This window comes from Anopheles funestus, unplaced genomic scaffold (assembly GCF_943734845.2).
Source record: "Anopheles funestus unplaced genomic scaffold, idAnoFuneDA-416_04 scaffold_34_ctg1, whole genome shotgun sequence".
NCBI classification, from domain to species: domain Eukaryota; kingdom Metazoa; phylum Arthropoda; class Insecta; order Diptera; family Culicidae; genus Anopheles; species Anopheles funestus.
In genome coordinates, this window is record NW_026045362.1 from 7130 (window position 1) to 79218 (window position 72089).

General features: G+C 48.2%; 1 long non-coding RNA gene across 1 annotated transcript; it reads right to left on the reverse strand.

Moving 5' to 3' along the window:
* Positions 1–24123: 24123 nt before the first annotated feature.
* LOC125774584 (uncharacterized) lies at positions 24124–58269 on the reverse strand. Its single transcript, XR_007421068.1, has 3 exons — positions 57946–58269; positions 49756–49965; positions 24124–25129 (listed from the first exon to the last, which is right to left on the reverse strand). It is a non-coding gene; the product is annotated as an uncharacterized LOC125774584 (long non-coding RNA).
* Between the last annotated feature and the right edge of the window lie 13820 nt (positions 58270–72089).

Here is a 72089-nt window from a genome sequence, read left to right on the forward strand (position 1 = left end):
CTTAGCCAAGACACCTTAGCCAAGACACATTAGCCAAGACACCTTAGCCAAGACACCATAGCCAAGACACCTTAGCCGAGACACATTAGCCGAGACACATTAGCCAAGACACCTTAGCCAAGACACCTTAGCCAAGACACATTAGCCAAGACACATTAGCCAAGACACATTAGCCAAGACACCTTAGCCAAGACACCTTAGCCAAGACACCTTAGCCAAGACACATTAGCCAAGACACCTTAGCCGAGACACATTAGCCAAGACACCTTAGCCGAGACACATTAGCCGAGACACTTAGCCAAGACACCTTAGCCAAGACACCTTAGCCAAGACACCTTAGCCAAGACACCTTAGCCAAGACACATTAGCCAAGACACATTAGCCAAGACACCTTAGCCAAGACACCTTAGCCGAGACACATTAGCCAAGACACCTTAGCCAAGACACATTAGCCAAGACACCTTAGCCAAGACACCTTAGCCAAGACACATTAGCCAAGACACCTTAGCCAAGACACCTTAGCCAAGACACCTTAGCCAAGGACACCTTAGCCAAGACACCTTAGCCAAGACACCTTAGCCAAGACACCTTAGCCAAGACACCTTAGCCGAGACACCTTAGCCAAGACACCTTAGCCAAGACACATTAGCCAAGACACCTTAGCCAAGACACCTTAGCCAAGACACCTTAGCCAAGACACCTTAGCCAAGACACCTTAGCCGAGACACATTAGCCAAGACACCTTAGCCAAGACACCTTAGCCAAGACACCTTAGCCAAGACACATTAGCCAAGACACCTTAGCCAAGACACCATAGCCAAGACACCTTAGCCGAGACACTTAGCCGAGACACATTAGCCAAGACACCTTAGCCAAGACACCTTAGCCAAGACACCTTAGCCAAGACACATTAGCCAAGACACATTAGCCAAGACACCTTAGCCAAGACACCTTAGCCAAGACACCTTAGCCAAGACACATTAGCCAAGACACCTTAGCCAAGACACCTTAGCCAAGACACCTTAGCCGAGACACCTTAGCCAAGACACCTTAGCCAAGACACCTTAGCCAAGACACATTAGCCAAGACACCTTAGCCAAGACACCTTAGCCAAGACACCTTTAGCCAAGACACCTTAGCCAAGACACCTTAGCCAAGACACCTTAGCCAAGACATCTTAGCCAAGACACCTTAGCCAAGACACCTTAGCCAAGACACCTTAGCCAAGACACCTTAGCCAAGACACCTTAGCCAAGACATCTTAGCCAAGACACCTTAGCCAAGACACCTTAGCCAAGACACCTTAGCCAAGACACCTTAGCCAAGACACCTTAGCCAAGACACCTTAGCCAAGACACCTTAGCCCAGACACCTTAGCCGAGACACTTAGCCAAGACACCTTAGCCGAGACACATTAGCCAAGACACCTTAGCCAAGACACCTTAGCCAAGACACCTTAGCCAAGACACCTTAGCCAAGACACCAAAGCCAAGACACCTTAGCCAAGACACCTTAGCCGAGACACATTAGCCAAGACACCTTAGCCAAGACACCTTAGCCAAGACACCTTAGCCAAGACACATTAGCCAAGACACCTTAGCCAAGACACCATAGCCAAGACACCTTAGCCAAGACACCTTAGCCAAGACACCTTAGCCCAGACACCTTAGCTGAGACACATTAGCCAAGACACCTTAGCCAAGACACCTTAGCCAAGACACCTTAGCCAAGACACCCTTAGCCGAGACACATTAGCCAAGACACCTTAGCCAAGACACCTTAGCCAAGACACCTTAGCCAAGACACCTTAGCCAAGACACATAGCCAAGACACCTTAGCCAAGACACCATAGCCAAGACACCTTAGCCAAGACACCTTAGCCAAGACACCTTAGCCCAGACACCTTAGCCGAGACACATTAGCCAAGACACCTTAGCCAAGACACCTTAGCCCAGACACCTTAGCCGAGACACATTAGCCAAGACACCTTAGCCAAGACACCTTAGCCAAGACACCTTAGCCAAGACACCTTAGCCAAGACACCTTAGCCAAGACACCTAAGCCAAGACACCTTAGCCAAGACACCTTAGCCAAGACACCTTAGCCAAGACACCTTAGCCAAGACACCTTAGCCAAGACACCTTAGCCAAGACACCTTAGCCAAGACACCTTAGCCCAGACACCTTAGCCAAGACACCTTAGCCAAGACACCATAGCCAAGACACCTTAGCCAAGACACCTTAGCCAAGACACCTTAGCCCAGACACCTTAGCCGAGACACATTAGCCAAGACACCTTAGCCAAGACACCTTAGCCAAGACACCTTAGCCAAGACACCTTAGCCAAGACACCTTAGCCAAGACACTTTAGCCAAGACACCTTAGCCAAGACACCTTAGCCAAGACACCTTAGCCAAGACACCTTAGCCAAGACACCTTAGCCAAGACATCTTAGCCAAGACACCTTAGCCGAGACACCTTAGCCAAGACACCTTAGCCAAGACACCTTAGCCAAGACACCTTAGCCAAGACACCTTAGCCCAGACACCTTAGCCGAGACACATTAGCCAAGACACCTTAGCCAAGACACCTTAGCCAAGACACCTTAGCCAAGACACCTTAGCCAAGACACTTTAGCCAAGACACCTTAGCCAAGACACCTTAGCCAAGACACCTTAGCCAAGACACCTTAGCCAAGACACCTTAGCCAAGACATCTTAGCCAAGACACCTTAGCCAAGACACCTTAGCCAAGACACCTTAGCCAAGACACCTTAGCCAAGACACCTTAGCCAAGACACCTTAGCCAAGACACCTTAGCCCAGACACCTTAGCCGAGACACATTAGCCAAGACACCTTAGCCGAGACACATTAGCCAAGACACCTTAGCCAAGACACCTTAGCCAAGACACCTTAGCCAAGACACCTTAGCCAAGACACCTAAGCCAAGACACCTTAGCCAAGACACCTTAGCCGAGACACATTAGCCAAGACACCTTAGCCAAGACACCTTAGCCAAGACACTTTAGCCAAGACACCTTAGCCAAGACACCTTAGCCAAGACACCTTAGCCAAGACACCTTAGCCAAGACACCTTAGCCAAGACACTTTAGCCAAGACACCTTAGCCAAGACACCTTAGCCGAGACACATTAGCAAAGACACCTTAGCCGAGACACATTAGCCAAGACACCTTAGCCAAGACATCTTAGCCAAGACACCTTAGCCAAGACACCTTAGCCAAGACACCTTAGCCAAGACACCTTAGCCAAGACATCTTAGCCAAGACACCTTAGCCAAGACACCTTAGCCAAGACACCTTAGCCAAGACACCTTAGCCAAGACACCTTAGCCAAGACACCTTAGCCCAGACACCTTAGCCCAGACACCTTAGCCGAGACACATTAGCCAAGACACCTTAGCCAAGACACCTTAGCCAAGACACCTTAGCCAAGACACCTTAGCCAAGACACCTTAGCCAAGACACCTTAGCCAAGACACCTTAGCCCAGACACCTTAGCCGAGACACATTAGCCAAGACACCTTAGCCAAGACACCTTAGCCAAGACACCTTAGCCAAGACACCTTAGCCAAGACACCTTAGCCAAGACACCTAAGCCAAGACACCTTAGCCAAGACACCTTAGCCAAGACACCTTAGCCAAGACACCTTAGCCAAGACACCTTAGCCAAGACACCTTAGCCAAGACACATTAGCCAAGACACCTTAGCCAAGACACATTAGCCAAGACACCTTAGCCAAGACACCTTAGCCAAGACACCTTAGCCAAGACACCTTAGCCCAGACACCTTAGCCGAGACACATTAGCCAAGACACCTTAGCCAAGACACCTTAGCCAAGACACCTTAGCCAAGACACCTTAGCCAAGACACCTTAGCCAAGACACCTTAGCCAAGACACCTTAGCCAAGACACCTTAGCCCAAACACCTTAGCCGAGACACATTAGCCAAGACACCTTAGCCAAGACACCTTAGCCAAGACACCTTAGCCAAGACACCTTAGCCAAGACACCTTAGCCAAGACACCTTAGCCAAGACACCTTAGCCAAGACACCTTAGCCCAGACACCTTAGCCGAGACACATTAGCCAAGACACCTTAGCCAAGACACCTTAGCCAAGACACCTTAGCCAAGACACCTTAGCCAAGACACCTTAGCCAAGACACCTAAGCCAAGACACCTTAGCCAAGACACCTTAGCCAAGACACCTTAGCCAAGACACCTTAGCCAAGACACCTTAGCCAAGACACCTTAGCCAAGACACCTTAGCCAAGACACCTTAGCCCAGACACCTTAGCCGAGACACATTAGCCAAGACACCTTAGCCAAGACACCTAAGCCAAGACACCTTAGCCAAGACACATTAGCCAAGACACCTTAGCCAAGACACCTTAGCCAAGACACATTAGCCAAGACACCTTAGCCAAGACACCTTAGCCAAGACATCTTAGCCAAGACACCTTAGCCAAGACACCTTAGCCAAGACACCTTAGCCAAGACACCTTAGCCCAGACACCTTAGCCGAGACACATTAACCAAGACACCTTAGCCAAGACACCTTAGCCAAGACACCTTAGCCAAGACACCTTAGCCCAGACACCTTAGCCAAGACACCTTAGCCGAGACACCTTAGCCAAGACACCTTAGCCAAGACAACTTAGCCAAGACACCTTAGCCAAGACACCTTAGCCGAGACACATTAGCCGAGACACATTAGCCAAGACACCTTAGCCAAGACACCTTAGCCAAGACACCTTAGCCAAGACACATTAGCCAAGACACCTTAGCCAAGACACCTTAGCCAAGACACATTAGCCAAGACACCTTAGCCAAGACACCTTAGCCAAGACACCTTAGCCAAGACACCTTAGCCAAGACACCTTAGCCAAGACACCTTAGCCGAGACACATTAGCCAAGACACCTTAGCCAAGACACCTTAGCCAAGACACCTTAGCCAAGACACATTAGTCAAGACACCTTAGCCAAGACACCTTAGCCAAGACACCTTAGCCAAGACACCTTAGCCAAGACACATTAGCCAAGACACCTTAGCCAAGACACCTTAGCCAAGACACCTTAGCCAAGACACATTAGCCAAGACACATTAGCCAAGACACCTTAGCCAAGACACCTTAGCCAAGACACCTTAGCCAAGACACCTTAGCCAAGACATCTTAGCCAAGACACCTTAGCCAAGACACCTTAGCCAAGACACCTTAGCCAAGACACCTTAGCCAAGACACCTTAGCCAAGACACCTTAGCCAAGACACCTTAGCCCAGACACCTTAGCCAAGACACCTTAGCCAAGACACCTTAGCCAAGACACCTTAGCCCAGACACCTTAGCCGAGACACATTAGCCAAGACACCTTAGCCCAGACACCTTAGCCGAGACACATTAGCCAAGACACCTTAGCCGAGACACATTAGCCAAGACACCTTAGCCAAGACATCTTAGCCAAGACACCTTAGCCAAGACACCTTAGCCAAGACACCTTAGCCAAGACACCTTAGCCAAGACACCTTAGCCAAGACACATTAGCCAAGACACCATAGCCAAGACACCTTAGCCAAGACACATTAGCCAAGACACCTTAGCCAAGACACCATAGCCAAGACACCTTAGCCAAGACACCTTAGCCAAGACACCTTAGCCCAGACACCTTAGCCGAGACACATTAGCCAAGACACCTTAGCCAAGACACCTTAGCCAAGACACCTTAGCCAAGACACCTTAGCCGAGACACATTAGCCAAGACACCTTAGCCAAGACACCTTAGCCAAGACACCTTAGCCAAGACACCTTAGCCAAGACACATTAGCCAAGACACCTTAGCCAAGACACCATAGCCAAGACACCTTAGCCAAGACACCTTAGCCAAGACACCTTAGCCCAGACACCTTAGCCGAGACACATTAGCCAAGACACCTTAGCCAAGACACCTTAGCCAAGACACCTTAGCCCAGACACCTTAGCCGAGACACATTAGCCAAGACACCTTAGCCAAGACACCTTAGCCAAGACACCTTAGCCAAGACACCTTAGCCAAGACACCTGAGCCAAGACACCTTAGCCAAGACACCTTAGCCAAGACACCTTAGCCCAGACACCTTAGCCGAGACACATTAGCCAAGACACCTTAGCCAAGACACCTTAGCCAAGACACCTTAGCCAAGACACCTTAGCCAAGACACCTTAGCCAAGACACCTAAGCCAAGACACCTTAGCCAAGACACCTTAGCCAAGACACCTTAGCCAAGACACCTTAGCCAAGACACCTTAGCCAAGACACCTTAGCCAAGACACATTAGCCAAGACACCTTAGCCAAGACACATTAGCCAAGACACCTTAGCCAAGACACCTTAGCCAAGACACCTTAGCCAAGACACCTTAGCCAAGACACCTTAGCCCAGACACCTAAGCCGAGACACATTAGCCAAGACACCTTAGCCAAGACACCTTAGCCCAGACACCTTAGCCGAGACACATTAGCCAAGACACCTTAGCCGAGACACATTAGCCAGGACACCTTAGCCAAGACATCTTAGCCAAGACACCTTAGCCAAGACACCTTAGCCAAGACACCTTAGCCAAGACACCTTAGCCAAGACACCTTAGCCAAGACATCTTAGCCAAGACACCTTAGCCAAGACACCTTAGCCAAGACACCTTAGCCAAGACACCTTAGCCAAGACACCTTAGCCAAGACACCTTAGCCAAGACACCTTAGCCCAGACACCTTAGCCGAGACACATTAGCCAAGACACCTTAGCCAAGACACCTAAGCCAAGACACCTTAGCCAAGACACCTTAGCCAAGACACCTTAGCCAAGACAACTTAGCCAAGACACCTTAGCCAAGACACCTTAGCCAAGACACCTTAGCCAAGACACCTTAGCCGAGACACACTAGCCAAGACACCTTAGTTAAGACTCCTTAGCCAAGACACCTTAGCCAAGACACCTTAGCCAAGACACCTTAGCCAAGACACCTTAGCCGAGACACAATAGCCAAGACACCTTAGCCAAGACACCTTAGCCAAGACACCTTAGCCAAGACACCTTAGCCAAGACACCTTAGCCAAGACACCTTAGCCAAGACACATTAGCCAAGACACCTTAGCCAAGACACATTAGCCAAGACACCTTAGCCAAGACACCTTAGCCAAGACACCTTAGCCGAGACACAATAGCCAAGACACCTTAGCCAAGACACCTTAGCCAAGACACCTTAGCCAAGACACCTTAGCCAAGACACCTTAGCCAAGACACCTTAGCCAAGACACATTAGCCAAGACACCTTAGCCAAGACACATTAGCCAAGACACATTATCGAAGACACCTTAGCCAAGACACCTTAGCCCAGACACCTTAGCCGAGACACATTAGCCAAGACACCTTAGCCAAGACACCTTAGCCAAGACACCTTAGCCAAGACACCTTAGCCAAGACACCTTAGCCAAGACACTTTAGCCAAGACACCTTAGCCAAGACACCTTAGCCAAGACACCTTAGCCAAGACACCTTAGCCAAGACATCTTAGCCAAGACACCTTAGCCAAGACACCTTAGCCAAGACACCTTAGCCAAGACACCTTAGCCAAGACACCTTAGCCAAGACACCTTAGCCAAGACACCTTAGCCCAGACACCTTAGCCAAGACACCTTAGCCAAGACACCTTAGCCAAGACACCTTAGCCCAGACACCTTAGCCGAGACACATTAGCCAAGACACCTTAGCCCAGACACCTTAGCCGAGACACATTAGCCAAGACACCTTAGCCGAGACACATTAGCCAAGACACATTAGCCAAGACATCTTAGCCAAGACACCTTAGCCAAGACACCTTAGCCAAGACACCTTAGCCAAGACACCTTAGCCAAGACACCTTAGCCAAGACATCTTAGCCAAGACACCTTAGCCAAGACACCTTAGCCAAGACACCTTAGCCAAGACACCTTAGCCAAGACACCTTAGCCAAGACACCTTAGCCCAGACACCTTAGCCGAGACACATTAGCCAAGACACCTTAGCCAAGACACCTAAGCCAAGACACCTTAGCCAAGACACCTTAGCCAAGACACCTTAGCCAAGACAACTTAGCCAAGACACCTTAGCCAAGACACCTTAGCCAAGACACCTTAGCCAAGACACCTTAGCCGAGACACACTAGCCAAGACACCTTAGCCAAGACACCTTAGCCAAGACACCTTAGCCAAGACACCTTAGCCAAGACACCTTAGCCAAGACACCTTAGCCAAGACACCTTAGCCAAGACACCTTAGCCAAGACACCTTAGCCAAGACACATTAGCCAAGAAACCATAGCCAAGACACCTTAGCCAAGACACATTAGCCAAGACACCTTAGCCAAGACACCATAGCCAAGACACCTTAGCCAAGACACCTTAGCCAAGACACCTTAGCCCAGACACCTTAGCCGAGACACATTAGCCAAGACACCTTAGCCAAGACACCTTAGCCAAGACACCTTAGCCAAGACACCTTAGCCGAGACACATTAGCCAAGACACCTTAGCCAAGACACCTTAGCCAAGACACCTTAGCCAAGACACATTAGCCAAGACACCTTAGCCAAGACACCATAGCCAAGACACCTTAGCCAAGACACCTTAGCCAAGACACCTTAGCCCAGACACCTTAGCCGAGACACATTAGCCAAGACACCTTAGCCAAGACACCTTAGCCAAGACACCTTAGCCCAGACACCTTAGCCGAGACACATTAGCCAAGACACCTTAGCCAAGACACCTTAGCCAAGACACCTTAGCCAAGACACATTAGCCAAGACACCTTAGCCAAGACACCATAGCCAAGACACCTTAGCCAAGACACCTTAGCCAAGACACCTTAGCCAAGACACCTTAGCCAAGACACATTAGCCAAGACACCTTAGCCAAGACACCTTAGCCAAGACACCTTAGCCAAGACACCTTAGCCAAGACACCTTAGCCAAGACACCTTAGCCAAGACATCTTAGCCAAGACACCTTAGCCAAGACACCTTAGCCAAGACACCTTAGCCAAGACACCTTAGCCAAGACACCTTAGCCAAGACACCTTAGCCCAGACACCTTAGCCGAGACACATTAGCCAAGACACCTTAGCCCAGACACCTTAGCCGAGACACATTAGCCAAGACACCTTAGCCAAGACACCTAAGCCAAGACACCTTAGCCAAGACACCTTAGCCGAGACACATTAGCCAAGACACCTTAGCCAAGACACCTTAGCCAAGACACCTTAGCCAAGACACATTAGCCAAGACACCTTAGCCAAGACACCATAGCCAAGACACCTTAGCCAAGACACCTTAGCCAAGACACCTTAGCCCAGACACCTTAGCCGAGACACATTAGCCAAGACACCTTAGCCAAGACACCTTAGCCAAGACACCTTAGCCAAGACACCTTAGCCGAGACACATTAGCCAAGACACCTTAGCCAAGACACCTTAGCCAAGACACCTTAGCCAAGACACCTTAGCCAAGACACATTAGCCAAGACACCTTAGCCAAGACACCATAGCCAAGACACCTTAGCCAAGACACCTTAGCCAAGACACCTTAGCCCAGACACCTTAGCCGAGACACATTAGCCAAGACACCTTAGCCAAGACACCTTAGCCAAGACACCTTAGCCCAGACACCTTAGCCGAGACACATTAGCCAAGACACCTTAGCCAAGACACCTTAGCCAAGACACCTTAGCCAAGACACCTTAGCCAAGACACCTTAGCCAAGACACCTAAGCCAAGACACCTTAGCCAAGACACCTTAGCCAAGACACCTTAGCCAAGACACCTTAGCCAAGACACCTTAGCCAAGACACCTTAGCCAAGACACCTTAGCCAAGACACCTTAGCCAAGACACCTTAGCCCAGACACCTTAGCCGAGACACATTAGCCAAGACACCTTAGCCAAGACACCTTAGCCAAGACACCTTAGCCAAGACACCTTAGCCAAGACACCTTAGCCAAGACACCTTAGCCAAGACACCTTAGCCAAGACACCTTAGCCAAGACACCTAAGCCAAGACACCTTAGCCAAGACACCTTAGCCCAGACACCTTAGCCGAGACACATTAGCCAAGACACCTTAGCCAAGACACCTTAGCCAAGACACCTTAGCCAAGACACCTTAGCCAAGACACCTTAGCCAAGACACTTTAGCCAAGACACCTTAGCCAAGACACCTTAGCCAAGACACCTTAGCCGAGACACCTTAGCCAAGACACCTTAGCCAAGACACCTTAGCCAAGACACCTTAGCCAAGACACCTTAGCCCAGACACCTTAGCCGAGACACATTAGCCAAGACACCTTAGCCAAGACACCTTAGCCAAGACACCTTAGCCCAGACACCTTAGCCGAGACACATTAGCCAAGACACCTTAGCCAAGACACCTTAGCCAAGACACCTTAGCCAAGACACCTTAGCCAAGACACCTTAGCCAAGACACCTTAGCCAAGACACCTTAGCCCAGACACCTTAGCCGAGACACATTAGCCAAGACACCTTAGCCAAGACACCTTAGCCAAGACACCTTAGCCAAGACACCTTAGCCAAGACACCTTAGCCAAGACACCTAAGCCAAGACACCTTAGCCAAGACACCTTAGCCCAGACACCTTAGCCGAGACACATTAGCCAAGACACCTTAGCCAAGACACCTTAGCCAAGACACCTTAGCCAAGACACCTTAGCCAAGACACCTTAGCCAAGACACTTTAGCCAAGACACCTTAGCCAAGACACCTTAGCCAAGACACCTTAGCCGAGACACCTTAGCCAAGACACCTTAGCCAAGACACCTTAGCCAAGACACCTTAGCCAAGACACCTTAGCCCAGACACCTTAGCCAAGACACCTTAGCCCAGACACCTTAGCCAAGACACCTAAGCCAAGACACCTTAGCCAAGACACCTTAGCCGAGACACATTAGCCAAGACACCTTAGCCAAGACACATTAGCCAAGACACCTTAGCCAAGACACATTAGCCAAGACACCTTAGCCAAGACACATTAGCCAAGACACCTTAGCCAAGACACCTTAGCCAAGACACCTTAGCCAAGACACCTTAGCCAAGACACCTTAGCCAAGACACCTAAGCCAAGACACCTTAGCCAAGACACCTTAGCCAAGACACCTTAGCCAAGACACCTTAGCCAAGACACCTTAGCCAAGACACCTTAGCCAAGACACATTAGCCAAGACACCTTAGCCGAGACACATTAGCCAAGACACCTTAGCCAAGACACCTTAGCCAAGACACCTTAGCCAAGACACCTTAGCCAAGACACCTTAGCCAAGACACCTTAGCCAAGACACCTTAGCCAAGACACCTAAGCCAAGACACCTTAGCCAAGACACCTTAGCCCAGACACCTTAGCCGAGACACATTAGCCAAGACACATTAGCCAAGACACCTAAGCCAAGACACCTTAGCCAAGACACATTATCCAAGACACATTAGCCAAGACACATTAGCCAAGACACATTAGCCAAGACACATTCGCCAAGACACCTTAGCCAAGACACCTTAGCCAAGACACCTTAGCCAAGACACATTAGCCAAGACACCTTAGCCAAGACACATTAGCCGAGACACATTAGCCAAGACACCTTAGCCAAGACACATTAGCCAAGACACATTAGCCAAGACACATTAGCCAAGACACCTTAGCCAAGACACCTTAGCCAAGACACATTAGCCAAGACACATTAGCCAAGACACCTAAGCCAAGACACCTTAGCCAAGACACCTTAGCCAAGACACCTTAGCCAAGACACATTAGCCAAGACACCTTAGCCAAGACACCTTAGCCAAGACACCTTAGCCAAGACACCTTAGCCAAGACACCTTAGCCAAGACACCTTAGCCCAGACACCTTAGCCAAGACACCTTAGCCAAGACACCTTAGCCAAGACACCTTAGCCCAGACACCTTAGCCGAGACACATTAGCCAAGACACCTTAGCCCAGACACCTTAGCCGAGACACATTAGCCAAGACACCTTAGCCGAGACACATTAGCCAAGACACCTTAGCCAAGACATCTTAGCCAAGACACCTTAGCCAAGACACCTTAGCCAAGACACCTTAGCCAAGACACCTTAGCCAAGACACCTTAGCCAAGACACATTAGCCAAGACACCATAGCCAAGACACCTTAGCCAAGACACATTAGCCAAGACACCTTAGCCAAGACACCATAGCCAAGACACCTTAGCCAAGACACCTTAGCCAAGACACCTTAGCCCAGACACCTTAGCCGAGACACATTAGCCAAGACACCTTAGCCAAGACACCTTAGCCAAGACACCTTAGCCAAGACACCTTAGCCGAGACACATTAGCCAAGACACCTTAGCCAAGACACCTTAGCCAAGACACCTTAGCCAAGACACCTTAGCCAAGACACATTAGCCAAGACACCTTAGCCAAGACACCATAGCCAAGACACCTTAGCCAAGACACCTTAGCCAAGACACCTTAGCCCAGACACCTTAGCCGAGACACATTAGCCAAGACACCTTAGCCAAGACACCTTAGCCAAGACACCTTAGCCCAGACACCTTAGCCGAGACACATTAGCCAAGACACCTTAGCCAAGACACCTTAGCCAAGACACCTTAGCCAAGACACCTTAGCCAAGACACCTTAGCCAAGACACCTTAGCCAAGACACATTAGCCAAGACACCTTAGCCAAGACACCTTAGCCAAGACACCTTAGCCAAGACACCTTAGCCAAGACACCTTAGCCCAGACACCTTAGCCGAGACACATTAGCCAAGACACCTTAGCCAAGACACCTTAGCCAAGACACCTTAGCCAAGACACCTTAGCCAAGACACCTTAGCCAAGACACCTTAGCCAAGACACCTTAGCCAAGACACCTAAGCCAAGACACCTTAGCCAAGACACCTTAGCCCAGACACCTTAGCCGAGACACATTAGCCAAGACACCTTAGCCAAGACACCTTAGCCAAGACACCTTAGCCAAGACACCTTAGCCAAGACACCTTAGCCAAGACACTTTAGCCAAGACACCTTAGCCAAGACACCTTAGCCAAGACACCTTAGCCGAGACACCTTAGCCAAGACACCTTAGCCAAGACACCTTAGCCAAGACACCTTAGCCAAGACACCTTAGCCCAGACACCTTAGCCAAGACACCTTAGCCCAGACACCTTAGCCAAGACACCTAAGCCAAGACACCTTAGCCAAGACACCTTAGCCGAGACACATTAGCCAAGACACCTTAGCCAAGACACATTAGCCAAGACACCTTAGCCAAGACACATTAGCCAAGACACCTTAGCCAAGACACATTAGCCAAGACACCTTAGCCAAGACACCTTAGCCAAGACACCTTAGCCAAGACACCTTAGCCAAGACACCTTAGCCAAGACACCTAAGCCAAGACACCTTAGCCAAGACACCTTAGCCAAGACACCTTAGCCAAGACACCTTAGCCAAGACACCTTAGCCAAGACACCTTAGCCAAGACACATTAGCCAAGACACCTTAGCCGAGACACATTAGCCAAGACACCTTAGCCAAGACACCTTAGCCAAGACACCTTAGCCAAGACACCTTAGCCAAGACACCTTAGCCAAGACACCTTAGCCAAGACACCTTAGCCAAGACACCTAAGCCAAGACACCTTAGCCAAGACACCTTAGCCCAGACACCTTAGCCGAGACACATTAGCCAAGACACATTAGCCAAGACACCTAAGCCAAGACACCTTAGCCAAGACACATTATCCAAGACACATTAGCCAAGACACATTAGCCAAGACACATTAGCCAAGACACATTCGCCAAGACACCTTAGCCAAGACACCTTAGCCAAGACACCTTAGCCAAGACACATTAGCCAAGACACCTTAGCCAAGACACATTAGCCGAGACACATTAGCCAAGACACCTTAGCCAAGACACATTAGCCAAGACACATTAGCCAAGACACATTAGCCAAGACACCTTAGCCAAGACACCTTAGCCAAGACACATTAGCCAAGACACCTTAGCCAAGACACCTAAGCCAAGACACCTTAGCCAAGACACCTTAGCCAAGACACCTTAGCCAAGACACATTAGCCAAGACACCTTAGCCAAGACACCTTAGCCAAGACACCTTAGCCAAGACACCTTAGCCAAGACACCTTAGCCAAGACACCTTAGCCCAGACACCTTAGCCAAGACACCTTAGCCAAGACACCTTAGCCAAGACACCTTAGCCCAGACACCTTAGCCGAGACACATTAGCCAAGACACCTTAGCCCAGACACCTTAGCCGAGACACATTAGCCAAGACACCTTAGCCGAGACACATTAGCCAAGACACCTTAGCCAAGACATCTTAGCCAAGACACCTTAGCCAAGACACCTTAGCCAAGACACCTTAGCCAAGACACCTTAGCCAAGACACCTTAGCCAAGACACATTAGCCAAGACACCATAGCCAAGACACCTTAGCCAAGACACATTAGCCAAGACACCTTAGCCAAGACACCATAGCCAAGACACCTTAGCCAAGACACCTTAGCCAAGACACCTTAGCCCAGACACCTTAGCCGAGACACATTAGCCAAGACACCTTAGCCAAGACACCTTAGCCAAGACACCTTAGCCAAGACACCTTAGCCGAGACACATTAGCCAAGACACCTTAGCCAAGACACCTTAGCCAAGACACCTTAGCCAAGACACCTTAGCCAAGACACATTAGCCAAGACACCTTAGCCAAGACACCATAGCCAAGACACCTTAGCCAAGACACCTTAGCCAAGACACCTTAGCCCAGACACCTTAGCCGAGACACATTAGCCAAGACACCTTAGCCAAGACACCTTAGCCAAGACACCTTAGCCCAGACACCTTAGCCGAGACACATTAGCCAAGACACCTTAGCCAAGACACCTTAGCCAAGACACCTTAGCCAAGACACCTTAGCCAAGACACCTTAGCCAAGACACCTTAGCCAAGACACCTTAGCCAAGACACCTTAGCCCAGACACCTTAGCCGAGACACATTAGCCAAGACACCTTAGCCAAGACACCTTAGCCAAGACACCTTAGCCAAGACACCTTAGCCAAGACACCTTAGCCAAGACACCTAAGCCAAGACACCTTAGCCAAGACACCTTAGCCAAGACACCTTAGCCAAGACACCTTAGCCAAGACACCTTAGCCAAGACACCTTAGCCAAGACACCTTAGCCAAGACACCTTAGCCAAGACACCTTAGCCAAGACACCTTAGCCAAGACACATTAGCCAAGACACCTTAGCCAAGACACCTTAGCCAAGACATCTTAGCCAAGACACCTTAGCCAAGACACCTTAGCCAAGACACCTTAGCCAAGACACCTTAGCCCAGACACCTTAGCCGAGACACATTAGCCAAGACACCTTAGCCAAGACACCTTAGCCAAGACACCTTAGCCAAGACACCTTAGCCCAGACACCTTAGCCAAGACACCTTAGCCGAGACACCTTAGCCAAGACACCTTAGCCAAGACACCTTAGCCCAGACACCTTAGCCAAGACACCTTAGCCAAGACACCTTAGCCAAGACACCTTAGCCCAGACACCTTAGCCAAGACACCTTAGCCAAGACACCTAAGCCAAGACACCTTAGCCAAGACACCTTAGCCCAGACACCTTAGCCGAGACACATTAGCCAAGACACCTTAGCCGAGACACATTAGCCAAGACACCTTAGCCAAGACATCTTAGCCAAGACACCTTAGCCAAGACACCTTAGCCAAGACACCTTAGCCAAGACACATTAGCCAAGACACCTTAGCCAAGACACCTTAGCCAAGACACCTTAGCCAAGACACCTTAGCCAAGACACCTTAGCCAAGACACATTAGCCAAGACACCTTAGCCAAGACACCTTAGCCAAGACACCTTAGCCAAGACACCTTAGCCAAGACACCTTAGCCAAGACACCTTAGCCGAGACACATTAGCCAAGACACCTTAGCCAAGACACCTTAGCCAAGACACATTAGCCAAGACACCTTAGCCAAGACACCTAAGCCAAGACACCTTAGCCAAGACACCTTAGCCAAGACACATTAGCCGAGACACATTAGCCAAGACACCTTAGCCAAGACACCTTAGCCAAGACACCTTAGCCAAGACACCTTAGCCAAGACACCTTAGCCAAGACACCTTAGCCCAGACACCTTAGCCGAGACACATTAGCCAAGACACCTTAGCCAAGACACCTAAGCCAAGACACCTTAGCCAAGACACCTTAGCCAAGACACCTTAGCCAAGACAACTTAGCCAAGACACCTTAGCCAAGACACCTTAGCCAAGACACCTTAGCCAAGACACCTTAGCCGAGACACCTTAGCCAAGACACCTTAGCCAAGACACCTTAGCCCAGACACCTTAGCCGAGACACATTAGCCAAGACACCTTAGCCAAGACACCTTAGCCAAGACACCTTAGCCAAGACACCTTAGCCAAGACACCTTAGCCAAGACACTTTAGCCAAGACACCTTAGCCAAGACACCTTAGCCAAGACACCTTAGCCAAGACACCTTAGCCAAGACACCTTAGCCAAGACACCTTAGCCAAGACACATTAGCCAAGACACCTTAGCCAAGACACCTTAGCCAAGACACCTTAGCCAAGACACCTTAGCCAAGACACCTTAGCCAAGACACCTTAGCCGAGACACATTAGCCAAGACACCTTAGCCAAGACACCTTAGCCAAGACACCTTAGCCAAGACACCTAAGCCAAGACACCTTAGCCAAGACACCTTAGCCAAGACACATTAGCCAAGACACATTAGCCGAGACACATTAGCCAAGACACCTTAGCCAAGACACCTTAGCCAAGACACCTTAGCCAAGACACCTTAGCCAAGACACCTTAGCCAAGACACCTTAGCCCAGACACCTTAGCCGAGACACATTAGCCAAGACACCTTAGCCAAGACACCTAAGCCAAGACACCTTAGCCAAGACACCTTAGCCAAGACACCTTAGCCAAGACAACTTAGCCAAGACACCTTAGCCAAGACACCTTAGCCAAGACACCTTAGCCGAGACACCTTAGCCAAGACACCTTAGCCAAGACACCTTAGCCGAGACACATTAGCCAAGACACCTTAGCCAAGACACCTTAGCCAAGACACCTTAGCCAAGACACCTTAGCCAAGACACCTTAGCCAAGACACTTTAGCCAAGACACCTTAGCCAAGACACCTTAGCCAAGACACCTTAGCCAAGACACCTTAGCCAAGACACCTTAGCCAAGACACCTTAGCCAAGACACATTAGCCAAGACACCTTAGCCAAGACACCTTAGCCAAGACACCTTAGCCAAGACACCTTAGCCAAGACACCTTAGCCAAGACACCTTAGCCGAGACACATTAGCCAAGACACCTTAGCCAAGACACCTTAGCCAAGACACCTTAGCCAAGACACCTTAGCCAAGACACCTTAGCCAAGACACCTTAGCCAAGACACCTTAGCCCAGACACCTTAGCCGAGACACATTAGCCAAGACACCTTAGCCCAGACACCTTAGCCGAGACACATTAGCCAAGACACCTTAGCCAAGACACCTAAGCCAAGACACCTTAGCCAAGACACCTTAGCCGAGACACATTAGCCAAGACACCTTAGCCAAGACACCTTAGCCAAGACACCTTAGCCAAGACACATTAGCCAAGACACCTTAGCCAAGACACCATAGCCAAGACACCTTAGCCAAGACACCTTAGCCAAGACACCTTAGCCCAGACACCTTAGCCGAGACACATTAGCCAAGACACCTTAGCCAAGACACCTTAGCCAAGACACCTTAGCCAAGACACCTTAGCCGAGACACATTAGCCAAGACACCTTAGCCAAGACACCTTAGCCAAGACACCTTAGCCAAGACACCTTAGCCAAGACACATTAGCCAAGACACCTTAGCCAAGACACCTTAGCCAAGACACCTTAGCCAAGACACCTTAGCCCAGACACCTTAGCCGAGACACATTAGCCAAGACACCTTAGCCAAGACACCTTAGCCAAGACACCTTAGCCAAGACACCTTAGCCAAGACACCTTAGCCAAGACACTTTAGCCAAGACACCTTAGCCAAGACACCTGAGCCAAGACACCTTAGCCAAGACACCTTAGCCAAGACACCTTAGCCAAGACATCTTAGCCAAGACACCTTAGCCAAGACACCTTAGCCAAGACACCTTAGCCAAGACACCTTAGCCGAGACACCTTAGCCAAGACACCTTAGCCCAGACACCTTAGCCAAGACACCTTAGCCAAGACACCTTAGCCAAGACGCCTTAGCCCAGACACCTTAGCCGAGACACATTAGCCAAGACACCTTAGCCCAGACACCTTAGCCGAGACACATTAGCCAAGACACCTTAGCCGAGACACATTAGCCGAGACACCTTAGCCAAGACACCTTAGCCAAGACACCTTAGCCAAGACACCTTAGCCAAGACACTTTAGCCGAGACACATTAGCCAAGACACCTTAGCCAAGACACCTTAGCCGAGACACATTAGCCAAGACACCTTAGCCAAGACACCTTAGCCAAGACACCTTAGCCAAGACACCTTAGCCAAGACACCTTAGCCCAGACACCTTAGCCGAGACACATTAGCCAAGACACCTTAGCCAAGACACCTTAGCCAAGACACCTTAGCCAAGACACCTTAGCCAAGACACCTTAGCCAAGACACTTTAGCCAAGACACCTTAGCCAAGACACCTTAGCCAAGACACCTTAGCCAAGACACCTTAGCCAAGACACCTTAGCCAAGACATCTTAGCCAAGACACCTTAGCCAAGACACCTTAGCCAAGACACCTTAGCCAAGACACCTTAGCCAAGACACCTTAGCCAAGACACCTTAGCCAAGACACCTCAGCCCAGACACCTTAGCCGAGACACATTAGCCAAGACACCTTAGCCCAGACACCTTAGCCGAGACACATTAGCCAAGACACCTTAGCCAAGACACCTAAGCCAAGACACCTTAGCCAAGACACCTTAGCCGAGACACATTAGCCAAGACACCTTAGACAAGACACCTTAGCCAAGACACCTTAGCCAAGACACATTAGCCAAGACACCTTAGCCAAGACACCATAGCCAAGACACCTTAGCCAAGACACCTTAGCCAAGACACCTTAGCCCAGACACCTTAGCCGAGACACATTAGCCAAGACACCTTAGCCAAGACACCTTAGCCAAGACACCTTAGCCAAGACACCTTAGCCGAGACACATTAGCCAAGACACCTTAGCCAAGACACCTTAGCCAAGACACCTTAGCCAAGACACCTTAGCCAAGACACATTAGCCAAGACACCTTAGCCAAGACACCATAGCCAAGACACCTTAGCCAAGACACCTTAGCCAAGACACCTTAGCCCAGACACCTTAGCCGAGACACATTAGCCAAGACACCTTAGCCAAGACACCTTAGCCAAGACACCTTAGCCAAGACACCTTAGCCAAGACACCTTAGCCCAGACACCTTAGCCGAGACACATTAGCCAAGACACCTTAGCCAAGACACCTTAGCCAAGACACCTTAGCCAAGACACCTTAGCCAAGACACCTAAGCCAAGACACCTTAGCCAAGACACCTTAGCCAAGACACCTTAGCCAAGACACCTTAGCCAAGACACCTTAGCCAAGACACCTTAGCCAAGACACCTTAGCCAAGACACCTTAGCCCAGACACCTTAGCCGAGACACATTAGCCAAGACACCTTAGCCAAGACACCTTAGCCAAGACACCTTAGCCAAGACACCTTAGCCAAGACACCTTAGCCAAGACACCTTAGCCAAGACACCTAAGCCAAGACACCTTAGCCAAGACACCTAAGCCAAGACACCTTAGCCAAGACACCTTAGCCCAGACACCTTAGCCGAGACACATTAGCCAAGACACCTTAGCCAAGACACCTTAGCCAAGACACCTTAGCCAAGACACCTTAGCCAAGACACCTTAGCCAAGACACTTTAGCCAAGACACCTTAGCCAAGACACCTTAGCCAAGACACATTAGCCGAGACACATTAGCCAAGACACCTTAGCCAAGACACCTTAGCCAAGACACCTTAGCCAAGACACCTTAGCCGAGACACACTAGCCAAGACACCTTAGCCAAGACACCTTAGCCAAGACACCTTAGCCAAGACACCTTAGCCAAGACACCTTAGCCAAGACACCTTAGCCAAGACACCTTAGCCGAGACACAATAGCCAAGACACCTTAGCCAAGACACCTTAGCCAAGACACCTTAGCCAAGACACCTTAGCCAAGACACCTTAGCCAAGACACCTTAGCCAAGACACATTAGCCAAGACACCTTAGCCAAGACACCTTAGCCGAGACACATTAGCCAAGACACCTTAGCCAAGACACCTTAGCCAAGACACCTTAGCCAAGACACATTAGCCAAGACACCTTAGCCAAGACACCATAGCCAAGACACCTTAGCCGAGACACATTAGCCGAGACACATTAGCCAAGACACCTTAGCCAAGACACCTTAGCCAAGACACCTTAGCCAAGACACATTAGCCAAGACACCTTAGCCAAGACACTTTAGCCGAGACACATTAGCCAAGACACCTTAGCCAAGACACCTTAGCCAAGACACATTAGCCAAGACACCTTAGCCAAGACACATTAGCCAAGACACCTTAGCCAAGACACCTTAGCCAAGACACCTTAGCCAAGACACCTTAGCCAAGACACCTTAGCCCAGACACCTTAGCCGAGACACATTAGCCAAGACACCTTAGCCAAGACACCTTAGCCCAGACACCTTAGCCGAGACACATTAGCCAAGACACCTTAGCCGAGACACATTAGCCAAGACACCTTAGCCAAGACATCTTAGCCAAGACACCTTAGCCAAGACACCTTAGCCAAGACACCTTAGCCAAGACACCTTAGCCAAGACACCTTAGCCAAGACATCTTAGCCAAGACACCTTAGCCAAGACACCTTAGCCAAGACACCTTAGCCAAGACACCTTAGCCAAGACACCTTAGCCAAGACACCTTAGCCAAGACACCTTAGCCCAGACACCTTAGCCGAGACACATTAGCCAAGACACCTTAGCCAAGACACCTTAGCCAAGACACCTTAGCCAAGACACCTTAGCCAAGACACCTTAGCCAAGACAACTTAGCCAAGACACCTTAGCCAAGACACCTTAGCCAAGACACCTTAGCCGAGACACACTAGCCAAGACACCTTAGCCAAGACACCTTAGCCAAGACACCTTAGCCAAGACACCTTAGCCAAGACACCTTAGCCAAGACACCTTAGCCGAGACACAATAGCCAAGACACCTTAGCCAAGACACCTTAGCCAAGACACCTTAGCCAAGACACCTTAGCCAAGACACCTTAGCCAAGACACCTTAGCCAAGACACATTAGCCAAGACACCTTAGCCAAGACACATTAGCCAAGACACCTTAGCCAAGACACCTTAGCCAAGACACCTTAGCCAAGACACCTTAGCCAAGACACCTTAGCCCAGACACCTTAGCCGAGACACATTAGCCAAGACACCTTAGCCAAGACACCTTAGCCAAGACACCTTAGCCAAGACACCTTAGCCAAGACACCTTAGCCAAGACACTTTAGCCAAGACACCTTAGCCAAGACACCTTAGCCAAGACACCTTAGCCAAGACACCTTAGCCAAGACACCTTAGCCAAGACATCTTAGCCAAGACACCTTAGCCAAGACACCTTAGCCAAGACACCTTAGCCAAGACACCTAAGCCAAGACACATTAGCCGAGACACATTAGCCAAGACACCTTAGCCAAGACACCTTAGCCAAGACACCTTAGCCAAGACACCTTAGCCAAGACACCTTAGCCAAGACACCTTAGCCAAGACACCTTAGCCAAGACACCTTAGCCGAGACACATTAGCCAAGACACCTTAGCCAAGACACCTTAGCCAAGACACCTTAGCCAAGACACATTAGCCAAGACACCTTAGCCAAGACACCTTAGCCAAGACACCTTAGCCAAGACACCTTAGCCAAGACACATTAGCCAAGACACCTTAGCCAAGACACCTTAGCCAAGACACCTTAGCCAAGACACATTAGCCAAGACACATTAGCCAAGACACCTTAGCCAAGACACCTTAGCCAAGACACCTTAGCCAAGACACCTTAGCCAAGACACATTAGCCAAGACACCTTAGCCAAGACACCTTAGCCAAGACACCTTAGCCAAGACACCTTAGCCAAGACACCTAAGCCAAGACACATTAGCCGAGACACATTAGCCAAGACACCTTAGCCAAGACACCTTAGCCAAGACACCTTAGCCAAGACACCTTAGCCAAGACACCTTAGCCAAGACACCTTAGCCAAGACACCTTAGCCAAGACACCTTAGCCAAGACACCTTAGCCGAGACACATTAGCCAAGACACCTTAGCCAAGACACCTTAGCCAAGACACCTTAGCCAAGACACCTTAGCCAAGACACATTAGCCAAGACACCTTAGCCAAGACACATTAGCCAAGACACATTAGCCAAGACACATTAGCCAAGACACCTTAGCCAAGACACCTTAGCCAAGACACCTTAGCCAAGACACCTTAGCCAAGACACCTTAGCCAAGACACCTTAGCCAAGACACCTTAGCCAAGACACATTAGCCAAGACACCTTAGCCGAGACACATTAGCCAAGACACATTAGCCAAGACACATTAGCCAAGACACCTTAGCCAAGACACCTTAGCCAAGACACCTTAGCCAAGACACCTTAGCCAAGACACATTAGCCAAGACACCTTAGCCAAGACACCTTAGCCAAGACACCTTAGCCGAGACACATTAGCCAAGACACATTAGCCAAGACACATTAGCCAAGACAACTTAGCCGAGACACCTTAGCCAAGACACTTTAGCCAAGACACCTTAGCCAAGACACATTAGCCAAGACACCTTAGCCAAGACATCTTAGCCAAGACACCTTAGCCAAGACACCTTGGCCAAGACACATTAGCCAAGACACCTTAGCCAAGACACATTAGCCAAGACACCTTAGCCAAGACACCTTAGCCAAGACACATTAGCCAAGACACTTTAGCCAAGACACATTAGCCAAGACACCTTAGCCAAGACACCTTAGCCAAGACACATTAGCCAAGACACATTAGCCAAGACACATTAGCCAAGACACATTAGCCAAGACACCTTAGCCGAGACACATTAGCCAAGACACCTTAGCCAAGACACCTTAGCCAAGACACCTTAGCCGAGACACCGTAGCCAAGACACATTAGCCAAGACACCTTAGCCGAGACACAGTAGCCAAGACACCTTAGCCAAGACACCTTAGCCAAGACACATTAGCCAAGACACATTAGCCAAGACACATTAGCCAAGACACATTAGCCAAGACACCTTAGCCGAGACACATTAGCCAAGACACTTTAGCCAAGACACCTTAGCCGAGACACATTAGCCAAGACACTTTAGCCAAGACACCTTAGCCGAAACACATTAGCCAAGACACCTTAGCCAAGACACCTTAGCCGAGACACCTTAGCCAAGACACCTTAGCCAAGACACATTAGCCAAGACACATTAGCCAAGACACATTAGCCAAGACACATTAGCCAAGACACCTTAGCCGAGACACATTAGCCAAGACACTTTAGCCAAGACACCTTAGCCGAGACACATTAGCCAAGACACTTTAGCCAAGACACCTTAGCCGAAACACATTAGCCAAGACACCTTAGCCAAGACACCTTAGCCGAGACACATTAGCCAAGACACATTAGCCAAGACACATTAGCCAAGACACCTTAGCCAAGACACCTTAGCCAAGACACCTTAGCCAAGACACATTAGCCAAGACACCTTAGCCAAGACACCTTAGCCAAGACACATTAGCCAAGACACATTAGCCAAGACACCTTAGCCAAGACACATTAGCCGAGACACATTAGCCAAGACACCTTAGCCAATACACCTTAGCCAAGACACCTTGGCCAAGACACATTAGCCAAGACACCTTAGCCAAGACACATTAGCCAAGACACCTTAGCCGAGACACATTAGCCAAGACACATTAGCCAAGACACCTTAGCCGAGACACATTAGCCAAGACACCTTAGCCAAGACACCTTAGCCAAGACACCTTAGCCAAGACACCTTGGCCAAGACACATTAGCCAAGACACCTTAGCCAAGACACATTAGCCAAGACACCTTAGCCGAGACACATTAGCCAAGACACATTAGCCAAGACACCTTAGCCGAGACACATTAGCCAAGACACCATAGCCAAGACACCTTAGCCAAGACACATTAGCCAAGACACCTTAGCCAAGACACCTTAGCCAAGACACATTAGCCAAGACACCTTAGCCAAGACACCTTAGCCAAGACACATTAGCCAAGACACATTAGCCAAGACACCTTAGCCAAGACACCTTAGCCAAGACACCTTAGCCAAGACACTTTAGCCAAGACACCTTAGCCAAGACACCTTAGCCGAGACACATTAGCCAAGACACCTTAGCCAAGACACCTTAGCCAAGACACATTAGCCAAGACACTTTAGCCAAGACACCTTAGCCAAGACACATTAGCCAAGACACCTTAGCCGAGACACATTAGCCAAGACACCTTAGCCAAGACACCTTAGCCAAGACACATTAGCCAAGACACATTAGCCAAGACACATTAGCCAAGACACCTTAGCCAAGACACATTAGCCAAGACACCTTAGCCAAGACACCTTAGCCGAGACACATTAGCCAAGACACATTAGCCAAGACACCTTAGCCAAGACACCTTAGCCAAGACACCTTAGCCAAGACACCTTAGCCGAGACACATTAGCCAAGACACCTTAGCCAAGACACATTAGCCAAGACACCTTAGCCAAGACACCTTAGCCGAGACACATTAGCCAAGACACTTTAGCCAAGACACCTTAGCCGAGACACATTAGCCAAGACACCTTAGCCAAGACACATTAGCCAAGACACCTTAGCCAAGACACCTTGGCCAAGACACATTAGCCAAGACACCTTAGCCAAGACACATTAGCCAAGACACCTTAGCCGAGACACCTTAGCCAAGACACATTAGCCAAGACACCTTAGCCGAGACACATTAGCCAAGACACCTTAGCCAAGACACCTTAGCCAAGACACCTTAGCCAAGACACCTTAGCCAAGACACCTTAGCCAAGACACCTTAGCCGAGACACATTAGCCAAGACACATTAGCCAAGACACATTAGCCAAGACACATTAGCCAAGACACCTTAGCCAAGACACCTTAGCCAAGACACCTTAGCTGAGACACATTAGCCAAGACACATTAGCCAAGACACATTAGCCAAGACACCTTAGCCGAGACACATTAGCCAAGACACTTTAGCCAAGACACCTTAGCCAAGACACATTAGCCAAGACACCTTAGCCAAGACACCTTAGCCAAGACACCTTAGCTGAGACACATTAGCCAAGACACATTAGCCAAGACACATTAGCCAAGACACCTTAGCCGAGACACATTAGCCAAGACACTTTAGCCAAGACACCTTAGCCGAGACACATTAGCCAAGACACCTTAGCCAAGACACCTTAGCCAAGACACCTTAGCCAAGACACCTTAGCCAAGACACATTAGCCAAGACACATTAGCCAAGACACCTTAGCCAAGACACCTTAGCCAAGACACTTTAGCCAAGACACCTTAGCCAAGACACCTTAGCCAAGACACCTTAGCCAAGACACATTAGCCAAGACACATTAGCCGAGACACCTTAGCCGAGACACATTAGCCAAGACACCTTAGCCGAGACACATTAGCCAAGACACTTTAGCCAAGACACATTAGCCAAGACACCTTAGCCGAGACACATTAGCCAAGACACCTTAGCCAAGACACCTTAGCCAAGACACCTTAGCCGAGACACCTTAGCCAAGACACATTAGCCAAGACACCTTAGCCGAGACACATTAGCCAAGACACCTTAGCCAAGACACCTTAGCCAAGACACCTTAGCCAAGACACCTTAGCCAAGACACTTTAGCCAAGACACTTTAGCCAAGACACATTAGCCAAGACACCTTAGCCGAGACACATTAGCCAAGACACCTTAGCCAAGACACTTTAGCCAAGACACCTTAGCCAAGACACCTTAGCCGAGACACATTAGCCAAGACACCTTAGCCAAGACACCTTAGCCAAGACACCTTAGCCAAGACACATTAGCCAAGACACTTTAGCCAAGACACCTTAGCCGAGACACATTAGCCAAGACACCTTAGCCGAGACACATTAGCCAAGACACCTTAGCCAAGACACCTTAGCCAAGACACATTAGCCAAGACACATTAGCCAAGACACATTAGCCAAGACACCTTAGCCAAGACACCTTAGCCAAGACACCTTAGCCAAGACACATTAGCCAAGACACCTTAGCCAAGACACCTTAGCCAAGACACATTAGCCAAGACACCTTAGCCAAGACACCTTAGCCAAGACACCTTAGCCGAGACACATTAGCCAAGACACATTAGCCAAGACACATTAGCCAAGACACCTTAGCCGAGACACATTAGCCAAGACACTTTAGCCAAGACACCTTAGCCGAGACACATTAGCCAAGACACCTTAGCCAAGACACCTTAGCCGAGACACATAAGCCAAGACACTTTAGCCAAGACACCTTAGCCAAGACACCTTAGCCAAGACACCTTGGCCAAGACACATTAGCCAAGACACCTTAGCCAAGACACATTAGCCAAGACACCTTAGCCGAGACACATTAGCCAAGACACATTAGCCAAGACACCTTAGCCGAGACACATTAGCCAAGACACCTTAGCCAAGACACCTTAGCCAAGACACCTTAGCCAAGACACCTTAGCCAAGACACCTTAGCCAAGACACCTTAGCCGAGACACATTAGCCAAGACACCTTAGCCGAGACACATTAGCCAAGACACTTTAGCCAAGACACCTTAGCCGAGACACATTAGCCAAGACACATTAGCCAAGACACCTTAGCCAAGACACCTTAGCCGAGACACATTAGCCAAGACACATTAGCCAAGACACATTAGCCAAGACACCTTAGCCAAGACACCTTAGCCAAGACACCTTAGCCAAGACACATTAGCCAAGACACCTTAGCCAAGACACCTTAGCCAAGACACATTAGCCAAGACACATTAGCCAAGACACCTTAGCCAAGACACATTAGCCGAGACACTTTAGCCAAGACACCTTAGCCAAGACACATTAGTCAAGACACCTTAGCCAAGACACCTTAGCCAAGACACCTTAGCCGAGACACATTAGCCAAGACACCTTAGCCGAGACACATTAGCCGAGACACATTAGCCAAGACACATTAGCCAAGACACATTAGCCAAGACACCTTAGCCAAGACACCTTAGCCAAGACACCTTAGCCAAGACACCTTAGCCAAGACACATTAGCCAAGACACATTAGCCAAGACACCTTAGCCAAGACACATTAGCCGAGACACTTTAGGCAAGACACCTTAGCCAAGACACATTAGCCAAGACACCTTAGCCAAGACACCTTAGCCAAGACACCTTAGCCAAGACACCTTAGCCAAGACACATTAGCCAAGACACCTTAGCCGAGACACATTAGCCAAGACACATTAGCCGAGACACATTAGCCAAGACACATTAGCCAAGACACCTTAGCCAAGACACCTTAGCCAAGACACCTTAGCCAAGACACATTAGCCAAGACACCTTAGCCAAGACACCTTAGCCAAGACACCTTAGCCAAGACACCTTAGCCAAGACACCTTAGCCAAGACACCTTAGCCGAGACACATTAGCCAAGACACCTTAGCCAAGACACCTTAGCCGAGACACATTAGCCAAGACACATTAGCCAAGACACATTAGCCAAGACACATTAGCCGAGACACCTTAGCCAAGACACATTAGCCAAGACACATTAGCCGAGACACCTTAGCCAAGACACATTAGCCAAGACACCTTAGCCAAGACACCTTAGCCAAGACACATTAGCCAAGACACCTTAGCCGAGACACATTAGCCAAGACACTTTAGCCAAGACACCTTAGCCGAAACACATTAGCCAAGACACCTTAGCCAAGACACCTTAGCCGAGACACATTAGCCAAGACACATTAGCCAAGACACATTAGCCAAGACACCTTAGCCAAGACACCTTAGCCAAGACACATTAGCCAAGACACCTTAGCCAAGACACATTATCCGAGACACTTTAGCCAACACACCTTAGCCAAGACACATTAGTCAAGACACCTTAGCCAAGACACCTTAGCCAATACACCTTAGCCAAGACACCTCAGCCAAGACACCTTAGCCAAGACACCTTAGCCGAGACACATTAGCCAAGACACCTTAGCCAAGACACCTTAGCCAAGACACTTTAGCCAAGACACTTTAGCCAAGACACCTTAGCCGAGACACATTAGCCAAGACACATTAGCCAAGACACCTTAGCCAAGACACCTTAGCCAAGACACATTAGCCAAGACACCTTAGCCAAGACACCTTAGCCGAGACACATTAGCCAAGACACATTAGCCAAGACACATTAGCCAAGACACCTTAGCCAAGACACCTTAGCCAAGACACCTTAGCCAAGACACCTTAGCCAAGACACCTTAGCCGAGACACCTTAGCCAAGACACATTAGCCAAGACACATTAGCCAAGACACCTTAGCCAAGACACATTAGCCGAGACACTTTAGCCAAGACACCTTAGCCAAGACACATTAGTCAAGACACCTTAGCCAAGACACCTTAGCCAATACACCTTAGCCAAGACACATTATCCAAGACACCTTAGCCAAGACACCTTAGCCAAGACACCTTAGCCAAGACACCTTAGCCGAGACACATTAGCCAAGACACCTTAGCCAAGACACTTTAGCCAAGACACATTAGCCAAGACACATTAGCCAAGACACCTTAGCCAAGACACCTTAGCCAAGACACCTTAGCCAAGACACCTTAGCCAAGACACCTTAGCCGAGACACATTAGCCAAGACACCTTAGCCAAGACACCTTAGCCAAGACACCTTAGCCAAGACACTTTAGCCAAGACACCTTAGCCGAGACTCATTAGCCAAGACACCTTAGCCGAGACTCATTAGCCAAGACACATTAGCCAAGACACCTTAGCCAAGACACCTTAGCCAAGACACTTTAGCCAAGACACTTTAGCCAAGACACATTAGCCAAGACACCTTAGCCGAGACACCTTAGCCAAGACACATTAGCCAAGACACATTAGCCGAGACACCTTAGCCAAGACACATTAGCCAAGACACCTTAGCCAAGACACCTTAGCCAAGACACATTAGCCAAGACACCTTAGCCGAGACACATTAGCCAAGACACTTTAGCCAAGACACCTTAGCCGAAACACATTAGCCAAGACACCTTAGAAAAGACACCTTAGCCGAGACACATTAGCCAAGACACATTAGCCAAGACACATTAGCCAAGACACATTAGCCAAGACACCTTAGCCGAGACACATTAGCCAAGACACCTTAGCCAAGACACCTTAGCCAAGACACCTTAGCCGAGACACATTAGCCAAGACACATTAGCCAAGACACCTTAGCCGAGACACATTAGCCAAGACACCTTAGCCAAGACACCTTAGCCAAGACACTTTAGCCAAGACACTTTAGCCAAGACACCTTAGCCGAGACACATTAGCCAAGACACCTTAGCCAAGACACCTTAGCCGAGACACATAAGCCAAGACACTTTAGCCAAGACACATTAGCCAAGACACCTTAGCCAAGACACCTTAGCCAAGACACCTTAGCCAAGACACTTTAGCCAAGACACTTTAGCCAAGACACATTAGCCAAGACACATTAGCCAAGACACGTTAGCCAAGACACATTAGCCGAGACACCTTAGCCAAGACACATTAGCCAAGACACCTTAGCCAAGACACCTTAGCCAAGACACATTAGCCAAGACACCTTAGCCGAGACACATTAGCCAAGACACCTTAGCCAAGACACTATAGCCAAGACACTTTAGCCAAGACACTTTAGCCAAGACACCTTAGCCGAGACACATTAGCCAAGACACCTTAGCCAAGACACCTTAGCCGAGACACATTAGCCAAGACACATTAGCCAAGACACATTAGCCAAGACACATTAGCCAAGACACCTTAGCCGAGACACATTAGCCGAGACACATTAGCCAAGACACCTTAGCCGAGACACATTAGCCAAGACACATTAGCCAAGACACCTTAGCCAAGACACCTTAGCCAAGACACTTTAGCCAAGACACCTTAGCCGAGACACATTAGCCAAGACACCTTAGCCAAGACACCTTAGCCGAGACACATTAGCCAAGACACATTAGCCAAGACACCTTAGCCGAGACACATTAGCCAAGACACCTTAGCCAAGACACCTTAGCCAAGACACCTTAGCCAAGACACCTTAGCCAAGACACCTTAGCCAAGACACCTTAGCCGAGACACATTAGCCAAGACACCTTAGCCGAGACACATTAGCCAAGACACTTTAGCCAAGACACCTTAGCCGAGACACATTAGCCAAGACACATTAGCCAAGACACCTTAGCCAAAACACCTTAGCCGAGACACATAAGCCAAGACACTTTAGCCAAGACACATTAGCCAAGACACCTTAGCCAAGACACCTTAGCCAAGACACCTTAGCCAAGACACTTTAGCCAAGACACATTAGCCAAGACACATTAGCCAAGACACATTAGCCAAGACACATTAGCCGAGACACCTTAGCCAAGACACATTAGCCAAGACACATTAGCCGAGACACCTTAGCCAAGACACCTTAGCCAAGACACCTTAGCCAAGACACCTTAGCCAAGACACATTAGCCAAGACACCTTAGCCGAGACACATTAGCCAAGACACTTTAGCCAAGACACCTTAGCCGAAACACATTAGCCAAGACACCTTAGCCAAGACACCTTAGCCAAGACACCTTAGCCAAGACACCTTAGCCGAGACACATTAGCCAAGACACATTAGCCAAGACACATTAGCCAAGACACCTTAGCCGAGACACATTAGCCAAGACACTTTAGCCAAGACACCTTAGCCAAGACACATTAGCCAAGACACCTTAGCCAAGACACCTTAGCCAAGACACCTTAGCCAAGACACCTTAGCCAAGACACCTTAGCCGAGACACATAAGCCAAGACACATTAGCCAAGACACCTTAGCCAAGACACCTTAGCCAAGACACCTTAGCCAAGACACCTTAGCCAAGACACATTAGCCAAGACACATTAGCCAAGACACCTTAGCCAAGACACATTAGCCAAGACACATTAGCCAAGCCACCTTAGCCAAGACACATTAGCCAAGACACCTTAGCCAAGACACCTTAGCCAAGACACCTTAGCCAAGACACCTTAGCCAAGGCACATTAGCCAAGACACATTAGCCAAGACACCTTAGCCAAGACACCTTAGCCAAGACACCTTAGCCAAGACACATTAGCCAAGACACCTTAGCCAAGACACCTTAGCCAAGACACATTAGCCAAGACACCTTAGCCAAGACACCTTAGCCAAGACGCCTTAGCCAAGACACCTTAGCCAAGACACCTTAGCCAAGACACATTAGCCAAGACACCTTAGCCAAGACACATTAGCCAAGACACCTTAGCCAAGACACCTTAGCCAAGACACCTTAGCCAAGACACCTTAGCCAAGACACCTTAGCCAAGACACCTTAGCCAAGACACATTAGCCAAGACACATTAGCCAAGACACCTTAGCCAAGACACCTTAGCCAAGACACATTAGCCAAGACACCTTAGCCAAGACACCTTAGCCAAGACACCTTAGCCAAGACACCTTAGCCAAGACACATTAGCCAAGACACCTTAGCCGAGACACATTAGCCAAGACACATTAGCCAAGACACATTAGCCAAGACACCTTAGCCAAGACACCTTAGCCAAGACACATTAGCCAAGACACATTAGCCAAGACACGTTAGCCAAGACACATTAGCCGAGACACTTTAGCCAAGACACCTTAGCCAAGACACCTTAGCCGAGACACATTAGCCAAGACACATTAGCCAAGACACATTAGCCAAGACACTTTAGCCAAGACACCTTAGCCGAAACACATAAGCCAAGACACCTTAGCCAAGACACCTTAGCCAAGACACCTTAGCCAAGACACCTTAGCCGAGACACATTAGCCAAGACACATTAGCCAAGACACATTAGCCAAGACACCTTAGCCGAGACACATTAGCCAAGACACTTTAGCCAAGACACCTTAGCCAAGACACATTAGCCAAGACACCTTAGCCAAGACACCTTAGCCAAGACACCTTAGCCAAGACACCTTAGCCAAGACACCTTAGCCGAGACACATAAGCCAAGACACATTAGCCAAGACACCTTAGCCAAGACACCTTAGCCAAGACACCTTAGCCAAGACACCTTAGCCAAGACACATTAGCCAAGACACATTAGCCAAGACACCTTAGCCAAGACACATTAGCCAAGACACATTAGCCAAGCCACCTTAGCCAAGACACATTAGCCAAGACACCTTAGCCAAGACACCTTAGCCAAGACACCTTAGCCAAGACACCTTAGCCAAGGCACATTAGCCAAGACACATTAGCCAAGACACCTTAGCCAAGACACCTTAGCCAAGACACCTTAGCCAAGACACATTAGCCAAGACACCTTAGCCAAGACACCTTAGCCAAGACACATTAGCCAAGACACCTTAGCCAAGACACCTTAGCCAAGACGCCTTAGCCAAGACACCTTAGCCAAGACACCTTAGCCAAGACACATTAGCCAAGACACCTTAGCCAAGACACATTAGCCAAGACACCTTAGCCAAGACACCTTAGCCAAGACACCTTAGCCAAGACACCTTAGCCAAGACACCTTAGCCAAGACACCTTAGCCAAGACACATTAGCCAAGACACCTTAGCCAAGACACATTATCCGAGACACTTTAGCCAACACACCTTAGCCAAGACACATTAGTCAAGACACCTTAGCCAAGACACCTTAGCCAATACACCTTAGCCAAGACACCTCAGCCAAGACACCTTAGCCAAGACACCTTAGCCGAGACACATTAGCCAAGACACCTTAGCCAAGACACCTTAGCCAAGACACTTTAGCCAAGACACTTTAGCCAAGACACCTTAGCCGAGACACATTAGCCAAGACACATTAGCCAAGACACCTTAGCCAAGACACCTTAGCCAAGACACATTAGCCAAGACACCTTAGCCAAGACACCTTAGCCGAGACACATTAGCCAAGACACATTAGCCAAGACACATTAGCCAAGACACCTTAGCCAAGACACCTTAGCCAAGACACCTTAGCCAAGACACCTTAGCCAAGACACCTTAGCCAAGACACCTTAGCCAAGACACCTTAGCCAAGACACATTAGCCAAGACACCTTAGCCAAGACACCTTAGCCAAGACACCTTAGCCAAGACACCTTAGCCAAGACACATTAGCCAAGACACCTTAGCCGAGACACATTAGCCAAGACACATTAGCCAAGACACATTAGCCAAGACACCTTAGCCAAGACACCTTAGCCAAGACACCTTAGCCAAGACACCTTAGCCAAGACACATTAGCCAAGACACATTAGCCAAGACACGTTAGCCAAGACACATTAGCCAAGACACCTTAGCCAAGACACATTAGCCAAGACACCTTAGCCGAGACACATTAGCCAAGACACATTAGCCAAGACACATTAGCCAAGACACTTTAGCCAAGACACCTTAGCCGAAACACATTAGCCAAGACACCTTAGCCAAGACACCTTAGCCAAGACACCTTAGCCAAGACACCTTAGCCTAGACACATTAGCCAAGACACATTAGCCAAGACACATTAGCCAAGACACCTTAGCCGAGACACATTAGCCAAGACACTTTAGCCAAGACACCTTAGCCAAGACACATTAGCCAAGACACCTTAGCCAAGACACCTTAGCCAAGACACCTTAGCCAAGACACCTTAGCCAAGACACCTTAGCCGAGACACATAAGCCAAGACACATTAGCCAAGACACCTTAGCCAAGACACCTTAGCCAAGACACCTTAGCCAAGACACCTTAGCCAAGACACATTAGCCAAGACACATTAGCCAAGACACCTTAGCCAAGACACATTAGCCAAGACACATTAGCCAAGCCACCTTAGCCAAGACACATTAGCCAAGACACCTTAGCCAAGACACCTTAGCCAAGACACCTTAGCCAAGACACCTTAGCCAAGGCACATTAGCCAAGACACATTAGCCAAGACACCTTAGCCAAGACACCTTAGCCAAGACACCTTAGCCAAGACACATTAGCCAAGACACCTTAGCCAAGACACCTTAGCCAAGACACATTAGCCAAGACACCTTAGCCAAGACACCTTAGCCAAGACGCCTTAGCCAAGACACATTAGCCAAGACACCTTAGCCAAGACACATTAGCCAAGACACCTTAGCCAAGACACCTTAGCCAAGACACCTTAGCCAAGACACCTTAGCCAAGACACCTTAGCCAAGACACCTTAGCCAAGACACCTTAGCCGAGACACCTTAGCCAAGACACATTAGCCAAGACACATTAGCCAAGACACCTTAGCCAAGACACCTTAGCCAAGACACCTTAGCCAAGACACCTTAGCCAAGACACATTAGCCAAGACACCTTAGCCGAGACACATTAGCCAAGACACATTAGCCAAGACACATTAGCCAAGACACCTTAGCCAAGACACCTTAGCCAAGACACCTTAGCCAAGACACATTAGCCAAGACACATTAGCCAAGACACGTTAGCCAAGACACATTAGCCGAGACACTTTAGCCAAGACACCTTAGCCAAGACACATTAGCCAAGACACCTTAGCCAAGACACCTTAGCCAAGACACTTTAGCCAAGACACATTAGCCAAGACACCTTAGCCAAGACACATTAGCCAAGACACCTTAGCCAAGACACCTTAGCCAAGACACCTTAGCCAAGACACCTTAGCCAAGACACCTTAGCCAAGACACTTGAGCCAAGACACCTTAGCCAAGACACCTTAGCCAAGACACCTTAGCCAAGACACCTTAGCCAAGACACATTAGCCAAGACACCTTAGCCAAGACACCTTAGCCAAGACACATTAGCCAAGACACTTTAGCCAAGACACCTTAGCCAAGACACCTTAGCCAAGACACATTAGCCAAGACACATTAGCCAAGACACATTAGCCAAGACACCTTAGCCAGGACACATTAGCCAAGACACTTTAGCCAAGACACCTTAGCCAAGACACCTTAGCCAAGACACCTTAGCCAAGACACCTTAGCCAAGACACATTAGCCAAGACACATTAGCCAAGACACCTTAGCCAAGACACCTTAGCCAAGACACCTTAGCCAAGACACCTTAGCCAAGACACCTTAGCCGAGACACATTAGCCGAGACACATTAGCCAAGACACTTTAGCCAAGACACCTTAGCCAAGACACCTTAGCCAAGACACCTTAGCCAAGACACATTAGCCAAGACACCTTAGCCAAGACACCTTAGCCAAGACACCTTAGCCGAGACACATTAGCCAAGACACCTTAGCCAAGACACCTTAGCCAAGACACATTAGCCAAGACACATTAGCCAAGACACATTAGCCAAGACACCTTAGCCAAGACACCTTAGCCAAGACACCTTAGCCAAGACACATTAGCCAAGACACCTTAGCCAAGACACCTTAGCCAAGACACATTAGCCAAGACACATTAGCCAAGACACCTTAGCCAAGACACATTAGCCGAGACACTTTAGCCAAGACACCTTAGCCAAGACACATTAACCAAGACATATTAGCCAAGACACCTTAGCCAAGACACATTAGCCAAGCACCTTAGCCAAGACACCTTAGCCAAGACACCTTAGCCAAGACACCTTAGCCAAGACACATTAGCCAAGACACATTAGCCAAGACACCTTAGCCAAGACACATTAGCCAAGACACCTTAGCCAAGACACATTAGCCAAGACACCTTAGCCAAGACACATTAGCCAAGACACATTAGCCAAGACACCTTAGCCAAGACACATTAGCCAAGACACCTTAGCCAAGACACATTAGCCAAGACACCTTAGCCAAAACACTTTAGCCAAGACACATTAGCCAAGACACTTAAGCCAAGACACATTAGCCAAGACACCTTAGCCAAGACACCTTAGCCAAGACACATTAGCAAAGACACCTTAGTCAAGACACCTTAGCCAAGACACATTAGCCGAGACACATTAGCCAAGACACCTTAGCCAAGACACCTTAGCCAAGACACCTTAGCCAAGACACCTTAGCCAAGACACCTTAGCCAAGACACATTAGCCAAGACACCTTAGCCAAGACACATTAGCCAAGACACCTTAGCCAAGACACCTTAGCCAAGACACCTTAGCCAAGACACTTAAGCCAAGACACATTAGCCAAGACACTTTAGCCAAGACACCTTAGCCAAGACACATTAGCCAAGACACTTTAGCCAAGACACCTTAGCCAAGACACCTTAGCCAAGACACTTGAGCCAAGACACCTTAGCCAAGACACCTTAGCCAAGACACCTTAGCCAAGACACCTTAGCCAAGACACATTAGCCAAGACACATTAGCCAAGACACCTTAGCCAAGACACATTAGCCAAGACACTTTAGCCAAGACACCTTAGCCTAGACACCTTAGCCAAGACACCTTAGCCAAGACACTTAAGCCAAGACACATTAGCCAAGACACATTAGCCAAGACACATTAGCCAAGACACTTTAGCCAAGACACCTTAGCCAAGACACCTTAGCCAAGACACATTAGTCAAGACACTTTAGCCAAACACCTTAGCCAAGACACATTAGGGAAGACACATTAGCCAAGACACCTTAGCCAAGACACATTAGCCAAGACACCTTAGCCAAGACACATTAGCCAAGACACATTAGCCAAGACACATTAGCCAAGACACCTTAGCCAAGACACCTTAGCCAAGACACCTTAGCCAAGACACCTTAGCCAAGACACCTAAGCCAAGACACTTAAGCCAAGACACCTTAGCCAAGACACATTAGCCAAGACACTTTAGCCAAGACACCTTAGCCAAGACACCTTAGCCAAGACACTTTAGCCAAGACACTTAAGCCAAGACACATTAGCCAAGACACTTTAGCCAAGACACCTTAGCCAAGACACATTAGCCAAGACACTTTAGCCAAGACACCTTAGCCAAGACACCTTAGCCAAGACACTTGAGCCAAGACACCTTAGCCAAGACACCTTAGCCAAGACACCTTAGCCAAGACACCTTAGCCAAGACACATTAGCCAAGACACATTAGCCAAGACACCTTAGCCAAGACACCTTAGCCAAGACACCTTAGCCAAGACACATTAGCCAAGACACTTTAGCCAAACACCTTAGCCAAGACACATTAGGGAAGACACATTAGCCAAGACACTTAAGCCAAGACACATTAGCCAAGACACCTTAGCCAAGACACATTAGCCAAGACACATTAGCCAAGACACATTAGCCGAGACACATTAGCCAAGACACCTTAGCCAAGACACCTTAGCCAAGACACCTTAGCCAAGACACCTTAGCCAAGACACCTTAGCCAAGACACCTTAGCCAAGACACCTTAGCCAAGACACTTAAGCCAAGACACATTAGCCAAGACACTTTAGCCAAGACACCTTAGCCAAGACACATTAGCCAAGACACTTTAGCCAAGACACCTTAGCCAAGACACCTTAGCCAAGACACTTGAGCCAAGACACCTTAGCCAAGACACCTTAGCCAAGACACCTTAGCCAAGACACCTTAGCCAAGACACATTAGCCAAGACACATTAGCCAAGACACTTTAGCCAAGACACCTTAGCCAAGACACCTTAGCCAAGACACATTAGCCAAGACACTTTAGCCAAACACCTTAGCCAAGACACATTAGGGAAGACACATTAGCCAAGACACCTTAGCCAAGACACATTAGCCAAGACACCTTAGCCAAGACACATTAGCCAAGACACATTAGCCAAGACACATTAGCCGAGACACATTAGCCAAGACACCTTAGCCAAGACACCTTAGCCAAGACACCTTAGCCAAGACACCTTAGCCAAGACACCTTAGCCAAGACACATTAGCCAAGACACCTTAGCCAAGACACATTAGCCAAGACACCTTAGCCAAGACACCTTAGCCAAGACACCTTAGCCAAGACACTTAAGCCAAGACACCTTAGCCAAGACACTTTAGCCAAGACACCTTAGCCAAGACACATTAGCCAAGACACTTTAGCCAAGACACCTTAGCCAAGACACCTTAGCCAAGACACTTGAGCCAAGACACCTTAGCCAAGACACCTTAGCCAAGACACCTTAGCCAAGACACCTTAGCCAAGACACATTAGCCAAGACACATTAGCCAAGACACCTTAGCCAAGACACATTAGCCAAGACACTTTAGCCAAGACACCTTAGCCAAGACACCTTAGCCAAGACACCTTAGCCAAGACACTTAAGCCAAGACACATTAGCCAAGACACATTAGCCAAGACACATTAGCCAAGACACTTTAGCCAAGACACCTTAGCCAAGACACCTTAGCCAAGACACATTAGTCAAGACACTTTAGCCAAACACCTTAGCCAAGACACATTAGGGAAGACACATTAGCCAAGACACCTTAGCCAAGACACATTAGCCAAGACACCTTAGCCAAGACACATTAGCCAAGACACATTAGCCAAGACACCTTAGCCAAGACACCTTAGCCAAGACACCTTAGCCAAGACACCTTAGCCAAGACACCTTAGCCAAGACACCTAAGCCAAGACACTTAAGCCAAGACACCTTAGCCAAGACACATTAGCCAAGACACCTTAGCCAAGACACATTAGCCAAGACACATTAGCCAAGACACCTTAGCCAAGACACATTAGCCAAGACACTTTAGCCAAGACACCTTAGCCAAGACACCTTAGCCAAGACACCTTAGCCAAGACATCTTAGCCAAGACACCTTAGCCAAGACACATTAGCCGAGACACCTTAGCCAAGACACCTTAGCCAAGACACATTAGCCAAGACACATTAGCCAAGACACATTAGCCAAGACACCTTAGCCAAGACACTTGAGCCAAGACACCTTAGCCAAGACACCTTAGCCAAGACACCTTAGCCAAGACACCTTAGCCAAGACACTTAAGCCAAACACCTTAGCCAAGACACATTAGCCAAGACACATTAGCCAAGACACCTTAGCCAAGACACCTTAGCCAAGACACCTTAGCCAAGACACATTAGCCAAGACACTTTAGCCAAGACACCTTAGCCAAGACACATTAGCCAAGACACATTAGCCAAGACACCTTAGCCAAGACACCTTAGCCATGACACCTTAGCCAAGACACATTAGCCAAGACACATTAGCCAAGACACATTAGCCAAGACACCTTAGCCAAGACACCTTAGCCAAGACACCTTAGCCAAGACACCTAAGCCAAGACACTTAAGCCAAGACACCTTAGCCAAGACACATTAGCCAAGACACCTTAGCCAAGACACATTAGCCAAGACACATTAGCCAAGACACCTTAGCCAAGACACATTAGCCAAGACACTTTAGCCAAGACACCTTAGCCAAGACACCTTAGCCAAGACACCTTAGCCAAGACATCTTAGCCAAGACACCTTAGCCAAGACACATTAGCCAAGACACCTAAGCCAAGACACATTAGCCAAGACACATTAGCCAAGACACCTTAGCCAAGACACCTTAGCCAAGACACATTAGCCAAGACACCTTAGCCAAGACACCTTAGCCAAGACACCTTAGCCAAGACACCTTAGCCAAGACACCCAAGCCAAGACACTTAAGCCAAGACACCTTAGCCAAGACACCTTAGCCAAGACACCTTAGCCAAGACACCTTAGCCAAGACACCTTAGCCAAGACACCTTAGCCAAGACACATTAGCCAAGACACATTAGCCAAGACACCTTAGCCAAGACACCTTAGCCAAGACACCTTAGCCAAGACACCTTAGCCAAGACACATTAGCCAAGACACTTTAGCCAAGACACCTTAGCCAAGACATCTTAGCCAAGACACCTTAGCCAAGACACTTAAGCCAAGACACCTTAGCCAAGACACATTAGCCAAGACACATTAGCCAAGACACTTTAGCCAAGACACCTTAGCCAAGACACCTTAGCCAAGACACCTTAGCCAAGACACCTTAGCCAAGACACTTGAGCCAAGACACCTTAGCCAAGACACCTTAGCCAAGACACCTTAGCCAAGACACCTTAGCCAAGACACTTAAGCCAAGACACATTAGCCAAGACACTTTAGCCAAGACACCTTAGCCAAGACACATTAGCCAAGACACTTTAGCCAAGACACCTTAGCCAAGACACCTTAGCCAAGACACTTGAGCCAAGACACCTTAGCCAAGACACCTTAGCCAAGACACCTTAGCCAAGACACTTTAGCCAAGACACCTTAGCCAAGACACCTTAGCCAAGACACCTTAGCCAAGACACCTTAGCCAAGACACCTTAGCCAAGACACCTTAGCCAAGACACATTAGCCAAGACACATTAGCCAAGACACCTTAGCCAAGACACATTAGCCGAGACACATTAGCCAAGACACATTAGCCAAGACACCTAAGCCAAGACACATTAGCCAAGACACCTTAGCCAAGACACATTAGCCAAGACACCTTAGCCAAGACACATTAGCCAAGACACATTAGCCAAGACACATTAGCCAAGACACATTAGTCAAGACACCTTAGCCAAGACACCTTAGCCAAGACACATTAGCCAAGACACCTTAGCCAAGACACCTTAGCCAAGACACATTAGCCAAGACACCTTAGCCAAGACACCTTAGCCAAGACACATTAGTCAAGACACCTTAGCCAATACACCTTAGCCAAGACACCTTAGCCAAGACAGATTAGCCGAGACACCTTAGCCAAGACACCTTAGCCAAGACACATTAGCCAAGACACCTTAGCCAAGACACCTTAGCCAAGACACCTTAGCCAAGACACATTAGCCAAGACACATTAGCCAAGACACCTTAGCCAAGACACCTTAGCCAAGACACCTTAGCCAAGACACCTTAGCCAAGACACCTTAGCCAAGACACATTAGCCAAGACACCTTAGCCAAGACACCTGAGCCAAGACACATTAGCCGAGACACCTTAGCCAAGACACATTAGCCAAGACACCTTAGCCAAGACACCTTAGCCAAGACACCTTAGCCAAGACACATTAGCCAAGACACCTTAGCCAAGACACCTTAGCCAAGACACATTAGCCAAGACACCTTAGCCAAGACACCTTAGCCAAGACACCTTAGCCAAGACACATTAGCCAAGACACCTTAGCCAAGACACCTTAGCCAAGACACCTTAGCCAAGACATATTAGCCAAGACACCTTAGCCAAGACACCTTAGCCAAGACACCTTAGCCAAGACACCTTAGCCAAGACACCTTAGCCAAGACACATTAGCCAAGACACCTTAGCCAAGACACCTTAGCCAAGACACATTAGCCAAGACACATTAGTCAAGACACCTTAGCCAAGACACATTAGCCAAGACACCTTAGCCAAGACACATTAGCCGAGACACCTTAGCCAAGACACCTTAGCCAAGACACATTAGCCAAGACACATTAGCCAAGACACATTAGCCAAGACACCTTAGCCAAGACACATAAGCCAAGACACATTAGTCAAGACACCTTAGCCAAGACACCTTAGCCAAGACACATAAGCCAAGACACATTAGCCGAGACACCTTAGCCAAGACACCTTAGCCAAGACACATTAACCAAGACACATTAGCCGAGACACCTTAGCCAAGACACATTAGCCAAGACACATTAGCCAAGACACATTAGCCAAGACACATTAGCCAAGACACCTTAGCCAAGACACATTAGCCAAGACACATTAACCAAGACACCTTAGCCAAGACACCTTAGCCAAGACACCTTAGCCAAGACACCTTAGCCAAGACACCTTAGCCAAGACACCTTAGCCAAGACACCTTAGCCAAGACACCTTAGCCAAGACACATTAACCGAGACACCTTAGCCAAGACACATTAGCCAAGACACCTTAGCCAAGACACCTTAACCAAGACACCTTAGCCAAGACACATTAGCCAAGACACCTTAGCCAAGACACCTTAGCCAAGACACATTAGCGAAGACACCTTAGCCAAGACACCTTAGCCAAGACACATTAGCCAAGACACCTTAGCCAAGACACCTTAGCCAAGACACATTAGCCAAGACACCTTAGCCAAGACATATTAGCCAAGACACCTTAGCCAAGACACCTTAGCCAAGACACATTAGCCAAGACACATTAGCCAAGACACCTTAGCCAAGACACATTAGCCAAGACACATTAGTCAAGACACCTTAGCCAAGACACCTTAGCCAAGACACCTTAGCCAAGACACATTAGCCGAGACACCTTAGCCAAGACACCTTAGCCAAGACACATTAGCCAAGACACCTTAGCCAAGACACCTTAGCCAAGACACATTAGCCAAGACACATTAGCCAAGACACATTAGCCAAGACACCTTAGCCAAGACACCTTAGCCAAGACACATTAGCCGAGACACCTTAGCCAAGACACCTTAGCCAAGACACATTAGCCAAGACACCTTAGCCAAGACACCTTAGCCAAGACACATTAGCCAAGACACATTACCTTAGCCAAGACACCTTAGCCGAGACACATTAGCCAAGACACATTAGTCAAGACACCTTAGCCAAGACACCTTAGCCAAGACACCTTAGCCAAGACACATTAGCCGAGACACCTTAGCCAAGACACATTAGCCAAGACACCTTAGCCAAGACACCTTAGCCAAGACACCTTAGCCAAGACACATTAGCCAAGACACATTAGCCAAGACACATTAGCCAAGACACCTTAGCCAAGATACCTTAGCCAAGACACCTTAGCCAAGACACCTTAGCCAAGACACCTTAGCCAAGACACATTAGCCAAGACACCTTAGCCAAGACACCTTAGCCAAGACACATTAGCCAAGACACCTTAGCCAAGACACCTTAGCCAAGACACATTATCCAAGACACATTAGCCAAGACACCTTAGCCAAGACACATTAGCCAAGACACATTAGTCAAGACACCTTAGCCAAGACACCTTAGCCAAGACACCTTAGCCAAGACACATTAGCCAAAACACCTTAGCCAAGACACCTTAGCTAAGACACCTTAGCCAAGACACCTTAGCCAAGACACCTTAGCCAAGACACATTAGCCGAGACACATAAGCCAAGACACCTTAGCCAAGACACCTTAGCCAAGACACCTTAGCCAAGACACATTAGCCAAGACACCTTAGCCAAGACACCTTAGCCAAGACACCTTAGCCAAGACACATTAGCCAAGACACCTTAGCCAAGACATATTAGCCAAGACACCTTAGCCAAGACACCTTAGCCAAGACACCTTAGCCAAGACACCTTAGCCAAGACACCTTAGCCAAGACACCTTAGCCAAGACACCTTAGCCAAGACACATTAGCCAAGACACATTAGCCAAGACACCTTAGCCAAGACACATTAGCCAAGACACATTAGTCAAGACACCTTAGCCAAGACACCTTAGCCAAGACACCTTAGCCAAGACACATTAGCCGAGACACATAAGCCAAGACACCTTAGCCAAGACACCTTAGCCAAGACACCTTAGCCAAGACACATTAGCCAAGATACATTAGCCAAGACACCTTAGCCAAGACACCTTAGCCAAGACACCTTAGCCAAGACACCTTAGCCAAGACACCTTAGCCAAGAAACCTTAGCCAAGACACCTTAGCCAAGACACATTAGCCAAGACACCTTAGCCAAGACACCTTAGCCAAGACACCTTAGCCAAGACACCTTAGCCAAGACACATTAGCCAAGACACATTAGCCAAGACACCTTAGCCAAGACACCTTAGCCAAGACACATTAGCCAAGACACCTTAGCCAAGACACCTTAGCCAAGACACATTAGCCAAGACACCTTAGCCAAGACATATTGGCCAAGACACATTAGCCAAGACACCTAAGCCAAGACACATTAGCCAAGACACCTTAGCCAAGACACCTTAGCCAAGACACATTAGCCAAGACACATTAGCCAAGACACCTTAGCCAAGACATCTTAGCCAAGACACCTTAGCCAAGACACCTTAGCCAAAACACCTTAGCCAAGACACATTAGCCAAGACACCTTAGCCAAGACACCTTAGCCAAGACACCTTAGCCAAGACACCTTAGCCAAGACACCTTAGCCAAGACACCTTAGCCAAGACACATTAGTCAAGACACCTTAGCCAAGACACCTTAGCCAAGACACCTTAGCCAAGACACATTAGCCGAGACACCTTAGCCAAGACACCTTAGCCAAGACACCTTAGCCAAGACACCTTAGCCAAGACACATTAGCCGAGACACCTTAGCCAAGACACCTTAGCCAAGACACATTAGCCAAGACACCTTAGCCAAGACACCTTAGCCAAGACACCTTAGCCAAGACACATTAGCCAAGACACATTAGCCAAGACACATTAGCCAAGACACATTAGCCAAGACACCTTAGCCAAGACACCTTAGCCAAGACACATTAGCCAAGACACCTTAGCCAAGACACCTTAGCCAAGACACATTAGCCAAGACACCTTAGCCAAGACATATTGGCCAAGACATATTAGCCAAGACACCTAAGCCAAGACACATTAGCCAAGACACCTTAGCCAAGACACCTTAGCCAAGACACATTAGCCAAGACACATTAGCCAAGACACCTTAGCCAAGACACATTAGCCGAGACACATTAGCCAAGACACATTAGCCAAGACACCTAAGCCAAGACACATTAGCCAAGACACCTTAGCCAAGACACCTTATCCAAGACACCTTAGCCAAGACACATTAGCCAAGACACCTTAGCCAAGACACCTTAGCCAAGACACCTTAGCCAAGACACATTAGCCGAGACACCTTAGCCAAGACACATTCGCCAAGACACATTAGCCAAGACACATTAGCCAAGACACATTAGCCAAGACACCTTAGCCAAGACACCTTAGCCAAGACACATTAGCCAAGACACATTAGCCAAGACACATTAGCCAAGACACATTAGCCAAGACACCTTAGCCAAGACACATTAGCCGAGACACATTAGCCAAGACACATTAGCCAAGACACATTAGCCAAGACACATTAGCCAAGACACCTTAGCCAAGACACATTAGCCGAGACACATTAGCCAAGACACATTAGCCAAGACACCTAAGCCAAGACACATTAGCCAAGACACCTTAGCCAAGACACCTTAGCCAAGACACCTTAGCCAAGACACATTAGCCAAGACACCTTAGCCAAGACACCTTAGCCAAGACACCTCAGCCAAGACACATTAGCCGAGACACATTAGCCAAGACACCTTAGCCAAGACACCTTAGCCAAGACACCTTAGCCAAGACACATAAGCCAAGACACATTAGCCAAGACACCTTAGCCAAGACACCTTAGCCAAGACACCTTAGCCAAGACACCTTAGCCAAGACACCTTAGCCAAGACACATTAGCCAAGACACATTAGCCAAGACACATTAGCCAAGACACCTTAGCCAAGACACCTTAGCCAAGACACATTAGCCAAGACACATTAGCCAAGACACATTAGCCAAGACACATTAGCCAAGACACCTTAACCGAGACACATTAGCCGAGACACATTAGCCAAGACACATTAGCCAAGACACCTAAGCCAAGACACATTAGCCAAGACACCTTAGCCAAGACACCTTAGCCAAGACACCTTAGCCAAGACACATTAGCCAAGACATATTAGCCAAGACACCTAAGCCAAGACACATTAGCCAAGACACCTTAGCCAAGACACCTTAGCCAAGACACATTAGCCAAGACACATTAGCCAAGACACATTAGCCAAGACACCTTAGCCAAGACACATTAGCCGAGACACATTAGCCAAGACACATTAGCCAAGACACCTAAGCCAAGACACATTAGCCAAGACACCTTAGCCAAGACACCTTAGCCAAGACACCTTAGCCAAGACACATTAGCCAAGACACCTTAGCCAAGACACCTTAGCCAAGACACCTTAGCCAAGACACATTAGCCGAGACACCTTAGCCAAGACACATTCGCCAAGACACATTAGCCAAGACACATTAGCCAAGACACATTAGCCAAGACACCTTAGCCAAGACACCTTAGCCAAGACACATTAGCCAAGACACATTAGCCAAGACACATTAGCCAAGACACATTAGCCAAGACACCTTAGCCAAGACACATTAGCCGAGACACATTAGCCAAGACACATTAGCCAAGACACATTAGCCAAGACACATTAGCCAAGACACCTTAGCCAAGACACATTAGCCGAGACACATTAGCCAAGACACATTAGCCAAGACACCTAAGCCAAGACACATTAGCCAAGACACCTTAGCCAAGACACCTTAGCCAAGACACCTTAGCCAAGACACATTAGCCAAGACACCTTAGCCAAGACACCTTAGCCAAGACACCTCAGCCAAGACACATTAGCCGAGACACATTAGCCAAGACACCTTAGCCAAGACACCTTAGCCAAGACACCTTAGCCAAGACACATAAGCCAAGACACATTAGCCAAGACACCTTAGCCATGACACCTTAGCCAAGACACCTTAGCCAAGACACCTTAGCCAAGACACCTTAGCCAAGACACATTAGCCAAGACACATTAGCCAAGACACCTTAGCCAAGACACATTAGCCGAGACACATTAGCAAAGACACATTAGCCAAGACACCTAAGCCAAGACACATTAGCCAAGACACCTTAGCCAAGACACATTAGCCAAGACACCTTAGCCAAGACACATTAGCCAAGACACATTAGCCAAGACACATTACCTTAGCCAAGACACATTACCTTAGCCAAGACACCTTAGCCAAGACACCTTAGCCAAGACACCTTAGCCAAGACACCTTAGCCAAGACACCTTAGCCAAGACACCTTAGCCAAGACACCTTAGCCAAGACACCTTAACCAAGACACATTAGCCAAGACCCCTTAGCCAAGACACCTTAGCCAAGACACCTTAGCCAAGACACCTTAGCCAAGACACCTTAGCCAAGACACATTAGCCAAGACACATTAGCCAAGACACATTAGCCAAGACACCTTAGCCAAGACACCTTAGCCAAGACACATTAGCCAAGACACATTACCTTAGCCAAGACACCTTAGCCAAGACACCTTAGCCAAGACACCTTAGCCAAGACACCTTAGCCAAGACACCTTAGCCAAGACACCTTAGCCAAGACACCTTAGCCAAGACACCTTAGCCAAGACACATTAGCCAAGACCCCTTAGCCAAGACACCTTAGCCAAGACACCTTAGCCAAGACACATTGGCCAAGACACATTAGCCAAAACACATTAGCCAAGACACCTTAGCCAAGACACATTAGCCGAGACACATTAGCCAAGACACATTAGCCAAGACACCTTAGCCAAGACACCTTAGCCAAGACACCTTAGCCAAGACACCTTAGCCAAGACACATTAGCCAAGACCCCTTAGCCAAGACACCTTAGCCAAGACACCTTAGCCAAGACACATTAGCCAAGACACCTTAGCCAAGACACATTAGCCAAGACACCTTAGCCAAGACACCTTAGCCAAGACACATTAGCCGAGACACATTAGCCAAGACACATTAGCCAAGACACCTTAGCCAAGACACCTTAGCCAAGACACCTTAGCCAAGACACCTTAGCCAAGACACATTAGCCAAGACACATTAGCCAAGACACCTTAGCCAAGACACATTAGCCAAGACACCTTAGCCAAGACACATTAGCCAAGACACATTAGCCAAGACACATTAGCCAAGACACCTTAGCCAAGACACCTTAGCCAAGACACCTTAGCCAAGACACCTTAGCCAAGACACCTTAGCCAAGACACATTAGCCAAGACACCTTAGCCAAGACACCTGAGCCAAGACACATTAGCCGAGACACCTTAGCCAAGACACCTGAGCCAAGACACATTAGCCGAGACACCTTAGCCAAGACACCTTAGCCAAGACACATTAGCCAAGACACCTTAGCCAAGACACCTTAGCCAAGACACATTAGCCAAGACACCTTAGCCAAGACACCTTAGCCAAGACACATTAGCCAAGACACCTTAGCCAAGACACCTTAGCCAAGACATATTAGCCAAGACACCTTAGCCAAGACACCTTAGCCAAGACACCTTAGCCAAGACACCTTAGTCAAGACACCTTAGCCAAGACACATTAGCCAAGACACATTAGCCAAGACACCTTAGCCAAGACACCTTAGCCAAGACACATTAGGCAAGACACATTAGCCAAGACACCTTAGCCAAGACACCTTAGCCAAGACACATTAGCCAAGATACATTAGCCAAGACACATTAGCCAAGACACCTTAGCCAAGACACCTTAGCCAAGACACCTTAGCCAAGACACCTTAGCCAAGACACCTTAGCCAAGACACATTAGCCAAGACACAATAGCCAAGACACATTAGCCAAGACACCTTAGCCAAGACACATTAGCCAAGACACCTTAGCCAAGACACATTAGCCAAGACACCTTAGCCAAGACACCTTAGCCAAGACACATTAGCCAAGACACATTAGCCAAGACACATTAGCCAAGACACCTAAGCCAAGACACATTAGCCAAGACACCTTAGCCAAGACACCTTAGCCAAGACACATTAGCCAAGACACCTTAGCCAAGACACATTAGCCAAGACACATTAGCCAAGACACCTTAGCCAAGACACCTTAGCCAAGACACCTTAGCCAAGACACCTTAGCCAAGACAGCTTAGCCAAGACACCTTAGCCAAGACACATTAGCCAAGACACCTTAGCCAAGACACCTGAGCCAAGACACATTAGCCAAAACACCTTAGCCAAGACACATTAGCCAAGACACCTTAGCCAAGACACCTTAGCCAAGACACATTAGCCAAGACACCTTAGCCAAGACACCTTAGCCAAGACACATTAGCCAAGACACCTTAGCCAAGACACCTTAGCCAAGACACCTTAGCCAAGACATATTAGCCAAGACACCTTAGCCAAGACACCTTAGCCAAGACACATTAGCCGAGACACCTTAGCCAAGACACCTTAGCCAAGACACATTAGCCAAGACACATTAGCCAAGACACATTAGCCAAGACACCTTAGCCAAGACACATAAGCCAAGACACATTAGTCAAGACACCTTAGCCAAGACACCTTAGCCAAGACACCTTAGCCAAGACACATTAGCCGAGACACCTTAGCCAAGACACCTTAGCCAAGACACATTAGCCAAGACACCTTAGCCAAGACACCTTAGCCAAGACACATTAGCCAAGACACATTAGCCAAGACACCTTAGCCAAGACACCTTAGCCAAGACACATTAGCCAAGACACTTTAGCCAAGACACATTAGCCAAGACACATAAGCCGAGACACTTTAGCCAAGACACATTAGCCAAGACACCTTAGCCAAGACACATTAGCCAAGACACCTTAGCCCAGACACCTTAGCCAAGACACATTAGCCAAGACACATTAGCCAAGATACATTAGCCAAGACACATTAGCCAAGACACCTTAGCCAAAACACCTTAGCCAAGACACATTAGCCAAGACACCTTAGCCAAGACACATTAGCCAAGACACATTAGCCAAGACACCTTAGCCAAGACACCTTAGCCAAGACACCTTAGCCAAGACACCTTAGCCAAGACAGCTTAGCCAAGACACCTTAGCCAAGACACATTAGCCAAGACACCTTAGCCAAGACACCTGAGCCAAGACACATTAGCCAAAACACCTTAGCCAAGACACATTAGCCAAGACACCTTAGCCAAGACACCTTAGCCAAGACACATTAGCCAAGACACCTTAGCCAAGACACCTTAGCCAAGACACATTAGCCAAGACACCTTAGCCAAGACACCTTAGCCAAGACACCTTAGCCAAGACATATAAGCCAAGACACCTTAGCCAAGACACCTTAGCCAAGACACATTAGCCGAGACACCTTAGCCAAGACACCTTAGCCAAGACACATTAGCCAAGACACATTAGCCAAGACACATTAGCCAAGACACCTTAGCCAAGACACATAAGCCAAGACACATTAGTCAAGACACCTTAGCCAAGACACCTTAGCCAAGACACCTTAGCCAAGACCCCTTAGCCAAGACACCTTAGCCAAGACACCTTAGCCAAGACACATTAGCCAAGACACCTTAGCCAAGACACCTTAGCCAAGACACATTAGCCAAGACACATTAGCCAAGACACCTTAGCCAAGACACATTAGCCAAGACACCTTAGCCAAGACACCTTAGCCAAGACACATTAGCCAAGACACCTTAGCCAAGACACCTTAGCCAAGGCACATTAGCCAAGACACCTTAGCCAAGACACCTTAGCCAAGACACCTTAGCCAAGACATATTAGCCAAGACACCTTAGCCAAGACACCTTAGCCAAGACACCTTAGCCAAGACACCTTAGCCAAGACACCTTAGCCAAGACACATTAGCCAAGACACATTAGCCAAGACACCTTAGCCAAGACACCTTAGCCAAGACACATTAGGCAAGACACATTAGCCAAGACACCTTAGCCAAGACACCTTAGCCAAGACACATTAGCCAAGATACATTAGCCAAGACACATTAGCCAAGACACCTTAGCCAAGACACCTTAGCCAAGACACCTTAGCCAAGACACCTTAGCCAAGACACCTTAGCCAAGACACATTAGCCAAGACACATTAGCCAAGACACATTAGCCAAGACACCTTAGCCAAGACACATTAGCCAAGACACATTAGCCAAGACACATTAGCCAAGACACATTAGCCAAGACACCTTAGCCAAGACACATTAGCCAAGACACCTTAGCCAAGACACCTTAGCCAAGACACATTAGCCAAGACACCTTAGCCAAGACACCTTAGCCAAGACACCTTAGCCAAGACACATTAGCCAAGACACATTAGCCAAGACACCTTAGCCAAGACACCTTAGCCAAGACACATTAGCCGAGACACATTAGCCAAGACACATTAGCCAAGACACCTAAGCCAAGACACATTAGCCAAGACACCTTAGCCAAGACACCTTAGCCAAGACACATTAGCCAAGACACCTTAGCCAAGACACATTAGCCAAGACACATTAGCCAAGACACCTTAGCCAAGACACCTTAGCCAAGACACCTTAGCCAAGACAGCTTAGCCAAGACACCTTAGCCAAGACACATTAGCCAAGACACCTTAGCCAAGACACCTGAGCCAAGACACATTAGCCAAAACACCTTAGCCAAGACACATTAGCCAAGACACCTTAGCCAAGACACCTTAGCCAAGACACATTAGCCAAGACACCTTAGCCAAGACACCTTAGCCAAGACACATTAGCCAAGACACCTTAGCCAAGACACCTTAGCCAAGACACCTTAGCCAAGACATATTAGCCAAGACACCTTAGCCAAGACACCTTAGCCAAGACACCTTAGCCAAGACACATTAGCCGAGACACCTTAGCCAAGACACCTTAGCCAAGACACATTAGCCAAGACACATTAGCCAAGACACATTAGCCAAGACACCTTAGCCAAGACACATAAGCCAAGACACATTAGTCAAGACACCTTAGCCAAGACACCTTAGCCAAGACACCTTAGCCAAGACACATTAGCCGAGACACCTTAGCCAAGACACATTAGCCAAGACACATTAGCCAAGACACCTTAGCCAAGACACCTTAGCCAAGACACATTAGCCAAGACACATTAGCCAAGACACCTTAGCCAAGACACCTTAGCCAAGACACATTAGCCAAGACACCTTAGCCAAGACACCTTAGCCAAGACACCTTAGCCAAGACACATTAGCCAAGACACATTAGCCAAGACACCTTAGCCAAGACACCTTAGCCAAGACACATTAGCCAAGACACATTAGCCAAGACACCTTAGCCAAGACACCTTAGCCAAGACACATTAGCCAAGATACATTAGCCAAGACACATTAGCCAAGACACCTTAGCCAAGACACCTTAGCCAAGACACCTTAGCCAAGACACCTTAGCCAAGACACCTTAGCCAAGACACATTAGCCAAGACACATTAGCCAAGACACATTAGCCAAGACACCTTAGCCAAGACACATTAGCCAAGACACATTAGCCAAGACACATTAGCCAAGACACATTAGCCAAGACACCTTAGCCAAGACACATTAGCCGAGACACATTAGCCAAGACACATTAGCCAAGACACCTTAGCCAAGACACATTAGCCAAGACACCTTAGCCAAGACACCTTAGCCAAGACACATTAGCCAAGACACCTTAGCCAAGACACATTAGCCAAGACACATTAGCCAAGACACCTTAGCCAAGACACCTTAGCCAAGACACCTTAGCCAAGACACCTTAGCCAAGACACATTAGCCAAGACACCTTAGCCAAGACACATTAGCCAAGACACCTTAGCCAAGACACCTGAGCCAAGACACATTAGCCGAGACACCTTAGCCAAGACACATTAGCCAAGACACCTTAGCCAAGACACCTTAGCCAAGACACATTAGCCAAGACACCTTAGCCAAGACACCTTAGCCAAGACACATTAGCCAAGACACCTTAGCCAAGACACCTTAGCCAAGACACCTTAGCCAAGACATATTAGCCAAGACACCTTAGCCAAGACACCTTAGCCAAGACACCTTAGCCAAGACACCTTAGCCAAGACACCTTAGCCAAGACACATTAGCCAAGACACATTAGCCAAGACACCTTAGCCAAGACACCTTAGCCAAGACACCTTAGCCAAGACACATTAGCCAAGACACATTAGCCAAGACACCTTAGCCAAGACACATTAGCCAAGATACATTAGCCAAGACACATTAGCCAAGACACCTTAGCCAAGACACCTTAGCCAAGACACCTTAGCCAAGACACCTTAGCCAAGACACCTTAGTCAAGACACATTAGCCAAGACACATTAGCCAAGACACCTTAGCCAAGACACATTAGCCAAGACACCTGAGCCAAGACACATTAGCCGAGACACCTTAGCCAAGACACATTAGCCAAGACACCTTAGCCAAGACACCTTAGCCAAGACACCTTAGCCAAGACACATTAGCCAAGACACCTTAGCCAAGACACCTTAGCCAAGACACATTAGCCAAGACACCTTAGCCAAGACACCTTAGCCAAGACACATTAGCCAAGACACCTTAGCCAAGACACCTTAGCCAAGACATATTAGCCAAGACACCTTAGCCAAGACACCTTAGCCAAGACACCTTAGCCAAGACACCTTAGCCAAGACACCTTAGCCAAGACACATTAGCCAAGACACATTAGCCAAGACACCTTAGCCAAGACACCTTAGCCAAGACACATTAGCCAAGACACATTAGCCAAGACACCTTAGCCAAGACACCTTAGCCAGGACACATTAGCCAAGATACATTAGCCAAGACACATTAGCCAAGACACCTTAGCCAAGACACCTTAGCCAAGACACCTTAGCCAAGACACCTTAGCCAAGACACCTTAGCCAAGACACATTAGCCAAGACACATTAGCCAAGACACATTAGCCAAGACACCTTAGCCAAGACACATTAGCCAAGACACATTAGCCAAGACACATTAGCCAAGACACATTAGCCAAGACACCTTAGCCAAGACACATTAGCCGAGACACATTAGCCAAGACACATTAGCCAAGACACCTAAGCCAAGACACATTAGCCAAGACACCTTAGCCAAGACACCTTAGCCAAGACACATTAGCCAAGACACCTTAGCCGAGACACATTAGCCAAGACACATTAGCCAAGACACCTTAGCCAAGACACCTTAGCCAAGACACCTTAGCCAAGACACCTTAGCCAAGACACCTTAGCCAAGACACCTTAGCCAAGACACATTAGCCAAGACACCTTAGCCAAGACACCTGAGCCAAGACACATTAGCCGAGACACCTTAGCCAAGACACATTAGCCAAGACACCTTAGCCAAGACACCTTAGCCAAGACACATTAGCCAAGACACCTTAGCCAAGACACCTTAGCCAAGACACATTAGCCAAGACACCTTAGCCAAGACACCTTAGCCAAGACACCTTAGCCAAGACACCTTAGCCAAGACACCTTAGCCAAGACACATTAGCCGAGACACCTTAGCCAAGACACCTTAGCCAAGACACATTAGCCAAGACACATTAGCCAAGACACATTAGCCAAGACACCTTAGCCAAGACACATAAGCCAAGACACATTAGTCAAGACACCTTAGCCAAGACACCTTAGCCAAGACACCTTAGCCAAGACACATTAGCCGAGACACCTTAGCCAAGACACCTTAGCCAAGACACATTAGCCAAGACACCTTAGCCAAGACACATTAGCCAAGACACATTAGCCAAGACACCTTAGCCAAGACACCTTAGCCAAGACACATTAGCCAAGACACCTTAGCCAAGACACATTAGCCAAGACACCTTAGCCAAGACACCTTAGCCAAGACACCTTAGCCAAGACACATTAGCCAAGACACATTAGCCAAGACACCTTAGCCAAGACACCTTAGCCAAGACACATTAGCCAAGACACATTAGCCAAGACACCTTAGCCAAGACACCTTAGCCAAGACACATTAGCCAAGATACATTAGCCAAGACACATTAGCCAAGACACCTTAGCCAAGACACCTTAGCCAAGACACCTTAGCCAAGACACCTTAGCCAAGACACATTAGCCAAGACACATTAGCCAAGACACATTAGCCAAGACACCTTAGCCAAGACACATTAGCCAAGACACATTAGCCAAGACACATTAGCCAAGACACATTAGCCAAGACACCTTAGCCAAGACACATTAGCCGAGACACATTAGCCAAGACACATTAGCCAAGACACCTAAGCCAAGACACATTAGCCAAGACACCTTAGCCAAGACACCTTAGCCAAGACACATTAGCCAAGACACCTTAGCCAAGACACATTAGCCAAGACACCTTAGCCAAGACACCTTAGCCAAGACACCTTAGCCAAGACACCTTAGCCAAGACAGCTTAGCCAAGACACCTTAGCCAAGACACATTAGCCAAGACACCTTAGCCAAGACACCTGAGCCAAGACACATTAGCCGAGACACCTTAGCCAAGACACATTAGCCAAGACACCTTAGCCAAGACACCTTAGCCAAGACACCTTGGCCAAGACACCTTAGCCAAGACACCTTAGCCAAGACACATTAGCCAAGACACCTTAGCCAAGACACCTTAGCCAAGACACCTTAGCCAAGACATATTAGCCAAGACACCTTAGCCAAGACACCTTAGCCAAGACACATTAGCCGAGACACCTTAGCCAAGACACCTTAGCCAAGACACATTAGCCAAGACACATTAGCCAAGACACATTAGCCAAGACACCTTAGCCAAGACACATAAGCCAAGACACATTAGTCAAGACACCTTAGCCAAGACCCCTTAGCCAAGACACCTTAGCCAAGACACATTAGCCGAGACACCTTAGCCAAGACACCTTAGCCAAGACACATTAGCCAAGACACCTTAGCCAAGACACCTAAGCCAAGACACCTTAGCCAAGACACCTTAGCCAAGACACATTAGCCAAGACACCTTAGCCAAGACACATTAGCCAAGACACCTTAGCCAAGACACCTTAGCCAAGACAGCTTAGCCAAGACACCTTAGCCAAGACACCTTAGCAAAGACACCTTAGCCAAGACACCTTAGCCAAGACACATTAGCCAAGACACCTTAGCCAAGACACCTTAGCCAAGACACCTTAGCCGAGACACCTTAGCCAAGACACATTAGCCAAGACACCTTAGCCAAGACACCTTAGCAAAGACACCTTAGCCAAGACACCTTAGCCAAGACACATTAGCCAAGACACCTTAGCCAAGACACCTTAGCCAAGACACATTAGCCGAGACACCTTAGCCAAGACACATTAGCCAAGACACCTTAGCCAAGACACCTTAGCCAAGACACCTTAGCCAAGACACATTAGCCAAGACACCTTAGCCAAGACAACTTAGCCAAGACACATTAGCCAAGACACCTTAGCCAAGACACCTTAGCCAAGACACATTAGCCAAGACACCTTAGCCAAGACACCTTAGCCAAGACACATTAGCCAAGACACCTTAGCCAAGACATATTAGCCAAGACACCTTTCCCAAGACACCTTAGCCAAGACACCTTAGCCAAGACACCTTAGCCAAGACACATTAGCCAAGACACATTAGCCAAGACACCTTAGCCAAGACACATTAGCCAAGACACATTAGTCAAGACACCTTAGCCAAGACACCTTAGCCAAGACACCTTAGCCAAGACACATTAGCCGAGACACCTTAGCCAAGACACCTTAGCCAAGACACATAAGCCAAGACACCTTAGCCAAGACACCTTAGCCAAGACACATTAGCCAAGACACATTAGCCAAGACACCTTAGCCAAGACACCTTAGCCAAGACACCTTAGCCAAGACACCTTAGCCAAGACACCTTAGCCAAGACACATTAGCCGAGACACCTTAGCCAAGACACCTTAGCCAAGACACCTTAGCCAAGACACATTAGTCAAGACACCTTAGCCAAGACACCTTAGCCAAGATACCTTAGCCAAGACACATTAGTCAAGACACATTAGCCAAGACACCTTTCCCAAGACACCTTAGCCAAGACACCTTAGCCAAGACACATTAGCCAAGACACATTAGCCAAGACACATTAGCCAAGACACCTTAGCCAAGATACCTTAGCCAAGACACCTTAGCCAAGACACCTTAGCCAAGACACCTTAGCCAAGACACCTTAGCCAAGACACCTTAGCCAAGACACATTAGCCAAGACACCTTAGCCAAGACACCTTAGCCAAGACACATTAGCCAAGACACATTAGCCAAGACACCTTAGCCAAGACACATTAGCCAAGACACATTAGTCAAGACACCTTAGCCAAGACACCTTAGCCAAGACACCTTAGCCAAGACACATTAGCCGAGACACATAAGCCAAGACACCTTAGCCAAGACACCTTAGCCAAGACACCTTAGCCAAGACACATTAGCCAAGACACCTTAGCCAAGACACATAAGCCAAGACACATTAGTCAAGACACCTTAGCCAAGACACCTTAGCCAAGACACCTTAGCCAAGACACATTAGCCGAGACACATTAGCCAAGACACATTAGCCAAGACACCTTAGCCAAGACACCTTAGCCAAGACACATTAGCCGAGACACCTTAGCCAAGACACCTTAGCCAAGACACATTAGCCAAGACACATTAGCCAAGACACATTAGCCAAGACACCTTAGCCAAGACACATAAGCCAAGACACATTAGCCAAGACACATTAGCCAAGACACATTAGCCAAGACACCTTAGCCAAGACACTTTAACCACGACACCTTAGCCAAGACACCTTAGAAAAGACACATTAGCCAAGACACATGAGCCGAGACACCTTAGCCAAGACACATTAGCCAAGACACCTTAGCCAAGACACATTAGCCAAGACACCTTAGCTGAGACACATTAGCCAAGACACCTTAGCCAAGACACCTTAGCCAAGACACCTTAGCCAAGACACCAAAGCCAAGACACCTTAGCCAAGACACATTAGCCAAGACACCTTAGCCAAGACACATTAGCCAAGACACCTTAGCCAAGACACATTAGCCAAGACACATTAGCCAAGACACATTAGCCAAGACACCTTAGCCAAGACACCTTAGCCAAGACACATTAGCCGAGACACCTTAGCCAAGACACCTTAGCCAAGACACATTAGCCAAGACACATTAGCCAAGACACATTAGCCAAGACACCTTAGCCAAGACACATAAGCCAAGACACATTAGTCAAGACACCTTAGCCAAGACACCTTAGCCAAGACACCTTAGCCAAGACCCCTTAGCCAAGACACCTTAGCCAAGACACCTTAGCCAAGACACATTAGCCAAGACACCTTAGCCAAGACACCTTAGCCAAGACACATTAGCCAAGACACATTAGCCAAGACACCTTAGCCAAGACACATTAGCCAAGACACCTTAGCCAAGACACCTTAGCCAAGACACATTAGCCAAGACACCTTAGCCAAGACACCTTAGCCAAGACACATTAGCCAAGACACCTTAGCCAAGACACCTTAGCCAAGACACCTTAGCCAAGACATATTAGCCAAGACACCTTAGCCAAGACACCTTAGCCAAGACACCTTAGCCAAGACACCTTAGCCAAGACACCTTAGCCAAGACACATTAGCCAAGACACATTAGCCAAGACACCTTAGCCAAGACACCTTAGCCAAGACACATTAGGCAAGACACATTAGCCAAGACACCTTAGCCAAGACACCTTAGCCAAGACACATTAGCCAAGATACATTAGCCAAGACACATTAGCCAAGACACCTTAGCCAAGACACCTTAGCCAAGACACCTTAGCCAAGACACCTTAGCCAAGACACCTTAGCCAAGACACATTAGCCAAGACACATTAGCCAAGACACATTAGCCAAGACACCTTAGCCAAGACACATTAGCCAAGACACATTAGCCAAGACACATTAGCCAAGACACATTAGCCAAGACACCTTAGCCAAGACACATTAGCCAAGACACCTTAGCCAAGACACCTTAGCCAAGACACATTAGCCAAGACACCTTAGCCAAGACACCTTAGCCAAGACACCTTAGCCAAGACACAGTAGCCAAGACACATTAGCCAAGACACCTTAGCCAAGACACCTTAGCCAAGACACATTAGCCGAGACACATTAGCCAAGACACATTAGCCAAGACACCTAAGCCAAGACACATTAGCCAAGACACCTTGGCCAAGACACCTTAGCCAAGACACATTAGCCAAGACACCTTAGCCAAGACACATTAGCCAAGACACATTAGCCAAGACACCTTAGCCAAGACACCTTAGCCAAGACACCTTAGCCAAGACACCTTAGCCAAGACAGCTTAGCCAAGACACCTTAGCCAAGACACATTAGCCAAGACACCTTAGCCAAGACACCTGAGCCAAGACACATTAGCCAAAACACCTTAGCCAAGACACATTAGCCAAGACACCTTAGCCAAGACACCTTAGCCAAGACACATTAGCCAAGACACCTTAGCCAAGACACCTTAGCCAAGACACATTAGCCAAGACACCTTAGCCAAGACACCTTAGCCAAGACACCTTAGCCAAGACATATTAGCCAAGACACCTTAGCCAAGACACCTTAGCCAAGACACCTTAGCCAAGACACATTAGCCGAGACACCTTAGCCAAGACACCTTAGACAAGACACATTAGCCAAGACACATTAGCCAAGACACATTAGCCAAGACACCTTAGCCAAGACACATAAGCCAAGACACATTAGTCAAGACACCTTAGCCAAGACACCTTAGCCAAGACACCTTAGCCAAGACACCTTAGCCAAGACACCTTAGCCAAGACACATTAGCCAAGACACATTAGCCAAGACACCTTAGCCAAGACACCTTAGCCAAGACACCTTAGCCAAGACACCTTAGCCAAGACACCTTAGCCAAGACACCTTAGCCAAGACACATTAGCCAAGACACCTTAGCCAAGACACCTGAGCCAAGACACATTAGCCGAGACACCTTAGCCAAGACACATTAGCCAAGACACCTTAGCCAAGACACCTTAGCCAAGACACATTAGCCAAGACACCTTAGCCAAGACACCTTAGCCAAGACACATTAGCCAAGACACCTTAGCCAAGACACCTTAGCCAAGACACCTTAGCCAAGACATATTAGCCAAGACACCTTAGCCAAGACACCTTAGCCAAGACACATTAGCCGAGACACCTTAGCCAAGACACCTTAGCCAAGACACATTAGCCAAGACACATTAGCCAAGACACATTAGCCAAGACACCTTAGCCAAGACACATAAGCCAAGACACTTTAGTCAAGACACCTTAGCCAAGACACCTTAGCCAAGACACCTTAGCCAAGACACATTAGCCGAGACACCTTAGCCAAGACACCTTAGCCAAGACACATTAGCCAAGACACCTTAGCCGAGACACATTAGCCAAGACACATTAGCCAAGACACCTTAGCCAAGACACCTTAGCCAAGACACATTAGCCAAGACACCTTAGCCAAGACACATTAGCCAAGACACCTTAGCCAAGACACCTTAGCCAAGACACCTTAGCCAAGACACATTAGCCAAGACACATTAGCCAAGACACCTTAGCCAAGACACCTTAGCCAAGACACATTAGCCAAGACACATTAGCCAAGACACCTTAGCCAAGACACCTTAGCCAAGACACATTAGCCAAGATACATTAGCCAAGACACATTAGCCAAGACACCTTAGCCAAGACACCTTAGCCAAGACACCTTAGCCAAGACACCTTAGCCAAGACACCTTAGCCAAGACACATTAGCCAAGACACATTAGCCAAGACACATTAGCCAAGACACCTTAGCCAAGACACATTAGCCAAGACACATTAGCCAAGACACATTAGCCAAGACACATTAGCCAAGACACCTTAGCCAAGACACATTAGCCGAGACACATTAGCCAAGACACATTAGCCAAGACACCTAAGCCAAGACACATTAGCCAAGACACCTTAGCCAAGACACCTTAGCCAAGACACATTAGCCAAGACACCTTAGCCAAGACACATTAGCCAAGACACATTAGCCAAGACACCTTAGCCAAGACACCTTAGCCAAGACACCTTAGCCAAGACACCTTAGCCAAGACAGCTTAGCCAAGACACCTTAGCCAAGACACATTAGCCAAGACACCTTAGCCAAGACACCTGAGCCAAGACACATTAGCCGAGACACCTTAGCCAAGACACATTAGCCAAGACACCTTAGCCAAGACACCTTAGCCAAGACACCTTGGCCAAGACACCTTAGCCAAGACACCTTAGCCAAGACACATTAGCCAAGACACCTTAGCCAAGACACCTTAGCCAAGACACCTTAGCCAAGACATATTAGCCAAGACACCTTAGCCAAGACACCTTAGCCAAGACACATTAGCCGAGACACCTTAGCCAAGACACCTTAGCCAAGACACATTAGCCAAGACACATTAGCCAAGACACATTAGCCAAGACACCTTAGCCAAGACACATAAGCCAAGACACATTAGTCAAGACACCTTAGCCAAGACCCCTTAGCCAAGACACCTTAGCCAAGACACATTAGCCGAGACACCTTAGCCAAGACACCTTAGCCAAGACACATTAGCCAAGACACCTTAGCCAAGACACCTAAGCCAAGACACCTTAGCCAAGACACCTTAGCCAAGACACATTAGCCAAGACACCTTAGCCAAGACACATTAGCCAAGACACCTTAGCCAAGACACCTTAGCCAAGACAGCTTAGCCAAGACACCTTAGCCAAGACACCTTAGCAAAGACACCTTAGCCAAGACACCTTAGCCAAGACACATTAGCCAAGACACCTTAGCCAAGACACCTTAGCCAAGACACCTTAGCCGAGACACCTTAGCCAAGACACATTAGCCAAGACACCTTAGCCAAGACACCTTAGCCAAGACACCTTAGCAAAGACACCTTAGCCAAGACACCTTAGCCAAGACACATTAGCCAAGACACCTTAGCCAAGACACCTTAGCCAAGACACATTAGCCGAGACACCTTAGCCAAGACACATTAGCCAAGACACCTTAGCCAAGACACCTTAGCCAAGACACCTTAGCCAAGACACATTAGCCAAGACACCTTAGCCAAGACAACTTAGCCAAGACACCTTAGCCAAGACACCTTAGCCAAGACACCTTAGCCAAGACACATTAGCCAAGACACCTTAGCCAAGACACCTTAGCCAAGACACATTAGCCAAGACACCTTAGCCAAGACACCTTAGCCAAGACACCTTAGCCAAGACACCTTAGCCAAGACACCTTAGCCAAGACACCTTAGCCAAGACACATTAGCCAAGACACATTAGCCAAGACACCTTAGCCAAGACACATTAGCCAAGACACATTAGTCAAGACACCTTAGCCAAGACACCTTAGCCAAGACACCTTAGCCAAGACACATTAGCCGAGACACCTTAGCCAAGACACCTTAGCCAAGACACATTAGCCAAGACACCTTAGCCAAGACACCTTAGCCAAGACACATTAGCCAAGACACATTAGCCAAGACACCTTAGCCAAGACACCTTAGCCAAGACACCTTAGCCAAGACACCTTAGCCAAGACACCTTAGCCAAGACACATTAGCCGAGACACCTTAGCCAAGACACCTTAGCCAAGACACATTAGCCAAGACACCTTTCCCAAGACACCTTAGCCAAGACACCTTAGCCAAGACACATTAGCCAAGACACATTAGCCAAGACACATTAGCCAAGACACCTTAGCCATGATACCTTAGCCAAGACACCTTAGCCAAGACACCTTAGCCAAGACACCTTAGCCAAGACACCTTAGCCAAGACACCTTAGCCAAGACACATTAGCCAAGACACCTTAGCCAAGACACCTTAGCCAAGACACATTAGCCAAGACACATTAGCCAAGACACCTTAGCCAAGACACATTAGCCAAGACACATTAGTCAAGACACCTTAGCCAAGACACCTTAGCCAAGACACCTTAGCCAAGACACATTAGCCGAGACACATAAGCCAAGACACCTTAGCCAAGACACCTTAGCCAAGACACCTTAGCCAAGACACCTTAGCCAAGACACATTAGCCAAAACACCTTAGCCAAGACACCTTAGCCAAGACACCTTAGCCGAGACACATAAGCCAAGACACCTTAGCCAAGACACCTTAGCCAAGACACCTTAGCCAAGACACATTAGCCAAGACACCTTAGCCAAGACACCTTAGCCAAGACACCTTAGCCAAGACACATTAGCCAAGACACCTTAGCCAAGACATATTAGCCAAGACACCTTAGCCAAGACACCTTAGCCAAGACACCTTAGCCAAGACACCTTAGCCAAGACACCTTAGCCAAGACACATTAGCCATGACACATTAGCCAAGACACCTTAGCCAAGACACATTAGCCAAGACACATTAGTCAAGACACCTTAGCCAAGACACCTTAGCCAAGACACCTTAGCCAAGACACATTAGCCGAGACACCTTAGCCAAGACACATTCGCCAAGACACATTAGCCAAGACACATTAGCCAAGACACATTAGCCAAGACACCTTAGCCAAGACACATTAGCCAAGACACATTAGCCAAGACACATTAGCCAAGACACATTAGCCAAGACACCTTAGCCAAGACACATTAGCCAAGACACATTAGCCAAGACACATTAGTCAAGACACCTTAGCCAAGACACCTTAGCCAAGACACCTTAGCCAAGACACATTAGCCGAGACACATAAGCCAAGACACCTTAGCCAAGACACCTTAGCCAAGACACCTTAGCCAAGACACATTAGCCAAGACACATTAGCCAAGACACCTTAGCCAAGACACCTTAGCCAAGACACCTTAGCCAAGACACCTTAGCCAAGACACCTTAGCCAAGAAACCTTAGCCAAGACACCTTAGCCAAGACACATTAGCCAAGACACCTTAGCCAAGACACCTTAGCCAAGACACCTTAGCCAAGACACCTTAGCCAAGACACATTAGCCAAGACACATTAGCCAAGACACATTAGCCAAGACACCTTAGCCAAGACACCTTAGCCAAGACACATTAGCCAAGACACATTAGCCAAGACGCCTTAGCCAAGACACCTTAGCCAAGACACATTAGCCAAGACACCTTAGCCAAGACATATTGGCCAAGACACATTAGCCAAGACACCTAAGCCAAGACACATTAGCCAAGACGCCTTAGCCAAGACACCTTAGCCAAGACACATTAGCCAAGACACCTTAGCCAAGACACCTTAGCCAAGACACATTAGCCAAGACACCTTAGCCAAGACACCTTAGCCAAAACACCTTAGCCAAGACACATTAGCCAAGACACCTTAGCCAAGACACCTTAGCCAAGACACCTTAGCCAAGACACATTAGCCAAGACACATTAGCCAAGACACCTTAGCCAAGACACATTAGCCAAGACACATTAGTCAAGACACCTTAGCCAAGACACCTTAGCCAAGACACCTTAGCCAAGACACATTAGCCGAGACACCTTAGCCAAGACACCTTAGCCAAGACACCTTAGCCAAGACACCTTAGCCAAGACACCTTAGCCAAGACACCTTAGCCAAGACACATTAGCCAAGACACATTAGCCAAGACACATTAGCCAAGACACCTAAGCCAAGACACATTAGCCAAGACACCTTAGCCAAGACACCTTAGCCAAGACACCTTAGCCAAGACACATTAGCCAAGACACCTTAGCCAAGACACCTTAGCCAAGACACATTAGCCGAGACACATTAGCCAAGACACCTTAGCCAAGACACCTTAGCCAAGACACATTAGCCGAGACACATTAGCCAAGACACCTTAGCCAAGACACCTTAGCCAAGACACATTAGCCGAGACACCTTAGCCAAGACACATTCGCCAAGACACATTAGCCAAGACACATTAGCCAAGACACCTTAGCCAAGACACCTTAGCCAAGACACATTAGCCAAGACACATTAGCCAAGACACATTAGCCAAGACACATTAGCCAAGACACCTTAGCCAAGACACATTAGCCAAGACACATTAGCCAAGACACATTAGCCAAGACACATTAGCCAAGACACCTTAGCCAAGACACATTAGCCGAGACACATTAGCCAAGACACATTAGCCAAGACACATTAGCCAAGACACCTTAGCCAAGACACATTAGCCGAGACACATTAGCCAAGACACATTAGCCAAGACACCTAAGCCAAGACACATTAGCCAAGACACCTTAGCCAAGACACCTTAGCCAAGACACCTTAGCCAAGACACATTAGCCAAGACACCTTAGCCAAGACACCTTAGCCAAGACACCTCAGCCAAGACACATTAGCCGAGACACATTAGCCAAGACACCCTAGCCAAGACACCTTAGCCAAGACACCTTAGCCAAGACACATAAGTCAAGACACATTAGCCAAGACACCTTAGCCAAGACACCTTAGCCAAGACACCTTAGCCAAGACACCTTAGCCAAGACACCTTAGCTAAGACACATTAGCCAAGACACATTAGCCAAGACACATTAGCCAAGACACCTTAGCCAAGACACATTAGCCGAGACACATTAGCCAAGACACATTAGCCAAGACACCTAAGCCAAGACACATTAGCCAAGACACCTTAGCCAAGACACATTAGCCAAGACACCTTAGCCAAGACACATTAGCCAAGACACATTAGCCAAGACACATTACCTTAGCCAAGACACCTTAGCCAAGACACCTTAGCCAAGACACCTTAGCCAAGACACCTTAGCCAAGACACCTTAGCCAAGACACCTTAGCCAAGACACTTTAGCCAAGACACCTTAGCCAAGACACATTAGCCAAGACCCCTTAGCCAAGATACCTTAGCCAAGACACCTTAGCCAAGACACCTTAGCCAAGACACCTTAGCCAAGACACATTAGCCAAGACACATTAGCCAAGACACATTAGCCAAGACACCTTAGCCAAGACACCTTAGCCAAGACACATTAGCCAAGACACATTACCTTAGCCAAGACACCTTAGCCAAGACACCTTAGCCAAGACACCTTAGCCAAGACACCTTAGCCAAGACACCTTAGCCAAGACACCTTAGCCAAGACACCTTAGCCAAGACACATTAGCCAAGACCCCTTAGCCAAGACACCTTAGCCAAGACACCTTAGCCAAGACACATTAGCCAAGACACATTAGCCAAGACACATTAGCCAAGACACCTTAGCCAAGACACCTTAGCCAAGACACATTAGCCGAGACACATTAGCCAAGACACATTAGCCAAGACACCTTAGCCAAGACACCTTAGCCAAGACACCTTAGCCAAGACACCTTAGCCAAGACCCCTTAGCCAAGACACCTTAGCCAAGACACCTTAGCCAAGACACATTAGCCAAGACACATTAGCCAAGACACATTAGCCAAGACACCTTAGCCAAGACACCTTAGCCAAGACACCTTAGCCAAGACACCTTAGCCAAGACACATTAGCCAAGACCCCTTAGCCAAGACACATTAGCCAAGACCCCTTAGCCAAGATACCTTAGCCAAGACACCTTAGCCAAGACACCTTAGCCAAGACACATTAGCCAAGACACCTTAGCCAAGACACATTAGCCAAGACACCTCAGCCAAGACACATTAGCCGAGACACATTCGCCAAGACACCTTAGCCAAGACACCTTAGCCAAGACACCTTAGCCAAGACACATTAGCCAAGACACCTTAGCCAAGACACATTAGCCAAGACACATTAGCCAAGACACATTAGCCAAGACACCTTAGCCAAGACACCTTAGCCAAGACACATTAGCCAAGACACATTACCTTAGCCAAGACACCTTAGCCAAGACACATTAGCCAAGACACCTTAGCCAAGACACCTTAGCCAAGACACATTAGCCAAGACACATTAGCCAAGACACCTTAGCCAAGACACCTTAGCCAAGACACATTAGCCAAGACACCTTAGCCAAGACACCTTAGCCAAGACACATTAGCCAAGACACCTTAGCCAAGACACATTAGCCAAGACACATTAGCCAAGACACATTAGCCAAGACACCTTAGCCAAGACACCTTAGCCAAGACACATTAGCCAAGACACATTAGCCAAGACACCTTAGCCAAGACACCTTAGCCAAGACACCTTAGCCAAGACACCTTAGCCAAGACACCTTAGCCAAGACACCTTAGCCAAGACACCTTAGCCAAGACACCTTAGCCAAGACACATTAGCCAAGACCCCTTAGCCAAGACACCTTAGCCAAGACACCTTAGCCAAGACACATTAGCCAAGACACATTAGCCAAGACACATTAGCCAAGACACCTTAGCCAAGACACCTTAGCCAAGACACATTAGCCGAGACACATTAGCCAAGACACATAAGCCAAGACACCTTAGCCAAAACACCTTAGCCAAGACACCTTAGCCAAGACACATTAGCCAAGACACCTTAGCCAAGACACCTTAGCCAAGACACCTTAGCCAAGACACATTAGCCAAGACACCTTAGCCAAGACACCTTAGCCAAGACACATTAGCCAAGACACCTTAGCCAAGACACCTTAGCCAAGACACATTAGCCAAGACACATTAGCCAAGACACATTACCTTAGCCAAGACACCTTAGCCAAGACACCTTAGCCAAGACACCTTAGCCAAGACACATTAGCCAAGACACATAAGCCAAGACACCTTAGCCAAGACACATTCGCCAAGACACCTTAGCCAAGACACATTCGCCAAGACACATTAGCCAAGACACATTAGCCAAGACACCTTAGCCAAGACACCTTAGCCAAGACTCATTAGCCAAGACACCTTAGCCAAGACACCTTAGCCAAGACACCTTAGCCAAGACACCTTAGCCAAGACACCTTAGCCAAGACACCTTAGCCAAGACACATTAGCCAAGACACATTAGCCAAGACACCTTAGCCAAGACACATTAGCCAAGACACCTCAGCCAAGACACATTAGCCGAGACACATTCGCCAAGACACCTTAACCAAGACACCTTAGCCAAGACACCTTAGCCAAGACACCTTAGCCAAGACACATTAGCCAAGACACCTTAGCCAAGACACCTTAGCCAAGACACCTTAGCCAAGACACATAAGCCAAGACACCTTAGCCAAGACACATTCGCCAAGACACATTCGCCAAGACACCTTAGCCAAGACACATTCGCCAAGACACATTAGCCAAGACACATTAGCCAAGACACATTAGCCAAGACACCTTAGCCAAGACACCTTAGCCAAGACACATTAGCCAAGACACCTTAGCCAAGACACCTTAGCCAAGACACCTTAGCCAAGACACCTTAGCCAAGACACCTGAGCCAAGACACATTAGCCAAGACACATTAGCCAAGACACATTAGCCAAGACACCTTAGCCAAGACACCTTAGCCAAGACACCTTAGCCAAGACACATAAGCCAAGACACCTTAGCGAAGACACATTCGCCAAGACACCTTAGCCAAGACACATTCGCCAAGACACATTAGCCAAGACACATTAGCCAAGACACATTAGCCAAGACACCTTAGCCAAGACACCTTAGCCAAGACACCTTAGCCAAGACACATTAGCCAAGACACCTTAGCCAAGACACCTTAGCCAAGACACCTTAGCCAAGACACCTTAGCCAAGACACCTTAGCCAAGACACATTAGCCAAGACACATTAGCCAAGACACATTAGCCAAGACACCTTAGCCAAGACACATTAGCCGAGACACATTAGCCAAGACACATTAGCCAAGACACCTAAGCCAAGACACATTAGCCAAGACACCTTAGCCTAGACACATTAGCCAAGACACCTTAGCCAAGACACATTAGCCAAGACACATTAGCCAAGACACATTAGCCAAGACACATTAGCCGAGACACCTTAGCCAAGACACCTTAGCCAAGACACATTAGCCAAGACACCTTAGCCAAGACACCTTAGCCAAGACACATTAGCCAAGACACATTAGCCAAGACACCTTAGCCAAGACACATTGGCCAAGACACATTAGTCAAGACACCTTAGCCAAGACACCTTAGCCAAGACACCTTAGCCAAGACAGATTAGCCGAGACACCTTAGCCAAGACACCTTAGCCAAGACACATTAGCCAAGACACCTTAGCCAAGACACCTTAGCCAAGACACATTAGCCAAGACACATTAGCCAAGACACCTTAGCCAAGACACCTTAGCCAAGACACCTTAGCCAAGACACCTTAGCCAAGACACCTTAGCCAAGACACCTTAGCCAAGACACATTAGCCAAGACACCTTAGCCAAGACACCTGAGCCAAGACACATTAGCCGAGACACCTTAGCCAAGACACATTAGCCAAGACACCTTAGCCAAGACACCTTAGCCAAGACACCTTAGCCAAGACACATTAGCCAAGACACCTTAGCCAAGACACCTTAGCCAAGACACATTAGCCAAGACACCTTAGCCAAGACACCTTAGCCAAGACACATTAGCCAAGACACCTTAGCCAAGACACCTTAGCCAAGACACCTTAGCCAAGACATATTAGCCAAGACACCTTAGCCAAGATGGTGTGAGTGACAGTCGGTGCAAGCAGACGTGTAGTGTTTTGCGATCCGTGGTTTTATATAAATAATTTGGTGTAAAGTCGCGTTGGTCGTGATAAATTCGACACAAGTGCAAAGTTCAAAGTGCTAAGTGAACATTGTTGTGGAGTGTGCGAGTTTGCACCCCTTTTTTGAAGCGAAAGGAAGGAAATTAAAAACTGCATTCGCGGCCGTGCATCTTCGGCTTCAGGTCGCTTCGGCGACAGGCAGCCTGCTGCATCTTTCGTGTGAAGTGCTTTGGTATCGAGGGACAGACTAGTGTGCTGAAACCTTAGTGCTCGTGGGTGGCTTGCGTTTTGTTTACTAACAAAAACGGTGCGTCGCTAGCAACAAAGTGTTTGGTACGGTGCTTGGTACGAATCAGTATTTTGCGCGGCGCGTCCTTTGTGTCGATCGAAAATAGTATTCGTGAGGGCAGCAGGCGTCCCCACGCACATTAAAGTAAAACGTGTCTCCACGCACATAAGTACATGTGCGTCCCTGGTTTAGTGCGACGTTGCGTACACTGATCCTGACTACGTGCTGTTCGAACGTGAGTGTGAGCCTACGTGAGTGTTCGTATAGTGCGTCAGATGGTGTTCAGCGGTGAGTGCTGTGCTTAAGGCTCATTTACACGAGCGAAACGCAGCATTTTTAAAATGAGTGAACACGAAGGAAGTCACCCAAACGCATTGGGTACTGCACTGAGCGTTTTCTTCGGCCGTAGCAGTAAAACTGTGCGTTCTCCGCCCAGTGGAAATTCCCAGTCGGTAGAAGAAGGGAAGAATAACAGTGAAGGACAGGGAGCAGGTGAGCATACTACAATCGAATGTTGCGATTTAGCTCAGGAAGCACAGGCGGAAAAAGATCCTGCAGGTATTGCTGGCGGAAAAAAGCTTGTGCAGATGCAAATATTTCCGAGGCAGGAGAGCGCCGAAGCATTGACCAAAAGCAGGCTTCAAGAAGCGCTTGACACGGCGCGTGAGTTGCACCTGTACACTAAGGATCGCAACAATGTCCATGCGCCGATAAAGAGGATGTCGGTGAAAATATTAAATGCTCTTAGCAACGTGGAACGTGAGCTTGCTACCCTGAAGCTGCGAGCAGAAAGAGCGGAAAAGGCACTAAGCTATGCCGAAGTAACCCGCGATTCATCGGCTACTCCTGTTATCCCTCCGGCAGGCCCCTCGAAACGTGGGAGAAACCAGAGAACACCGGAGGCCGATGTAGAAGGACAAAAGAAGCAGAAGAGCAATGTTACGGAGAAGAAAATGCCGACCTCAGCCGATGAAAGCAGCGAGTCTCAGTGGAATACTGTTGTAAGGAGAAAACAGCAGAGACCAACACCCGCAGAAGAAAAACATGCTGCTTGGACTTATCCTCCAGCGAAGCCGCAAGTGCGTCCGAAAACAGAAGCCATAGTGATCGGGCTTAACGAAAAAGATTCCTACGCGGATATCTTACGGCGTGTTAAGACAGACCCAAAGCTACAGACGCTGGGTAAACAGGTCTCGAAGATCAGGCGCACGCGAGAAGGAAATATGATCTTCGAGCTGAAAAAGGACGAAACGGCCTGTGGGATGAATTACAAGGATCTCCTACAGGAGTCTGTGGGAGAAGCGGGGAAAGTAACAGTACGTGGCAACGAGGCGACAATTGAATGTCGTGATATAGATGAAGTTACAGCAGCAGAGACAGTTGAACTCGCTTTGCGAAGTCGGTTCGAACTAGGAAATGCCACCGTGGAAATAAAGATGAAACCGGCGTTTAATGGAACGCAGACGGCGTACATAAAAATGCCGTTAAAGCAAGCGTTGATTGTAGCAGAAGCCAGAGAGGTAGAGGTTGATTGGTCAATCTGTCGCGTCCGCATTTTGCCCCAGACCAGAAGGTGTTATCGTTGTTGGGAGTTCGACCATGTCCTACGTGACTGTAAGGGCCCAGACAGAAGAGAGCACTGTCTACGCTGCGGTGAAAAAGGGCATCAAGCACGAACCTGCGTCAAACCAGCAGTGTGTCTCGTGTGCCCCCCGGGAAGCAATGCACACCAAGTCGGAGGAACCCGTTGCCACGCAGCTCGGAAAGCATGGAAGTAGTCCAAGTGAACCTTAACCATTGCGAGGCTGCACAGGATCTTCTGTGGCAGGTGATAATGGAGGAAAAAGGCGATGTGGCCATTATATCAGAACCCTATCGTGCACCAGGTAACACCAACAACTGGGTCATGGATAAAACTGAGATGGCTGCAATCTGGGCTGTAGGACCTTTTCCCATTCAAACAGTAGTATCCTGCGGCTTCGAGGGGTTCGTCATCGCCCTGATCAACGGAGTCTATTTCTGCAGCTGCTACGCTCCCCCCAGGTGGGAGCTAAACAAATTCAACGATATGTTAGACAGCCTAGTGGAACAGCTCGAGGGTCGAAGCCCAGTAGTTATAGCTGGAGACTT